Genomic DNA, 72,089 nt, shown 5'->3' with positions numbered 1-72,089 from the left:
GTTGCTGATAAGATAGTAGAGGGACGGGCGTGGGTCAACCACTGTTCGCCGTTGCTGCTGATAGCTGAAAACACCCACAGCCTAGTGACTGGCCTGCATACAAGGCGGACTCCTTGATAATGAGAGGCCGTGGAGATTTCTGGCTCGGCTTTCAAGGTGGTACGCCTGCAGATGAGCTCGACGTCGGTGATAAGGGGCCCCTCTGCAGCCCTTCGTTGACCATAGATTGAGGACGCCTACATTAGGCCTCTGTGTCTGACAATGAATAATAGCTTGGGGCTGGCTGTCTTTTTATGCGACGATGTATTCCGTCAGTTATACTTTCCTCTAATCGGTTGCTCAGCCTAACAGTCGATCCATGCAAATGCGGCAGCATGACGTAGGTAGAGTTTGAAGCGAAGAAAGGAACAACAAATGCGACCTATATGCCTATAGTAATTATGAAGAAGTATTGCCCATAGCTTCCGTTTGGGGACACCTGCATCATTTCTTTTTGAATATAGATGGTTTCAAGAATGCGATAGTAGCTCCAAGCGTTCTACACCAAGAAAGTTCCGTTCACCTCATTTATCGGTCCATAACACCGAATCGAAAAGCGTGTGTTTATGTTGTGTCAGAGCAAGGGAAGCCTCTTTTTACGTTTTCAGGTAAAAGGACGGCGCTTAAGATTCAAGGGTGCCTCTTATAATGTTGTGTGGAGTTTGGAAGAAAACTTATTTGAAATATTTGACGAAACACGGGGAGAAAAACATTTTTACAATCTGTGGGGGCCTCGCCAAGGCTTTTCTTCCCCGCCTCGGTGGACAAAACCAGAAGCCGTGAAAATGGTTGTTTAATGGTCAGCCTCGACAGAAGGTAACGACATTCCTGCTTGACTTGGTTGCTCACACTAACGCACTCTTTGTCGCGTGGCTAACCTTCGGTGTATGAACGATGGGAAAGTGAACGAAAAGTACATCGGCTGCCATAGAGGCCTTAGTTGAAAACAGTATTATAGTTCTGACCGCCTGCTTCGCTCTCTAATACATAACAGGTAAGCTTCACAAATAGTTGCTATGAAATTTCATTTCATGCTCTTTTTATCTCGTTTGCGGAGGCTGTAACTACGCTCACGTCTAAGAAAAGCAACTTAGTTTCCCAATTTTGATTCGTTCTCAGGTTTTACATGCGAAACGACGACATGACTTTGAGTAACGCCAAATTTTGGGACTGAGGAATGACTTTTACTACCTGAGGGTTGACGTGCACATAAATATAAGTAGGCGAAAATGTTTTGTACATTTTGCCTGTATTGAAGCGCTGGCAACGTAGCATGGAATCGAACCCACGTCCTCTGCTCAGTAGCCTAACTCCACAGGCACTAAGCCACTCCGGCAGGTCACGTAACATGTAGACCGATGTCGGCAGCAACCATTTTAGAACGTCGTCCTGAAATGCCATCGCAGGTAAAGGCGACGAAGGCACTGCTAAATTATCGAATACAACAGGCTTGCACAGGCCGTTATAGACCAGTAGCGATGTCGTGGCCGTGAGGACTGTGAATTTGTGGGTGTGTTTCTCCTGCCTCTCTTTAACGTTCTATTTCTGTATACCTCTTTCATATCCAACCATCCCATTACCCATTGTAGGTTAGCATACCTGTATTCTAAACTGGTTAACATTCCTGCCTTTACTCCTCTCCTGTTCCTTCCTTCCTCGTCATCGACGACTGTACATTAAAGCGTGCCGTGCAATCCACCCCTTAGCAACAGCCGCGACTCGCCTTGACCAAGGTTGATTCGACGAGCCGCGAAAGAGCGAATAACATCTTGCATGCTCGTGCTCGATAAGCCTTTCGGTGCACGCATCGCTCCGTACGCTCTTTTCATACGCTCTTGTGTGCGCCATATGGACAAACCGTGTTCCACCGTGTCGATTATCGGAGCCTTCGGAACAGCTAACGGCACTCTAAGGACGAATGCGTGCTTTGGTCTCATGTTCACAGAAACTTACGCACGCAACGCCATCCGGTATTCGTCTTCGCCGCGGCGATAACATCATTACCATGCCACTTTGTTGCCACGAGTGTAGGAAAAGTACAACGCACATGCTAATTAGCTAAGATTACTGTTTGGACATGTCGATAAGACATGATAAGCACTAAAAGAGCATAAGGCGAGGACAGAGTAGAGGCTTGATACACACGTGCGACTCAAGCCCCTTTTCTGTCCTTATCGTGTGTGCTTTTAGTTTCTATCGGGTAAGAAGTATTTTCGAGAATGACTTTCGTGATGACGACAAATGCGCTTTTTGGGCAAGTCCACGCGCGTCCGTGCCCTAGCAAGTGCGCTGTAGTCGCTTTGAATGAAGCACGGGTGGAAACTCGCCCAGTATACACGTTCACTGCGCACTAATAAAAAGCGGATAATTTGCTTGCGGTCTTCAATGGCACCACTTATTCCGCGTCAGCAAAACCGTCAAACCAACTTATTGGCTACTGGGAAAGAGTAGGTCGAGCAGCTCCACAGAAGTTTACCTCTTCTCATGACTTAGTGACCACCGTTGATGCAATATAGGACATATGCTCACATAAGCAATGATCCACTTATGCAATATGCAAACCGCTTATGCAATATAGGACAAATGCTTACATAAGCAATGCTCGAGGTTGTTTTTTACTGGAACGACAGTGCGAGGGTCGCGCTATGCCTGATAAACTGTTGAGACAGACACATCGACTTCCACGTAACGATGTATCTTGCGCTTCTGTCCCCTGCCCTCACTCCCCGCTCACATTCTAACTCTGGAGCGTTCTTGTATCGTAATTAATAATACGAGAATAAGCATGCGTGCTGAAAGATGGTTATGAGGATATGGCAAGAACGTTCATATGCTCTTATGCAAATATGAGCATCGATCGCTTGCCATTTAAGAAGGCATCACTGGCCGCGTGAATAGAGGCGAAGTATGTCAGCTAATCTCGCCTCTCAACCACAGAAATAACGCTTTATTAGTTAAACAAAAGGAAGCGTATCTCAAAAATAACCATCCTTGCTAAGACAGACTGCCATGTTGCCATGTTCGTGATGTATCTACGTCAAGCGCGAAGTGTCTGGGCCGTATTTTGGACTATTGCGAACCAAAGATGAAGACTCTTCGGGGATAGGGTGATAACATGAGGCTACACCAAACATGGGAGCAGAGAGGGAACTAAGTAAGAAATTTAGAACGACATAAAGTTTACCTAGGATTCATGACAAAAAAAAAAAACTCACGCACATACATTAATGAACGCCTAAGTGTCAGATTCGTTCAACGAGACCTGTTTACCGTATAAAAATCAGTAGTGTATGCTAACCAGTGACTGGTAAGTTAGCCTGCACACAATGCATTGTCAGTCTTGTTGTTCAGCGCTCCTCCAAAAGTGTGCTGTTTCACACTGTCTCCTCCAATAAGGTGACATGCTTCACCTTTGTTTCATTAATGCCGCTTTTGTGCTCCAGATAACTGGAAGCAGTCGCCACCTGTTTATTCACAAGCTTCTAATTGACTGAAAGTCCAGTATTGAACATTGCCGCCAGCTGCATCGAACGAATGAATAACGCTGTACATAATTGTTTAATTGAGCAGTATTGCGACCGGCCTTCGCAGGCACCGGAGCCTCGGAAGGAAGACGCAGAGGCAGCATGAAGAAACTGAATGGAAACGTAATAATGGTCTATTTACATTGTTTACTTGGCGAGCATTTCGTGTCGAGTGAGCCCGCGGGGCTCATTATAAATCGTCTCTTTTCCCTAGATCCCTAGATGGGGCAATCGCTCCAAGTTGGGACGGTTCAATCACGTCACACAGATCACTATCAAGGGTGCCGTCCACACCCGCACAGGTCAACGTCCTCGACTGGGGCGTAGGCACCCCACTCTGCACTTGAGGCACCAAGGGGCTCCTTCCTTGACACGTGAATGCCACATGTCATTGGCGCATACACGCAGAAATCTTGGCTTTTGAAAGTGTCCGCCGTCCCAAAGCACCTAACCGCTCATTTAGCAGGAACGGCTCGTCATCCGTACCGACGCTGTTTTCGCATCAAGGATGGTGTCGCGACCGCAAACCGTTGGGGTCGCTTCGTCGATCACCTTGCTGTGTTGGACAGCATGGCGCCTCACACCCCGGCTCGCGAGGGCAATTCACGTGCTTGAACGACTATCACCCGGCAAGCAACCTTTCGACGCATTGTTCCCAGAACAGAGAACGCCACTTCCCCTTTGGACCAGGCGCCGATCGTAACAGCTGGCACTTCGCATACTTTCTCTTCCATGTTGTCTAAAACGACAAAAATAATTCGTTTACAACTTGACATGGGAAGCTCACGTTGCTCAAACATTTGCATTCAATTCTACGCGGCAGTTTGACTACTGGAACACCCCTATGTAGTAATCACACATTGTGCCACCTGCCTGAAGCAGAATTCAAATAGAACGCGATGACGTCAATGGAAGCTCCGCAAACATTACGTGCCGCATCGCTATGGACATCTTGTCGCTCGGTAAATAAGGGCCCGCACAGTTTCATAGTTCTATTGGTTCGATCTCCCGTAGAAGAGCCGTTATTGATCGTGATAAACAAGCAACTTTGGAGCACTATTGTACTTGTCAGTCGCCTGGTATTTAGTCGTAAACTTTACTGATAGCTGAAAACACCCCACTGCCTAGTGACAGGCCCGCGTACAAGAAGTCGGATTCGCCGATAATGAGAGGCCGCGGAGGTTGTTGCCTTGGCTTTCACAGTGGCACGCCTATAGATAAGCGCGCTGTCCTTGATAGGCAGCCCCTTTGCAGCAATTCGTTGACTCTAGTTTGGGGAGGCGTAAATTAGGGCGCTCTGTTCAACATTGAAAAATAGCTCGAGGGCCGGCTATCTTTTTATGCAGCGATGTATTTCGTCAGTTTTATTTATTTCTACGCAGGGGCTCAGCTGAACAGCCAATTTGAGCAAATGCGAAGGCATGACTTACGTAGTAGTGCTGAAAGAGAAAAAAACAACAACAGTAACATATGAAAATAATTAGGCGAAAATACTCATGTTAAGGCAGGTAGCGCAAAGAGACACGGACACAAGCGAAGAATAAGTGCACATGACAAGCGCCAACTTCAAACTCAGCGCTTGTCCTGTGCACTTATTCTTCGCTTGTGTCCGTGTCACTTTGCGCTACCTGCCTTAACATGAGTTCCCACAAACTAGCCCAGTTATCCGTTCTCGTAAGGAAATACTGCTTCAATCCTCCGCATGGCGACCGCTGCCCCATTCGTTTAAAGATAGTGTAGAATAGTTCAACGGCGGGGCCTCACATAACGCCTTTTCTGCTGCCCTAGCTTATTTGAAATACTACACTCTTAAAGGTAGTCGTTTGTCGCTTGGCTAATTTTAACTGTATAAAAGATGTCGCAGTATATGCTAATAGTACAGCAGCGGCGAGATAAGCCTTTGTTGAAATTTGAGTAATAGTTCTGAGCGCCTGTTGAGCTCCTAATTACACAATAGACAAGCTTGAAAAACGGCAGCACATTTCTTCATGCTGTCTGCATGTAGTCTCAAAAGGCTATACCTACGTTCACCTGAAAAAAAAAAAAAAAGGCAGCTTCGCACAAGTGGTACCAAGCCTGAAGCAAGAGCGCAGCTGGGTTGCTTTCTTCTCTTTCTTTATCCTTCTCTCCACTTCTTGTATCTCTTTTTTGTATCTGCTTGTTTCTATTTCTTTCTTTCTCTCTATCTCTCCTTCTATCTTTACTTATCTTTCTTCCCTTTCTTTCTCTCTCTCTCTCCTTTGTTCTCTCTCTTTCTTTCTTTCTCTTTATTTCTCTCTTTCTTTTTCTTTTCCACCTGTCTGTATCTTCTCTCTACCTTTCTATCTTTTTGTCTTTATTCCCGTTATTTGCTGCGCATTTTTTCTTTTTTTTATATATCGCTTTCTTTCTGTCTCTCTCTTTTTCTCTCTTTTTTTCTCTCTCTCTCTTTATTTTCTCTTTCTTTCTACCTCTGTCTTTCATGTGTCTCGCGTGCTCCACTTCTCTGAGCAGAGTTTTAGTAAACGCTCGCGCCGGCTGTACTCGGTAGTGGGGCTTGTCCAATTCCTGTGGTGCGTACCCACCTGTGGACTATTTTGAAACACCGCACAAACTACGGCGAGCTACAACAGCTGAATTTCTTAATTTGATATCATTCTCTGGCTTTACGTGCCAAACTGCAGCGCTTTTCTGTAACGCAGCAGTTGAGGACTCCTGAATAATTGTGACTACATGAAATTCACATAGATATCAGTAGATATTTTTTTTTTATCTGGCATACACATGAACGCTGCCCACTGTAGCCTGGAATCTAACCCGCGTCCTCCTGCTCAGCAGCGCAACACCATAGCCGATATCACTGGATAAACCACCGCGGCGGGTAAAGTAACTTGTCCCCATCGATGATTGGCCAGTAGAGCTTGCCATGCAATGCACCCCTTAGCAACAGCCGCGACTCACCTTGATCAAGGTGAGTCGCAGTGAGTCGCAGCCACGCAACAGCGAATATCAACTCGCATGTTCGTGTTCGATAAGCCTTTCAGCGTGAGCCTCGCTCTGTACGCTGTTTTCATACGCTCTTGTGTACGCCATATGGGCGAACCGTGTTCCTCCTTGTCGATTATCGGTGCCGTGTGAACAGCTAACGGCACTCTAAGGACGAATGCGTGCTTCGGTCCCATGTTCACAGAAACTGACGCACGTGCCGTCCGCTATTCGTCTTCGCCGCGGCCGTAGCATCATTGTCACGCCAATTTGTTGCCCCGTGTATGTATGAAAGACAACGCCCATGTCAATTAGCCAAGATTACTTTTTGGACATATTGGTAATACATGGCAGACACTAAAAGCGTACAGGACGAGGAAAGAAAAGATAACGTAATAGGACAGAGAAGAGTGTCCTTGGAACTGCTGTCGCAGTAAAAGTGTGTTCCTAGTAGCTTCAACGTAAATGCGTATCTGGCGCCCCTATCACCATTTCTCATTCACCGCTCACAATCTGACTCTACCTGAAGCGTTCTTGCGTCGTAATTAGTAATACGATAATTAATATACGTGCTGGAAGGTGCTTACGAGGATTTGACAAGAACTTTCATATCCTCTTATGTAAAGGCGAGTATTGATCCCTTGACCTTTAAGCAGGCGTCACTCGCCGCGTGAAAAGAGGCGAAGTGCGTCAGCGAGCCTCGTTTCTCAACGTTGGAAATATGCCTTATCAATGGAGAGGAGGCAAGCTTACTCAAGTATAGCCCTCTTTAAGAAGACAGACTACCATGCTTGTGATCCATCTACATCAAACACGAAGTTTCGAGACCGCATTTATGGCTATACGGAACCAAGATGAAGTCCCTTCGGCGATAACGTGAGAACTTGACGCTCCACTAGACATTATAGAAAGGAGGGAAATAATAAAGAAGCGCAAACTAAAAAATATTGACGCGAGAAAGCGAAAAGGGTGTTTCTTATCGGAGCGGCATTTGGGTCGAACTTTTTCGTGATGACATTAAAGCTAATCTTCTTTTGATCCCGATTCTTTCTTTCCGCTACGTCCCGTCTGATGAGCACTAACATTATCTTATCGGTCACGACTGCCAATGTCAGCTCTCCACCCCGTGGCATTATCGCTGTGACTGTGCCACTCGCTCGTTCAGACTCCCCATGGCCGTTTTCGCGTGGGTGGATTGACGGATTATCATCGATTAGCTTATCGTTACGGCGTATTAAGCTCCCCGAATCTGCGCAATCCGGCGATGACATTGTATATACGAATTGCAGTAAAACTGAGAGCTCGGCGAGTTGGTATGAATTCATGTTGAAACTTTTTTAGCGCGCACAAAAGACGGAGGACACAGGATGGAGGACGGAGACGGAGCGCTCGTTTTGTACCTTCTTTCTGTGTCCTCCGTCTTTTGTGCGCGCTAAAAAAGGTTTCAACATGAATTGTATATACGCTTGATGAGCTTCGGCTCTTCCTTGAATTGTTGCGCGGTATACACGATGATAAAGCGTGAAAGGTATTGAGTATAGAATAGACAGGGAAGGTGGGATCAATATAGGCAAGTCAAATAAATATTGGTCAAGGCTCACTCTGTTTGGGGATACTTCTGAAAGAATGCGAGGTGTGTAGCTTCCTGATTGATTCAACTTTGAGCTTGTTGGTAGAGTGAAAGTGTTAAATAGTACGGAAGCATATTACAGTCTCGGTGACACTTGACGGCGAAAGCGTGCTGCACACTTGGTAATGAATTATTCAACAGGGGACCACACTCCTTGCAAGACATAGCAAGCCACAGTAAGAGAGACATGCATTACGTTACGCTGGCGGACTCCTCCGCTGTCCCTCCACCTCCCCTGAAGCGTCGATATCATGTTGTGGCGGCATCATGCGCCGTCATCACTTGACGTCATGTTGACATCGCAAATGCCTGCTGCGTGGGACGTCACGATAGCGTGACATGATGAGTACACTGCACGGCGTCATTTATGACGTAGTTCACGTGAGTTTTTGTGCGACTTCTTTCGCCTGCCGTTCTAGGCTCGAGGTCATCGCGCAGAGTGCAACTTAAGGCTTTAGCCCCTTAAGGGAGCGCTACGCGACGAAAGAAGCGCAACACATAAGTGCACATATACGGATATGCAAGAGGTACTGGGGTCGATACCAAGCACCTCCACCACTTTGCAATATGGGAGCCAACAGACTGGACAATGCCAGGAGGCCATTTTTTTCGCAGGCACTGCCCAACCACAAGCACAAAGAATAAACGGTTAATGAGAACGTTGAAGTACGTTATTAACGTTTGCAATACATAAATTGAATTCGAAAAGATGGGTGTTTAATGGGATAATAAATATTTAGTTTGCCACCTTGCACGGCAGAATGGGTAAGGGAATACAGATGGGTGAAAGAGTAATGCATGCCGAAATAGAGAGGGAAAAAGGTTTTAAAAAAAACGCCAGGCCTGCGCTGAAATCGCAGCACAGTCACAGCGAAAGCTGGAAGAGCGGCGTTTCTAGAGCTCGTTGTAAGCTCTCTTGCGGCTCCAATAGAAGTACACTAGAATGGTACCCACTACGCCATAAATCACAATTTTTGTGAAGTTGGGAAGCACCTACTAATCCATTATTCGTCATTCTGTGGAGAAGCGAGGCACCAGCTACACGTCTGTAAGGCATTATGTGCACCTTGTTGACGCGACGACTGATGACGATGAAGAAATATGGCTCATCCCTTTGTAATGGGTTGGAAGCATTAAACGGCCCACCAGTTATGCAATTTGCATTGGGTGACGCCCGGTCGCTATTTCCCTCTCCCGTCATGCTGTATAACATACGTTGACGTGGGAGAGAGACGGGGGGTGGCGAAGAACTTTACTGAGACCCCAGGAAATGGATCATGCGCTTATGGGCTTCCTTGGCAACCAATGCAAATGCACTTGCGAGGAACCCACTACGCTCTAAATCATTGTAATTTTACTGAGACCCCGAGGAAATGGATCATGCGCTTATGGGCTTCCTTGGCAACCAATACAAGTGCACTTGCGAGGAACCCACTACGCTATAAATCATTGTAGTTTTTGAGAAGTAGGGCAGCAGGCACTGTGCCATTTTTCGTCATTCTACGGAGAGCCGTGGTACCTACTAAACACATGTAAGGCATTATGCGCACTTTGTTGATGCTGTGCCTGATGACGACGAAGAATTATGGCGGAGCCCTTTGTAATGGGTTGGAAGCATTCAACAACATACTCGTTGCGCAATTCGCATTGTGTGACGCCTGGTTACAGAATTCGCGTTGTGCGAATTCCACGCTATACTACGCTATATCTTCTACCACGCTATATTGCATATGCTAATGTGGTTCCTTCCCGACATGAAGCCTGTATAGGACCTTTTTGCAAAGCAGTTTCAAGCACCGGCATGGCTCAGAGGTTGAATACCGGGCTCCCACGCAGAGGGCCCAGGTTCGAACCTCGTTCAATCCTGGAATTTTTTTCTTATTTAGTTTTTTTTCTTATTTCGAGCGATACTGGTTACGGACACCGGCGGCGGCGGCGGCGGCGGACAACTACGGCGCCAAAAACGGCCGGTGAAATGATCTCATAACAGCTTTCGCTGTAAAACACATGAACGCACGCCGCAGTGTCAGAGTCATTCAACGAGACCTGTTCACCGTAGAGACATCAGTAGTGCCGACTAACCAGTTTAACCAGTGACAGGCGCGTCAGCCGGCACACAATGCGTTGTCTGTCTTCTGTCATTGCTTAGCGCTCCTCCAAATATCTGCAGCTTCACGCTGTCTCCTCCAGTAAGTCCAATAATCTCCACTCGTCTGGTGACACGCTGTAGCTTTGTTTTATTACTGCCGCTTTTGTGATCCAAATAACTGGACGCAGCCGCTGTTTTTTTACAATCTTCTGGTTGGCTGAACGTCCTGCTTTAAACATACCCACCTGCTGCATCAAACGCATAAATAATCCTCTCAATTTTTTTTAATTGAGCGGGCACCTTGCTACCTTTATGCTACTATAAATTCAGTTGGAAGTTTGCGGCTGTCAGTGTCTGTTTCGTCCTTTGTCGAAATAATCTTGCGCAAGAAGTAGTTGATCATGGAGTACCGACTAGCTCGAACCCACACCTTGTTAATTTATGCTACTGGTTGTCTAAAACGATAAAAATAATTTGTTTTCAATTTGATATGAAAAGGTCACGTTGCTCAAACATCTGCATTCAATTTGACGCGGCAGTTTTTACACCCCTATGTAGATCACGCATAGTGCGACCTGCTTGAAGCGGAACTTAAATGAAATGCGATGACGTCAATTGAAGCTCGGCAAACATTACGTGCCACATCACTACGGACATCTTGTCGCTCGGTAAATAAGGGCCCGCAGTGCTTTTCAGTAGGCTCAATATCCCGTCGAAGAACCGTTGTTGATCCGGATAAACAAAGCAGCAACTTTCGGGCGGGATTTGAGCTGTCGGTGGCCCGATGCTTTGTCGTAAACTTTACTTGCTTGTAAGGAAACAGGGGGGAGGGGGGGTCTTCCAAACAGTGTTTTCCATTGCGTCGAAAGAGCGAAGCGGGGAGAGTGGAAAGTATTGATTTGAACGCGTCCATGGCACTCCCCCGTAAGGCAGTGGCTATTTTTTGTGTTGTGCCGCGGATCCTAAATCCCCTTACCAGGAGCCCTATTTTCTTAGAACACTGAGAAAACCAAACACATATTCTGTTTACCGTTAGCTGAACGGTGGTTCGCACGACGACGCGACGCCCTTACCGCTACTGCCAGTCATTCGGTGCGGCGTGTCGAAAAGGACGAACAGGATTGAAGAAAAAAGAACGTATTACAATGTGAGCGCCGCATATCTACAAGTAGATAACGCTTCGACGCAATATTGTGCGCTTCTCGCACTGTTTTGTATTATCATTTTCCTTGTGTCTGTGGTTTTCTTGTTTATCTATGTTGTTTGTATATTAGGCTATTTTTAACAGCAAAGCTGTCTTAGTGCTGTGTCGTCGTCGTCATTCTAGTAGTAGTAGTAGTAGTAGTAGTAGTAGTAGTAGTAGTAGTAGTAGTAGTAGTTTTAGAAGTAGTATCATCAGGACTAATAGCGGTAGTATTAGCACTATTAGTAGTAACAGTAGGCATCACGCAGGTCACGTGACCAGAGGAGAGTGTGAGTAAAGGAATACATAAAGCTAAATGATGATGATGATGATGATGATGATGATGATGATAATGCAAGCGATCTCACTAGCCAAACACACACACTGGCGCGCTTACCGCTTCGCTACCCGGCGATAACCACGGCGTGGAACCAGCTGAATTTTGTTTTATACAATACAGATTTGTCATAACAGTGCTGTGACTTACGCCTGCGACGTTCGCCAAATTGCGTCAGACATTACGATTATTTATAGTACACGCTCTTACAAATCATTCCAACGCATATATGTAGGACAGTAAAAAGATGGAAAGGAGGCAATGTTAACGAGTTTTGTGCTGCTGCACACCTCGTAAGAGCCTGTCCGTAAATTAAGGTCGTAAATTATGGCGGCATAAGCAGGACCCGTATTCACAAGAAGCTCTTACACCTCAGTTACCATTCCTTAAAAAACATTCGGCCAATCGTAACGCGGCACATAATACTAGTGGATGCGGCCAGCTAATAGCGAACTAGACGTACGAACAGGAAGCTCTGTGAATCCATGTCCCAGTTCCGGTCAGCTCGTTTATTGTTCGCCGGCTGGAAAAGGGCTTCACGAATTAGGTTCGCTTCTTTTCGTGAGCGCAGGATTTCGCTTACAAAGGCACCCACAATACGAAGCGTTAAAGTTCTTTATTCGTGTTTTACGACGGTATGCACATATGTAAGAACCACCGCAACAAATAAATAAGAGGACACACTTGCGCGCCGACGAACCCTTTCAACACGCCACCACCTTTGGCATTACCGTTTAGAATGTCCCTTTGCCATTCAACCTGTCAGCCCCAACCTTCGTTTTGGATTTCCATGCCAGCTTAGCATGTCGGAACAGGATGAGTGCCCTTTGTTATTCTTGGCACTCCTAGCTTGCTTGACGAAGCCTCCTTTGTCGGAGACGCGGACCTTCCTAACGAGGACCGGACCAGCCTGTCTGAAGCACTTTAACTATCTTTACGCTCTACCGACCATTGGGAACTGACTACAAAAAGACCGCCTTTCACTGAGACAGCTCCACCTATTCAAACGTCAGCCAGCGCGTCGGAGACACTTTACTTGTAGTTTAACTGCTCTTATTTTACGCTCCACTAAGGACTTTTCTTCGACAGCCCAATGGAAGGCCGACTGGTGCACTCACGGTTCCTTTATTTTATATTGCGGAGCTTTTGAAAACTTTGCGCGAGTTCCTCTGAAGGCGAAAAAAAAATATTCAGAAGCGCGAACTCAACGAGACGTTCGTGTTATTCTGAATATCCTTTGGTTACGTTTTGCCTTTCGCTTTCCGTACTGATGTCAGCGCTTCGCTCAGCGAACGATAGCTATTTACGGAATGTTTTGAGTCTTCTTTACGCGCTTTGGTTTGTAACTGTCAAGTATAAGGAAAAGTATGGACGAAACAACCTCATTTACGTCCTTCTATTTGGGTATGTTTTAGAGTGAACACAGTACGTTCGTATAGCTCATTATTACAAAGCCCAGAACAAAATTCGTAAATCCGCCGAGGTGGTCTAGTGGTTATGGTGCTCGACTGCTGACCCGAAGGTCGCGGGATGGAATACCGGGCGCGGCAGCCGCATTTCGATGCAGGCGAAATGCTAGAGGCCCGTGCGCTTACATCTGTGCACGTTAATGAACCCCAGGTGGTCGAAACTTCCGGAGCCCTCGACTAAAGGCGTGCCTCATACTCATGTCGTGGTTTCGGCACGGAAAACCCTGGATATTAAAAAAAAGAACTCATTCCAACACAATCAGCGAACGCTTTCTTCACTGCAACACAGTCCTAATCTTCCCATTGAGGTTGACGTCATCGTACGAGAACGTAAATCGTGGTACATTGAATTGAACAACACTTAAGGTCCCATTTCATCTGGTGTCAAATCTTTAAAAGCGGTAAATAAACACAGGAGAACCAAGAATGCAATTTTTTCACTTAGAGCAAGAAATATTTGGCGACAAGAGTGTGTAGCTTCCCTTCCACTGTGGTTGCTATATGCCCTCTGCTTTCGACAATCCGCAAGTTTGTCCACTTCATGAATGTAGAGTTCTGGACAGCTGGCCGGCGCTGAGCTTTACCCTGTCGTCCTGAATTAATTTTCTGAAAACCACTGGCCGATCGGCCATGCTGTGATCATATACTGGAGAATCTTCTCTGTCGCCTTATCTTCTTTTGTGGATCATTTAATAACACCATCTAAGGGCCTCTTCATACTCAAGCCACCCTGGCGCACCGCACAGGGCGGGTGGCTTTCCGCTCATCGCTCATTGGCTGCTCACTGCAACCCGTCTGTCATTACTCAACGAGAGATGTCCCGAAGGCCACTCGCGTTGTGCGACGCGGCAGGGCCGCTTGAGAAAAAGTCACGCGGCCCATTGGGCATTTGGTTTAGACTACTGGAAGGTGAAAGCCATCATCTTCTTCTTCTTTTTCATCTAACTCTATAGTCTATTGATCCACCCCCGCCCCCCGAAAGCTTGCTGCTCCTAACGTGGTTTTGCACACAGCCTCCGGGATCTGTGGAATTGCAAGCTCTATGCACCTCAGATGATTTTGAACAGCCTCCGTGATCAGCACTTCTTTGAACAAACAACGATGTCGTGTGATGACGTCATCATGTGACATCATGTTCTGCGGTCATATGACTGCATAATGACGTCGCGATTCTAACATATGTGACGTCATAACGACGCCACAGGGTTACGTCATTGACGGCGTCATGTTACGTTGAGGTAATGAGACTTTCGTTACACTGACTGCGCACAGACATTAGCTTCTGAATCACGTGACTTTTGGACGACTTTTATTAGTTTTGTTGCATCACTCATGCTGACGCGGACGCCGCCAACAATGTCTCGCGATATATCGTCAGGTCTCGCCAAATAGTTGAAGACCTCATTGACTAATGAGGCATGTAAAGCTTTCGCCTTTAGAAGCCCTAATGCGAGCGAGACCTAATAGGAGTTGTGCGGGTTGGTCGATTTGCACGGCGTCTCATGAACGACGTAAAGTAACGACGTTGTCTGGGAGGTAGGAAGAAGTAAAAGGTGCCCTTGCGTGTTAAGCCCTTCGGATCAAAAGCACATGTTACGTCCAAAACACTTAACAGGAGTTGTTTATTTATCACCATGCACTTTACTAACCCGCCCAACATGCTACACTGGATGGTCTAATATCTAGTAATAAAGGGTGTGTGCGGCGTTTGACATATCGCTGTGCCATCCTGCCGTTGACTGTTTTCAGTTCCTGTGGCGCCTTAGCTTTTTAGTACGCCAGCATTACAAGAGCAAAGCAGAAGAAATTCCAATCATTTTCAGGTCGGGAGAAGCGTGGGACAGCAAAGCTGTCGTCCCTTTCGTCAGGCATTGCGTTTTGCTCCTAAGCTTCGGCCAACTTTTCGTCAGGCATTGCGTTTTGCTCCTAAGTTTCGGCCAACTTTTCGTCAGGCATTGCGTTTTGCTCCTAAGTTTCGGCCAACTTTTCGTCAGGCATTGCGTTTTGCTCCTAAGTTTCGGCCAACTTTTCGTCAGGTATTGCGTTTTGCTCCTAAGTTTCGGCCAACTTTTCGTCAGGCATTGCGTTTTGCTCCTAAGTTTCGGCCAACTTTTCGTCAGGCATTGCGTTTTGCTCCTAAGTTTCGGCCAACTTTTCGTCAGGTATTGCGTTTTGCTCCTAAGTTTCGGCCAACTTTTCGTCAGGCATTGCGTTTTGCTCCTAAGTTTCGGCCAACTTTTCACTACGCATCGCCTCGTTCTTTCTTCTTCAAGGTTAGCCATGAAGATCCCGCGCGACGATATGCTCATTCACGACTGCGCTGGAACGCTAGCAGCGTTGCTAGAGCTGCTACTGTGCATGAGGTGCCCGCCGCGACTGTGGCGTTCCACCGCGGCCAAAATTCTCGTAATGCCGTGTGCGAGAGCACACGGTAAAGCACTGCATGCGTGCGTCACACCCACAGGTACACAGGAGCGCCGACTCTCCCGTTGGCATACTTTCCGCAAATGTCATTCGTTATCCTCCTTTCACTCCCTCTCCTTACCCCAGCAGGCGTACAACTTCTCCCCTTGTGATCGAGCCTCCATCCCGCTGCTCTCGCCGAGGCGCAGCCCTTTCCGCTGAGCATCTCTCTCGCCCCACTGGTCACGTGACCTGCGTGACGCCTACTACTACTACGACGACGGCACGTGGTAGGCTAAGACAACTTCGCGGTAAAAATTGTAGGAATTTGAGTGAAGCCGAGTGATTGTGGCTCACCCATTCTGTTTGCTGGCATAATACATACTGATGCTATAATGCGAACACTGTTGGCCAATGTTGGCCAATGATGGCTGACTTCGGATAATAGCCTACTGTGTTGGCTGTCCAAGTAAATGAAGGTAACTTACTTCTCTCGCAATTACCGCTAAACGTGAACCGTTTTTCTTAGTAAACATCATCACGTACACCGTGCAACATTGAAATGTAATCAAGCTCCACATTACTAACGCTTTCACTTATCCAAACTCTTCGTTCCCCAGAAGACTTACTAGTAGTTTGGGCGAGTCGTTTTAAAAATATTAAAATCTGGAGGCAAATCTAATCATAGGCTTAAGTGTCGGCCAGAGTTCTTCGATCATACCAGTTGCGAAACTGCGTTTCGAAACCCGGACATGCCGATGGCCGATTCTGCGGGGGGCCTGCAGATTGTCGCGCCGCCTGGGAGTAGCAATACAAGACGCTACACCACCGCGGTGCCGCCCCTGCACGCGCTCCTCGCAAGCTGCTCAGCGCCGCACGCAGCGCTGGCGCGGTCGCGGGCGTTTATTAGTTCAAATTTTGGTCAACAGATGACGCGACAATCAACAAACCCCCGCTATTTTGGTCAATGGCAAGTTTGGATTTTGATACATGGTTCCTATGGGGCGTTTCGCAACCCGTATGATTGAAGAAATCTGAGTGTCGGATAGTGACACTCGCACGTCGGTATTCCTGTGCTTCGGTGTATTCCTTGGGTTAACTTTGTGTATCGCACGCTACCGAAGCGGGTATGAGAGGCCACATGGAAAGAAGCGTGTAGTTGAGATCTGCTCCGGCAGGTGCCGAAACAGCGGCACCTAAGGTAGAGGGGCGTTAGAGCCCATCTAACTTAGGTGCCACCCTAAAGGTGCTAGACGTGCCTTCCTAAAGAGGGGCGCACGCCTCCGCGCCTTTGTGCAAGGGGGAGAGGGGGTTGTAATAGAGAGGTGGAGAAAGTGAAGTAGTGGGGCAGGAACAGGCGCACCCTGCAGCAGCCGCGGGGGCTTTGACGTCACGGCTCGCGCTGGCGTGCAGCCGCCGCACGTTGACAATCATCCAAAAATACAGCCTACTGTTCAAGAATATGTGAAATACTGTCTTTATCGGAACAGCGGTGTCTTCCGAGCAGAATTTCGATGTTATCTGCATTTATTTATTTATTTATTTATTTATTTATTTATTTATTTATTTATTTATTTATTTATTTATTTATTTATTTATTTATTTATTTATTAGTGAAACCTACATCGCCCAAGTGCATGCTTTTTTTTTGGATTTCTGTTCAGTATGTCTTTAAATAATGTTATGCTCCGATATCATATTTATCCAATACAACTGTTAAGTAGAACCAGAACCATCGAGTTTGTACCAGATTTATTTTTAAATTACTTTTTCTGAATCTTCCGAAAACGGGAAGTTACTATCAAACGGAAGTGCTTAGGAGAGGAACAAGACTGTCACTCGTTACTCGTCCCACAAATAATGTTATCCGTTAATATCACTTATCGATAATGTGTCACCGGGGTGTACATATATGTACATGCAAGATTCACACACATCGGGGAGGGGGGGGTGATATTTGAACCCCCTTCACTAGACTGTTGAGTTTTTTAGTCCAACATCCCGATTAACCGGCGACTACTCTTGCGAAGTGTTATTACGTAAGTGATTACATTTACGTTGTTGTGAAGAAGTACCCAGTTTCGCCAGAATAAGAAACATTCTTAGGCAACTGTTGCTTGGCGGTTACGTCTTCTCAGCAAGTGATCGAATGCCTCATTCATCACTGTTTATTCGCACTCATTTCTGGGGGGCCTAGAATTTTAATTATTTTTCCTATGTGTACGTGCATTTATACCTGTATTGCAGCCACTGTGTGCAGCCGGAAATGTCCCTTTAAAATGCGGAGGCACGTAGTGTTAGCATATCAGCATCCTAGCCTGCTATCGCCCGCTACCTGCAATACAGTATTGCAACAAGCTGCCTACACTCGAATAGTTGCCACACGTCAAATGCAAGGTACCGCCCTATTAGGTTTTGTGGCTAGATTCTAAATCAGATCCTTCGTAAAGTGCTGCCTGTAGCCAGAAAACGAGAGCCTTTGGTCTAGTTTCCTGGATATAACCAGCACTTTAAGCAGCATCTGGTTAAAAGTGCCGCAGTGGCGTTTTCGTCCGACTCCCACACCTTTTTTTCTGACATGTCGGATTTCGTATTATGGTGTCTCGCGCAGAAGTTGAAGAACCGATTCTTTCTAGGCAAATTTGCATTTAGAGTATGAATAGAACTTTTTTTTTGCGCTAGTGCGCGAACGTGGTGCAGGCGTATTCTAAAAGGGCATAGTCACCGAGTTCCTTGCTACATTAGTAGCTATAGCTTTTTCGTCGGTGACATGATCGATTGCAGCGCCCGATGTGTGCAAGTAGACTGGTTGGTCCTCGTTGAGCCGTATCGGTTTTATCTGATGGAAGAACTGTGTTCACTCCTTTGCGCTGCGAAATAAAAGGAGCGTCTTCGTAGGCCCACATAGTTCCTGTCTATCTATCGAACGCAAGAACCAATGCGTTTCTTATGCTGCTGCAGGCACGTGCGTAGTAGATTGGCGGTGCTCCTATGTTTATCATAGTTTCACACGGAGGGATACACTCGCCGTAAAGTTTCAAGGATACTGGTGGTAGATGGACAAACTTCCGTGACGGAAATGTCAATAGATATCATCCAGCTATCGAATCACAAAAGCGTTTTTTTTTTCTTCTTTCAGCTATGATTACGGAATAAACCAGCCCCATGTCTCATCGACCACGCTGCTTTGCTTTCGTGCTCGAAGGTAAAATAAAGCGAAGCTTGCGTCCACGTCCGAAAATTTGTCTAACGAGCGGAAGAATACAAGCAATGGACACTACTGATTCTTGTAGAGTAAGAGTTAAAACATTTACATAACCGCCTGAACTTCAAACTGAACCAAGCTAGCTGAACCCGGGTGAACTAAGTCCATGTCCCTGAGTACTGCTACCATGTTCCTATCCCAACTAACCCTACATAGCCAAGTTTACTTGCTCTCAGAATTCGTTTGATGTTGCAGAGAGCAGTGTGTGTCCACGTGGATGGCCTTTTTTATGGAATTCTCGTACCGAACTCACGGACTGAAACGCGACATGTAATATAATTTTTGGGGTCTGACGTCCCAATACAACGATATTGATTAGGTCCTGTGGAACGTGACCCTGTCGACTTCCGTAGTGCCTAATAAAGTTGTTTTCAATTCAATTAATTGAGACAGAGCTGTTATGGTTGAGGTTCACCGTGGGTCATAGATATCAAATTATCATCATCATTAACCGGCACACGCTCATACACCGCCCAAGCATTCTGTACAGATAGTTAACAAGAGAAGCCAAAACGTGCCCACCAGCTCTGATGTTACTTGGTACAAGCTGAGCAAATTTTTTTGGAACAAAATGTTTGAAAACGCAAGACACCGGACAAGGTATACAGGAAACACGCGAAACTCTGACCGCCAACCATTTCTTAAAATGATAGTCAACCAAATTAGTCTCAGAGAACGTTCAGAATTAATCACGGGCAGCGTAGGTAGCCACTTAGCAATGCGTTGCTATCCCCGACGTTGTCGCGGGAATTTATTACATAAGTGCAAGATACTAACGTTATATGGAGACCACCATGTACGTGAGCTAATATGATTTTCCGTGTCGACAAAAAAAAGTGACTTGTGCGTGAGTGAGCCATCACTTTCAATGTAGTTTCTATCAATTTCAATTTTTTTTCTAGTGTGCAATCAATTTCAATTAACATTGCGGGAATAATGCGGCCACAGCCGTTCACGGTACCATGTTAATTGGATATACATGGGAGAGGCCTCTGCCCGGCAATGGGCGCAGTCAGGCTGATGATGACCACTTGACATCACTTCCGTTCCCCGCTAAGTCTCCGTCCCAGAACGTCGTAGATGGCACTGACGCAGTGGCTTTTAATCCGGCTTTCTTTAAAATATCGTGGCCATGTAATCTAGCCTTCCTATCCTGCTTTCCTACACCCATAACGAACCTGTGTGCATTTCCTGGTTGAAAGTTAGCGCCTAGTATTCTCTGTCTGTTTTCTGGTATCGCGCGCTTTTAATAATAATAATATTAATACTTTATATATATATATATATATATATATATATATATATATATATATATATATATATATCAGAGGAAGTCACAGTGAAATACATAACATTTATTCTGAGCTTACGGCCGGGAGCCGGCCTTTATCAAAGCTGACAGTATTACAATGCAATGTAATACTGTCATTTTTGATAAAGCCCGGTCCCCGGCCGTAAGCTCAGAATAAATGTTATGTTCTTCACTGCGACTTCCTCTTATATATTTTAACTGATAGCGAGGAATATTTAAAATATATATATATATATATATATATATATATATATATATATATATATATATATATATATATATATATATATATATATATATATAAGGCGCGTCCGTGCGTGAGTGCGTGCGTGCAAACCTTTAATGTCTGCGCCGTAGTGAAGCTTAGGGATACATTGCTGCAAGCCTCACCCCCTACATTGCAAACTCTTTTCCGATTCAAACTTTTGCCTGTTTATTATTTACAGTAGACTGCAGCTCTTAGACATAGAGAGCTACGAGCCGGCATGCTGTAGCTCTATATCCATTCTATTCTTTTTTTCTCTTGCTCTTTTGTTTTTTACTGCCGCTGAGAAACGGAAGCGGAGTTCTTGACGCCAAAATTTGCGTAATGTTTCCCGCTGGACTTGATTTTAGTAGTCGCATTATATTCATAGATAATAGCAACTTTCGAGATATCTACTCCCACTATACCAATGTAATGGAAGACGCCGCGCATTTCAGAGCACAGTTTAAGTAAGGATATCCAAATGGGCCACGGAACGTTGAATTTAAATTTAAAGAACTCTTGGCTGGAAAGTCGTATTTTGTCTTACAATTTTTGGATATATAAGTTGTTGAAAAAAAGCAGAAACGAACGGGAACAGGAATATAAATGTAGGAACGTAATAAAATTAAAATAAAATTGTCTGTTCTTGGCAAACATACAGAAATAACCATCCCCCGTTTCACATTAAATCTAGATTTGCCGCGATGTGACAGACAGTGTGCGGTCAATCGATGTGTTGACATCTCCGACGCGAAATGCTGCGTGAACCGAGTTACAGCGCGGTCGACGCTACGCTTCTGCGCTCTGTTGCTGTCGGAAAATATCCGAAAACCCGGAGATTGAATGTGAAAGGCTCGCGTCCTCTTGCCAAGTTCGGTTCCATTGATGTCGGTTCTCCTGGCCTGAGAGCAAACCGAATTATGAAGGAGGAAGAGCGTTAGAGTGCAGTGAGGCGTGTGAGGCGCCTGCGAAGATCAGAAGAGAGCAGTCGATAAGAAGCATTAGTCCGCAAAATTTAATTTGGTAGCGTTGGCCTATATTGCTTTCTCCATTTCCTGCCCTTACCCAGCGACCATTGTTTTCACTGTGTTAACTTTTAGCAACAACTGACGGCTACACTTTTCAACTTGGTTGTTAAATAAAAAGAAAATTTAGGAAAAGCAACGTACTTATATAAAGTATTAACAGGAGCACAGCATGGGTTTCGACGTGGATATTCAACCACTACACAGCTGGTTGAAACCATCCACGATTTTTCTACCGCACTAAATGAAGGTGAACAGCTAGATGCCATTTTTATGGACTTTCAAAAGGCTTTTGATAAAGTTTCGCATACAAAATTACTTCATAAATTGCAATATATCTTGAAAAATTCGAAACTGATAGCATGGATACGAGCGTACCTTCAAAACAGACAACAATTTGTTTCACTTAATGACAGCTGCTCTAGCAAACTTCCTGTAGATTCCGGCGTACCTCAGGGCTCGGTCCTCGGACCTCTTTTATTTCTTTTACATATAAATGATATAACGAATGGTCTTTCTGTTAATGTAAAGCTTTATGCTGATGATTGTGTGTTATACACGAAAGTATCATCTGCTGGGGATCAGATAAGGCTCAATAATCAATTTAACAAGGTCGTTTCTTGGTGCCAGGAATGGCAAATGGCAATTAATTACAACAAAACAGTTTATATGAAAATCACACTAAAGAAAAATCCTTTATGTTATCAGTACGGCACAAATAGCGCCAAGCTAACAGAAGTTGCAGAATACAAATACCTTGGATTATGGATAACTAATGATCTCAACTGGAACAAACACGTTGACATAACTACAGGTAACTGTCTACGTAAACTCTTTTTTCTAAAACGATCCTTAAAGTATTCTACCCCGTCAGTACGCATGCTAGCATACAAAACACTCATTTGTCCAATGTTGGAATATGCTGTGATAATATGGGATCCATTCACTAAACGGAATGTTAATCAACTAGAAAAAGTGCAAAAGAAAGGCTTACGTTTTATTTATAACTCCTACGGTAGAACATCGGTATCCGAGCTATTGATAAAAAGTGGCCTCCAATCCGTTGTGGACAGAAACCGCATTTGCCGACTTAAGTTTTTCTTTCAAATAATAAATGGCCATTTAAATGTTGACACTACAGGCATCCTTCAGTACTCTTCCGGTTACGCCACTCGCAAGCGACATAGTAAAATGATAACCCCTTTAACTTCACGGATTAACTGCTACAAGTATTCATTCTTCCCTAGAACTATTAATGACTGGAATAGCCTTGCAAATGATGTCGTTTTACATAACACACTGTCATTGTTTCAAAACAGCCTCACCTAAACCATCACTAGTTATTGTATTGTATTATTTGCTTTATTGTAATTATTGTTAGTCTGTAACATGTATTGTGCGTATTACGTTACTATGTATTATGTTACTCTGTATTGTGTTACTCCACGAATTTACTGAAATAAGCGTTTTTGAACCTTGGCCCTGTATATTCACATCGTACTTAGTTATTGCACGTTGATTGTTCCTTTGAATGTATGTACATATTTTCGAACATTTTCCCACCCTGCCACGATCTTTCAAATGAAAGATCGCAGTATTTATAAATAAATAAATAAATAAATAAATAAATAAATAAATAAATATAGTCTTGCGCTTGTTGAGTTCGAAAGTTCTAATCTCAACACCGTCTCCAGCACGATGCACACTTTCGATGTAGTCTACTAAATATTCATCACAAATAAGAACCTCTTCAAAAAGAACAACATAAGAAGCAACGTTGAAGCACTTTCATCGGTTTGCGATTCATCCTTGATGGCAATGCGCATAATATTTTGACCGTTGTCATAGAGTGGGTAGTACTGTCCTTAGCTCAATGCTACAACAATAACAACAACAGCCCACTTCAAGCTATAGCACAAATCGAATGGTGACCAGCGAACGCACCGATCTCTACAAAGATTTCCACGGGGAAGTCGGTTTAGGAAGCAATAAGTTCCACTCGAATGATCAATCCGCGTGGTAGAAATGGTCGAATAATTGAACGGTTAAGAAAAAAATACATCGTCTTAAAAACGATGCTGGAAATCACAACTGGCGCACTGTATGAAGGCACTATACGAAGGCACTATGCGAAAATGGATTTGTTGGGATGAAGCCAACTGCATTTGTCGATCAGAAACGCAGAAAACGATCGTATACGGCTGTAAGATCCCCAAGCGGGTGTAGCAAATATTAGTTGTTTAAAATGGAAAATATACAGGGAGAGAGTTTTGACGAACTGATATAAAGTGGTGTACTGGGCGAGCTGGGATAGATTCACTGGACACAGAAAACTGGACACAGAGCGGAACACACGGGACGGGCGCTGCCCGGTGTCTCCTTTTCTGTGTCCAGTTTTCCACGCGCTAAGCCTCGCCATGAGATGGTTTTGATGTCCATTACTACAAGCAGGATTGGATGCCATGGTGGGGTTCCTGCTGCACGCTTTCAGTAAGAGATGAAAGAAAAGACAAATAAGCGCCAACGTATCGATTTTCGTCTCCTAACCAGTGCCGCGAGAGCCCCATCTATGCGAGTGCAGTCCTTTGAGATGCGTGCCATCCATCGCAGCGAATATTATGCGCGCTTATTCGTACGGCTTCAGTGAGAGCTTCTCATGCATTCCTCACTGCTCATATAACGACGACTGTTTACGTTTCGTTAATGTAAGCGGCTCACAGTTATCTAGCCGACTATGCGGCACCGCGGCCGACGAATCAGTAGAAGGAACATCGAGTCAGAAATGTAACCTGGCACTCAGAAGTTCCTGATGAGGTTTACTCGCACCATACCTAACTTCTCCACGCAACGTGGCCTGCTAAAATAACATCGAGGAGCCATTACACTCTGTGAAGCTAGATGACCAGCGAAGCGCGTGGCACAGAGACGCCATTGAATGTTGATGAAAGGTACAGGAACTCTCGCTTGAATTTAGCGTATGCTCCGTTAACGCCTTCCACGTGAGCAGCATGCATCTTTTTGTCAAAATAAAAGCAAGACTGTCAAACAGCGTTCTCACAGTAACACCAGAACAAACAAAAAAAATTTGATAGAGCTTACTTGTCTGTAATGCAAGAATGCATATGCATCTTTAATAACTGCATTACATTTGTGTCTGAATATCGCTGAATTCGACTTTCTGTATCCCTCTAAATGTTATCGCAATTCTTTCACACCAGTGGTGCCGTACATGGCTATGTGCGAAACCTAAATTCATCCGCTCTATACGCGCAAAAACCCCTAGCGCGTATGTGCAACGTAAATGGGGAAAATCCCACAACTCACCACTCCCACTATAAATGAAGGCTGAAACACATGGGCGGCAAACACACAATTAAGATTTCTGGACAGACGTAACCAATAACTAAGGAAGACTTTAATGAACCTTCGGTATTGCATACTTGAGCAGGTAGCACAAGAAATGCACACACAAGCGAAAAACACAGACACGAGAAGAGCGCTACCTTCGAGACGAGTGATAAATGTATGCATGGATTCCGAGAATAAACTTTAGTTTGATGTTAGCGCTTGTCTCGTGTCTCTCTTCCTAGCTTGTGTCTTCATTTATTGGGCCACCGGCCAAGTATGCGATCTTACAAACTCGCCCAGATTTCAGTTCTTGTAAACTTCGGGATTATTCGAGTGGTAAACATCGGGGCCGGACGTTTCGGCTTCTCTGGCTCGGAGTGCTTGAACAGTGTTTTTTGTCATGACTCTTTCGACGTTTCTTTTTCTCTTGCATGCTCTTACTTATCTAATGCCCTAACAGGAGCATTTAAGGGTCGATAAATTATAATGATGATGATGATATTAATAATGTTCAGTGGCAACATAGGTCACAGTAGGCGGAAGTGTTTGCATTTCACTCGCATTTAAATATGGCCGCCATGCCCTCGGGAATCTGACCCCGTTCTCCAGCTTTGCATATCAGTGACGCGCTGTGCCACAGGATCCCGCAGTGAAACGTTCAAAGCTCCCTGAAAGCAATTCCTTTATGTCTAACGCTTTCTCTGACGAAGGCCGTGCCACGGCCGAAACGTTAGGCATAAAAGAATTACTTTCTCGTAAGTGTACCCGCTTGCTAACTACAAATATATATATATATATATTGGCTTGAGCGAACGAACGTACGAAAACATTTATTGTTCCAACGTTTCGGCCGGGGTCCAGCCGAAACGTTGGAACAATAAGTTTTCGTACGTTCGCTCAAGGCAATCAATTTTTAATAATCACTGGATCCACTGAAAACACTTGCCTTATATGTATATATATATATATATATATATATATATATATATATATATATATATATATATATATATATATATATATATATATATATATATGTCTGTGTATGTGTGTGAGTGTGTGTGTGAGAGCAAGCGTATGAGATGCTGCTATATGCCTAAGTAACCCATAGTCGCCGTCTTAGGAGCGGTTTACCGCAATGCTCTCTCAGCGAATCTATAACCCCAAGAGACCAAGATGATGGACGGTGCGTCACGTATAATTAGATGAAGCGGGACGCGCTCCACACTGCGCGCCAAATATATTCACCCTCGCAGCAGCCCAAATTATGGCGCCACGAGCTCTATATATGACCGGCACTGCATGAAAATGGTTCCCCCGCGCGCTTGCGCCCTATGAATTGAGCGCCTCCACACATTGACATCAAGATAAATGGTGTTTGTTCACGGTTGACTGAAACACAATGTTCGGGGCTCTAGCGCAACGCTTGGGTTTGTCGAGTGCATCGAGGCTTAGATGCAGAGTTCCTGGAGGTTAAATTATTATAAATTGAACAGCCACCGCAATCCGTAAAGCATACATTCAGAAAAATTCAAGCAAAACTCCGTATCTATCTATCTATCTATCTATCTATCTATCTATCTATCTATCTATCTATCTATCTATCTATCTATCTATCTATCTATCTATCTATCTATCTATCTATCTATCTATCTATCTATCTATCTATCTATCTATCTATCTGTCTGTCTGTCTGTCTGTCTGTCTGTCTGTCTGTCTGTCTGTCTGTCTGTGTCGATCAGTGTATGTATGTATGTATGTATGTATGTATGTATGTATGTATGTATGTATGTATGTATGTATGTATGTATGTATGTATGTATGTATGTATGTATGTATGTATGTATGTATGTATGTATGTATGCATGTATGTATGTATGTATGTATGTATGTATCCTCTACACAGGCCACCACTGGCAATTTGGCGCAGACTAAGTTCACAATAATGTAACTTAAGAGAGCGATTCGTTGGGCAAGTTGGTGATCCATAATGTTACTAACAGCGCAAAAAAGGACGAAGGACCAGGCGCGTGACCACCGCAAGTGATGTGGGCTGATAACACTGTTTTAGTTTTTTTTTTTTTTTGCAAATAAGTGCTTTGCAATCTTTTTTTGTCCACGTGCTGTTTCCTTATATTCTGTCTCGTTTCGGAAATAAACTTCAGTTGTAAGTCAGCGCTTGTGTGTGTTTCTTCCTGGTCCTTCGTCCTTTTTTGCGCTGTTATTAACATTAACATCACAATAATGATTTGTATGGTTCAATAAATGATGCCAACAGGTCTCATTGCGTCCTGCATGGAAGTGAACGACCCTTGCTCCCACATATCTGACAGGCAGCGCCACTTCGCTGCTCACTGCCTCATGGTTCCAACTCCTCCGTAATATGTGCTCTGAGTTTAACTAGTTAAACCACGGTGAAACCTTTTAAGCTCAGCTCAGCTTTCGATTCAGTGCTAACCTATGTCCAGAAGGAAGAAAGCCGGGCGCGATCTGGATTACACTAAAGGTGAAAGCCTTAGGTGCCACATCAAACGCGAAAAGTGACTGTCAGCGTCAACGTGAGTGATGAAAAAAAGTCATCATGCGATGACGTCGTCATGTGACGTCATCATGACGTCACAGGTCGCCGACATTTGTGATGTGACAGTGACGTCATCATTATTTTACCATAACGTCACGTAACCTGAAGTCACACGATGACGTCATCACGTCACATCGTCACTGGTCAAGGGCATCGGCCAATCCTGGAGGCACCGTACGTGAGGTGCGGAACGTTTTGGGGGGAGAGGGACTGTATCAATACAATTTACTGAGATGAAGAAGGAGCAAAATGATAACAAAAAGATGGCTTTCGCCTTCGAGTCGCCTTAGGCAGATGCATAGGGGACCGTGTTACGTTTTCTGTAGGAGAAGCTATTGACCGAGACACTAGCTCTTGGCTATGCAGCTCGAGTTTTGTTCAATGCGTCTCTATATATTTTCTTCTTTTACGCGAATCGCACTTAACTGCTAGTCGGAGCTTCGTTCCACGGCCTTCGTCTTAGTGCGTTGACCACTCGCGCGGTCACAAAACGCAGAACCTCAATCATGCGTCTGAGTGCGAGTAAACGAGTCATATTGAACTGAACGGTGGCCTTACGGAGAACAGCACTGACATCGTTACTGCAAACGAACTCAGGCGGTTGCGCAGTTCCTTCCATTGAACGTAAGAAGCTGCGACGCAATTGTAGTCGTGACGCCAGTACCCTTATTTGCTTCGGTTATACGAAAGTGAGTCGAGAATTTAGTATCGAACTTTATGTTGAAAACGGTGTCGTCACGCGTTTTTGTCGTCCGTATAAGACGACGAGGTATTTGAAAGACCAATAAGTTTGCATTTACCTTTTTACGTTATACTGACACCTCTTCGTAACCTGTCGCGTAAAGTATCGGTCTAGCACTGCCAAGTTACGCAAGTGACAAGAAAGTAATAGTTATCATTGACCGGTCTTCCAGTCTCCAAGTGATTACTGTTTTTCGAACGCTATTTCTCAGAACGTAAGGCAGAGATAGTAAACAGCAGGGCTGGGGCAGGCTGGCACGGTGTGTTATTGAATCAGTACGATACCGCAAGACTCACAGTTCCTGTTACTTTTTTTTTCATATTTCTTTTGTTATTTTTTGCTTGCGATACTCTACAACGAGATTGTCTTTCAGAACGTTACTGTTCAGTTGATTTGCTTTTTCATTTCTGAACTTAGTTGTACCCCGACCGATAACACCATGCAACTATCTTCAACGTTCATGTAATTTTTTTTTTATTGACATGATGTAAGGAGATGTTGGCGCACAAATAAGGCGCCGGCTACTCCTTAGCTCTTGGAGTGCATAGGGTCCATAAACATAAAGTACGTAGGGTCCATAAACATAAAGAACATAGGGTCCAAATTTCTAATCACAGTTAACCCGCAGTACATAAAATATACACCTTAGCGTAACAGTCAAGACATAACATAACAGTCAAAACGACATATTCAATAATCGCATATATGTGTACTCACAGTGATGTTTAAAAAATGAACAGCAACTGTTGCATAACATAACCAAGACAAAAATAGTCAACACGCACATAAATATACACTCTGCCGTTAATACCAAACAAAGCTTAAGTGCGTTAGTAATGGCCAAGAATGCCACTCTCTTCAAGGAAATTTTTCAATGCTTTTAAAGCAGTCTTCTGTAAGCCTCTTGTTGGCCACGGGCCCAAAAGTTTGAAGGTTAAGTTTAAGGAAACGTTCATGTAGTACTTATCACAACGCAAAGTATTGTTATGTTCTATTTTAACTCGCTTGCTATGGATGAATCAAAGCATCCGGGGCTCTCCAATCTGTCGCACAAAAAAGAAAAAAAGGATCACTGCCCCTAAATAACGAGCAACAAGCAAAACTACAAATAGCAAACTGAAGCAAATAAGGAAACAGCTACTTCGCTGATACAACTTCGATAGCAATGCATTTGTGGGAATGTTGTATTACAAAGTACTTTCTTCTATGGAACATTGTCAGGGTAAATGTGTACAACAGCGCCGGCAAACACTGGCGTAGCCAGGAAGGGGGAGGAGGGTGGGACGGGTTCATCCCCGCCCCGCGACCCTGAAATTTTTCAATTTTATGTGTATATCTATATACGCACACATACAAACACACGCACGAACAAGCATAACGGGTGGTTTAACTCCTCTTCTTCCCTCCGATAAAAATTTCTAGCCACGCCTGAGTCGGCAAAGCAGCAGTACTTTTATTTTTTGACGCTTTTTTGCCACGTTGTGTTAGACGCTCGCTACGACCATGTAGGTTTATAGGCTTCCAAAGCAACGTCGAGCAGCGCCACTGCTCTTGTCGCAACTGGGGGCATCCGCGGCCACAACACTGCCGCCCCCGCTTCCGCGCACGCGCAGAGCTCTCAGATTGCATCTGTGGTGCGTCACAATGTAACTACTGCTGACTCGCAGTGTTCTGGGCCGAATGAGGAGCGCGTGCGCGCACGTGTCCTTACCGCCGCTGCTAGCAAATCCGACGACAAACCGCCTTCTCGGGCAGCGTCTGCTCCCGGCAACGCATAGCTATGCGTTGCTTAGCCGAGCTATGCGTTGCTTAGGGCGCGACGCTATAGCGTCGCGCCTAACTAGAGCTTGGGTTCCCATGGGGAAATCTGGCAGGAGTGCAAGCGCACGTGCGTGATGGACAGGTGACATTGGTAGCCTGGGCTGAGCTAATCAACTCATCAATTAACTCAGCGACGCTAAAGTTTTATCTCTCAGACGACAAAGCCTGGGGGCTTTGTCGTCTGAGTCTGAGCTCTACAGCTTGCTGAATACAAATTAATGAGCGAGCTGCCATTGCCCCGTGAGTAAATCACGTTTTTAATTGGTCTTATCTTGTTTGTGAATGAAAGAACTAGACAAGGCGAAAGGAAAACTGAGCGCGACACCAACTACACCAGCACTCATGACATTCAAGAAGGCTTAATGAAAACCAGCAGATCATGAAGCCAGGGAAGGATAACGAAGCCTTCCTTGTCTTGATTATCTGCTGGTTTTAATTAAGATTATGTCAAACAAAACAACTAGCCCTCAAAATTATCTTCGTTCATTCAAGAAGGCTTAGTCATATCTTTGCTTTCTGTGAAAAAAGAAGAAAAAAAAAACTAGCGATAGTGACATGCGGCGAGCCTTTAAGCCTCGTCACTCGTAAAATCCGGCCGTACAACGTTGATGCAGAAAAAGTACTTAAAAAGGCATGGCAAAAGCCTTACGAAGTTTTGAATATGCACTGACTGAAATAGTTACAACGAAGATGACACAATGACGGACAGTGGTTAACGGGAAAGGCTTGTCCCGTTAACCTCTGTTTGTCTGTGTTCCTTCCTCGTTGTAACTATCTCAATCAGCGCATATTAAAAACTTCGAAATGAACCAACCAGCACCAGTCATCGCCTTACTGCGAATATCCTAGATGCCTCACGAAACGTGAAAATTGACCTTCGGCGTGGACGGCGTCAATACGAGGGATGCAAAAGATCATCATCACGTGATGAAGTCATAGATCACCAGAATGTGTGGCGTCGCCTTGACGTTGGTATGACGTTACAGAACGTGGCCTCACATGATGACGCCGTCACATGACATTGCGGCTTGGTCAAAGGTGGACCGATCGTGGAGGCATTGCAAAACCAGGTGACGTGCAGAAAGCGTGTAATACCGGCGATCCTGGAGAGAGAGAGCGAGTTAGGAAAGGCTGTTTAACCAGACGCACGTTCGGTTTACTACCCTGCACTGAGAAAAGGAATAAAGGGGCGAAAGGCAGTGCAAAACCACGTTAGGTGCCTAGAGGTCTCGGAGGTGGATCAATACATCTATTGAGAAGAAAAAGAAGATGGCTTTCGCCTTCGAGTCGTCTTAGGCGAATGCATACGGGACCCTGTGAGTTTCAATAGACTATCATTAAGCAGTAGCCTGTACGCTGGTCTATGATTCACAGTGGGCTTGCTGGCAAATTACCGCTGACGTTACCTTACGAGGCGAAATAACACGACGCGAAACAACCGTGGTGTCCTAAACTACACTAGCACTACCAAGCTGCGGTTATTGGAAGTGTTACGAATAACTGGTGTGTTAGCGCATTTGCTACGCCATATATTTGCACATCTTCATGCACATAATAACGCATAGATTATTAACGCTGTGTATTAAATGAAGAAGAGAAATTCACAAAGAGAAAAGGGAAGGGGGGGAGGGGGTCGGGCAAGCAAAGCTTAGAGTGCGCATGCCTGACCTACTACTTCTCTTTCTTTCTTTCTTTCTTTCTTTCTTTCTTTCTTTCTTTCTTTCTTTCTTTCTTTCTTTCTTTCTTTCTTTCTTTCTTTCTTTCTTTCTTTCCTTCTTTCTTTCTTTCTTTCTTTCTTTCTTTCTTTTTCTGTCTTTCTTTGTTTCCTTCTTTCAGTTTTTCTTCTTTCTTTTCTCTTTCTTTCATCCTTGCCTTCTGTCTTTCTTTCTGTCTTTCTTTCTTCCTTTCTTTCTTTCTTTCTGTTGCATTGCGCAGTGATCCCTCCTAGTTTTTCCTTCCTTCTTTCGAAAACGGCGCATCTATGTACGCATAAGACCTGCGAACCTTCGAGGGCCACCTTTCTGTACACTCGTCGGCGCCGGCTTTTTCGCGTACAAAGCCACCGCCACCGAAATCCGTAACTCATAACAAGCTAAGCTTCCAAAAGAGAGATAGATAAAAAAAATACTTAGAAGCAGACATTCTGTGCTTCATCTTGACCACTCATTTAATAATTAAAAATATGGAAATTGTTACCTTCTCCAAAGCGAAACAGCATTAACATTATCCATAATTCATAATCTGCACACACTTCGCTAACGTACACAAGCACGGATTGTGCGTTGATTTCTTAAGTGATCGTCATTTGGCTAGGGAAGCTACGGAGTTCCGGAACGAATACGCCGCGCCCGTTTGCGAAATCGAATCTCGCGCACGCGCAGATTTTTCTTTCATTCAGGCCTCACGCGGCAAAATGTAATTCTGCGATCACTGGAGAAAAAAGAACTTGTATCTATGTCCGTGAGTTTTCTCATTACTTCGTTACCATATTCGCAACGAGCAAATGAACGTGCGGGCTCTTTTCCCCCAATGCTCGCATTCAGAAATAGCGCCGAAGGCCGCAGTGCGAACTCAATTTTCTCGTTCTGCGCGTGCGAGAAAGCGTGCCGCATTCGACAGGCACGTATGTTCCCAATGTTACCCGCAAAATTAAGCGTCGTTTGCACTTAGTGTTGAGCACTGGGCGAGTCGGTATGGCATTCCCAAACTTGTATAGCGTAAATTGTGAAAGAAGACAAAGCCGTGAATGCAGAAATAAATAACGGAGCACTCTGTTCCTTCTTTCGGCCTTCCTTTCTTACGCTGTGCTAGCTTGAGAATGTCGTTTGCTGTATACCGCATTATCTCGCGAATTATGCGCGAAGCGCGCAACTTTTCATTACGCACGCCGGTTTCGTTTACTGCGTAACACTGGTCGCGATTGCACGGGATTTGTGGGATAGCCAATGGCGTGACTTAAGAATACACCATGTCCAGACCTGCCAAGTTGTTTACATGATACGCTTCTCAGTTTGCTTTCTCCACATTGTCAGTCAGGCATTTCGCTCCTCTTACCCGTGTTAGCGGCCAGCTTTTGGTGCTTTTGGTCATTCCGGTTCTCCTGGTGTTTCTGGTGCTTTTGGTGTTTTTGTTGCTCTTGGTGCTTTAGATGTGTGTGTGTGTGTGTGTGTGTGTGTGTGTGTGTGTGTGTGTGTGTGTGTGTGTGTGTGTGTGTGTGTGTGTGTGTGTGTGTGTGTGTGTGTGTGTTGCTTTTGCGCTTATGTTAATTTTGGTGCTTCTGATGCGTTCCTGTCTTCGTTCGTTAAGGACAGAGAAATCCTAGTCACGCAGAGTCAATTCGCGTTTCCAACTCGCAAACTCGCGTCCTGCGCGCAGAGGCAAACTTTCCTAATGGGATGCGGTTTCCCAACCCCCCCCCCCTTTTTTTTCCCCCAGTTCTAATTAACATTCCCGCATTTTCTCATTTACTTCTGACGCCTCCCGGAAACGAGCTACCACGTGTCTATGCAGAATGAGCTTCAACTCGCAACTGCATTTCTTGTTGTTACATATTCGCTGAGAAACTGCCGCAATTTACAGCGTCGCGTCGCCATCACAGAAAGCCTCGATCCGATTTAGCGAACTGCTCTCTTAATCTCTGCGCGCGCCGCGCTAAATTGGGCATTTTATTTGCTGCAGAAGGCATCGCTGCCAGAAAATCTCTTCCGAGTCATTGCGTTTATATCTCTCGTCTTATTAGCGACGAACGCGTTTCGGTTTAATTATCATTCCCTACGTTTCGCATAAGCGCGGGAGGAAAGAAATTCGAGAGAGTCGGGGGGAGGGTGGGGGGGAGGGCGAGGGGAGGGAAGGAGGGAGAATGTGTCCGAGTTTATTTAGCTCTGACACCCCACTGGAGCTGCTGGCTCTACTGCGGTCTCGGCTCAAACACAATCGCCATAATTTACTAGGCACGTGTTCGGCATCGTGAGTCCTGTTCGAGAGTGAGATGCGACAAAGCACAGATCGCCGGGAGGCGCGTTATCTCTAAGCTGCTGCGTTTTCACAAAGGTGATGTTAATCCATAGATTGTACGTCGACTGACTCTAATGCCGATGAAGTCGTTAGCGAAGTTACGGGCAAATGGTCGACTGCCGTTTCTGCATATGAACAGATTTGCCGGGAATTTCCTCTCACATACGTTTTTAGCAACAAAGGTTTTTGTGAATACGAGCCTGGGTTTCCTACCTCTGAGCGTGCAAACTGCGTTTTTAAGGCGAAAGCCTTATATGCAACACGAAATTTGACCGGCGGCGTCTCGCGTGCTGCGGCGTCGGGGACGAGTGGTGTAAAAAATTAGCACGTGATTACGTCACCACATGACGTCACAGATCGTAAAAAATTGTGACTTCATTATGACGTCACAACTTCTGGCGTGAACGTCGTGTGACGTAACGCCCCATAATGCCATTGTAGCGCCCTCCTTTTGGGCGGCGAACAAAACCGGAGAGCACGCGACCTGAAGAGAAGAAAATAAGGACGGCGCTTCGCAGTGGCACGTGAAGAAGCCACGGCTTGGTTTCCCTGCTTGCATCGATTCTGGTTCTGCCGTCTCGTTCCTTCGCTCCTGTGGCATACGCCTACACCGTCATCACATGACATCGTAGCTTGTTCAAAGGTGGGCTGATCACGGAGGCAGTGCAAAACCAGGGGAAGTGCCTCCGGTCCTGGAGGCAGTGCGAAACCACGCTGGGTGCACAAAGCTTTCGGGCGGTGGCGGGGCGGGATGAATACATCTAGGGAGTCTACATGACCGGCCGTTCATGTAGGCTCCCTAGTACATCAACTGAGAAGAAAAAGATGATGACTTTCGCTTTCGAGTCGTCTTAGGGGAATGCACAAGGGACCCTGGGATTTTTCAAGTGAAACCTTGACATTGCCCAAGAGAGATTAAACTGCATGGAATATTTCATTATAGAGAAGACTCGCGATTTGTTGTGTGTTATCTACGCAGACTAAAGCCGAATATTTAAAATCCACTTTTCATTATACTCGGACATAAATTTGTGACTTTTTAAATGTCCATAAAATAGTCAAGTGACTTGATGAGCGATTGCATCCAGTCTTACTGCAGAGATTACATGAGCCCAGGTTCTGAAGGTAATACGCGTGCTTTGTTTTCCCTTACAAAAAATCTTCACTAATGGTCGCCGGGGGAAGCTAGCCAGGTGACATTGAGTTTACTCGCGTCTATTGTGGACCGAATAAAGTTGTTTCACTCACTTACTCACTTACGCAAAAAAAAAGAAAGGGGGGGGGGGGGGAAATCGCTTGGACCTATAGTGACGATGCTTGATCGATAGGTTTCGAACTTTTCCCAAAAGTCGCTGTTCCACGGTATCAGTACATGCCTGTGCAGCGGTGGTGCTTTTTGGAAATGATTATTCACGCAACCCATCTTTGCTTAAAATTTGTTTCGTTTTTTCTTATTTTTCTTCGAGTCCTAGGCTACGAATAAACGCATGATGATCGCAAGTGCAAAGTGTACATAAAAGTTCCTCGGACAATCTAGTAATGTAGCGACCGTGCTTGCGAAAGCGAAGAGCAGAGCTTGCAGAAAAACGAGCAGCGAAACTTAATGCAATTAGATGTAAGCTTTATGGGCTGTACCCGTTACTATGCGTCCGTATAGCGGATAGCCAGATATATGTGCACAGCCGTATCCTTTTCCAGCTCTTATATATCTTGGTTATAGAAGTCTGCGGAAAGAAAACTCTACACCCAACTGCACAAAAACCTCGATCTGGGTCTCAACGAAGAGAGCGTCTCTCTTGTCTATAGGTTGTTACGGCAAACCTTGTGTATGCAAGACAGACAGAGGTTATCTTGGAGCACGCCAAGCATAAGACATACCAGACCCCATCAGATAAACCCTTCACCGCAACTCCGACCTCCGCCCGGCCTTCACCGACGTGAAGCTTCGCTTCTTCACCGGCTTTGGTTGGGAGTTGCTTTCACGAAGGCATACACAACGTTAATTGCGGCATGCGAGGCCTGCGGCACGCAAGAAAACATAGACAATTTTTTTAGGAGCGAAGCTCCTTAGGCCCGCACCCCACCGTCGCCGTTGAAGCTCCCTTCTCTTAAGCATCGCTTTGGGTTGCAGTGGCAGGTGATTTCAGAGGAAATTTCTAGTCCTTGAGCGGTTTGGTTCTACCGCACCAGAAATTTGAGGCTAACAGCAATAAGCTCTGTGCACAACTGGTTATAATGGTCGTGTTCACTTTCGCCACCTTTATCGTGGATGGTGAAATGACAACGATCATTCTAGTGCACCACGGGCGCTATGTCGAAGGTAGTAGCAGACGCTCTCCCCACCCGCGCCGGCCCAGAAAAGACAATAAGCGCGCGCGGCGTTCGGCGCGCGTTGCGCAAAAAACAAGGCGCGTGGCGCAAATAAACAGTTTCGAGACGTACCTTTTTGTTTGCGTCCAATTTCTAAGGAGCTTCGCTCATAGGTTGTATTCATACACGGAACAACTGCTGATTTGTTATGTCACTGCCCTCGATTGAAAAGAAAGGAATGTGAAGTTGATAAGAGACGAGAGGTCCCTTAGAACTCGCGTGAGACTTTGAAACGGCGTGGCGCCGTGCTGCCTTATAGATTGCAGAAATAAGCGCCATTCCCTCTTTCAATCACTGCTACCACTACCTTCACTGCAGCATTCGAAGCCACTCGATCAAGGTCCGGCACCAACGCTAGCTCGAGGGATGCCTAAGCACCCACGCTTGCACCAAAAGTTTCGAAGCTGTATGCGCTAAAGTAATAATATAAATGACTGGTAAGTGACAGATGCTATCAATCTAAAAAAAAGTCCTTTCTATTGTGTGACATTTGTTTGCAGATCTTGACATAGGCACCCTGGCAACGATGCTTATTTCGGCAACGACACGCCCACATCTTGTTTGCGTTCGACGTACGGCTTTACCCGCCGTGAATTTATCGTATCGACTTATCGGTGTTCCTTAAGCGTATTTATTTGCGTTGCGTGCATAGAGCTTACAATGCGCTGGGCTTTATTGTAAGCTTTCAATCATTGCTTCCTTCTGAGGTACACCTTTGTGTGTGTCTGTTTGATAAATAGAGCAGGTGAACAACTCGCCGTCTACGTTGTCATCAGAGCTATACTGCTCTCGCCATCTCTCCCCCGCCCACTCCTTCCTCCTGCACTGCGCATGTGTGAATGCCTCTTGGTACGCTTAGTTCCTTTGCAATGAGACGCAATGTCGTCAAACCTTAGCAATTTCATGCTTGTATCTTTTTGAATATACGCAGAATTGCGTACTATGCTATTACTTTCGCTTTCTTCTTGTTCATGGTACATGAAAAAAAAAACTGTACATGAGAATGTAGAATTTCAACGCAATAACAATAAGTACAATGGAATATTGAATATCGACAATTCCAAACACGGAATTTTCTCGCGATGCCTTCGTGTCACGCCACAAGCCCATTGAAAATGAGCCACTCGTGTCTTTTTTTTTTTTTAGTTTCAATAACAAGATCAGCAGCGCTGGATAAACGGAACTTGTTCGTAACTGCCGTTTACCTCCGGCAGGCTGCTCTTCGGCGTCCTAATTCGCGGGGGCAGCGTTTATTATAATAGGCTTTCGGTTCGTCTATTTTATTTCGAAAGCAAATTGTATTATGAATTCTTGACAATTCTTGGGCTGCTGCATGACGTTAACTATGTCTACTACATGCCGGCTACTCCATGCCGGCTACTCCATGCCGGCTCTACACGTGCCTCTGTCAGCCCGCCATGTCTGTAACGTAGCGCGTTATGCTCTGGAATAAGGGGGCCGATCCTGGATATAGGTCATAGCGTAGGACATTGATGAGTGTCCCGTACTACCGTGTTTGCTTGCATACAAGCAGCAGCGGTTAGCCCCTTGTCAGTTTCTGCTAGTCTCGCCTGAATTAAGGTTAATGGCGAAACATAGCCCACTGTGAAAGACACGGGCGAAAAAAAGTAAGGGCAGGACGATGCGCTTACTTCCACCAGACTTTTAAATATATTAAAGGTGTATGTGAGCATTGACTGAAGTTTACAACATTGCCCAACGCTTTTTTCGCAAGCAATCTAAACAACTGCGCATAAGGAATACAATAAATATTGAATATATATGTAAAACACTGCTGAGAGTACGCATATACTGCTGTTTTAACTGTCTGTCGGTGCCATTCACAGCGTGCTGCATGTCTGGCCATGAGCACCACCAACAAGCCCGTTCTTAGATCCTTTGAAGGTTAATGTCGGCTTCTATTGGCTATTGTGAGTAATATCGGATAGCGTTGCCATCTGGTGGCTTGTCAGCTAATGGTGGCTAATGGTGGCTAAATACGGTCAATTATCGGCAGTGCCAGCCAATGTTCGCTGACGGCTAATCTGAAATGGTTTTGTGGTGTGTTGGTTTACGTTAAAACCTCGAATAATACTTATGCACCGTCTCACTATTCCATACTAGGAAGTTTCTGCTTCTTTGGTTTGCCATTACAATTGCTGGTCATCACATCAAAACAGATTAATTAATGCACTTCGTACGTCGTGTGCGCAGGGCGCCGCATTCGTGGGGCCAATGGAACCGGCCAGAGGTTAGCATCGCTATGAGATGCCTGCGTGCCGCCCTCCTCCAATGTATGCTCTGCCTCAGCGTGAAACAAACAAGGTAGGTTTCAATCTTTATTTCTTCGTTAACATCCGTTTAAAGGGACATAAAAGAATTAACGTGCGTTAACAGGCGTTGGCGTGCTTTTAAAGGCACACGTTAACTTTGAAAGGAACACTAAAGTCAATCACTAAATCAGTTTATACTCATGAATTATTCTTTTAGAAATATGGGTGTGCGAATATCCGATACATTGAATATTTGATTCGAAGAGTGCAGTCAGTATTTGTCCAGATTCTAAATGCACTTTTGCTTATTGAAATATTGGAACACCAGAAAGCTTCATAACAAGTACTGAAATTAGCCCAAAGAATTACACACCTGTGTTAAATTCTGTAAAGTTTGATACACAAATGGACACATTAGTTTCAGTTTTTGCAAATGTTGCACCAGCATTCAAATGTGGTGGTCGAGGCATTGCAACGTGCATGAAGCCGAGCCCGTTGTTTTAATATAGTGCCGAAAATATGCTGAAAAAAAACGACTGAAACAAATCTGCTGCCCCATGGCAGAATTGCGAAGAAATGCCTAAAAATGAAACACCCAGTGTTATTCTTGGTTATCTTTGAGTTGCAGAGTAATCGCCGAGGCCACTCTCAGCTCCCAAACTTGAGATAAGAAAGACTGATTGCACTACAAGTCACGATTGGACATCTTTCTTTTTTTCTTGCGTTGGTAATGATGCAAACACTAGGCAAACACTAAGCAAACACTATGCGAACGCTAGGAAAGCACGTGTTAGCCAGTTTTATTTACTAAATGATCATGTTCTACGATGCACAAGTGAAGAACATACAGTTCGGATAACCAAGAATAACACTAGGTGTCTTATTTTTAGGCACTTCTTCGCAATTCTGCAATGCCATCGCATTTGTTTTCTGCGTTTTTTTTTTCAGTATATTTTCGGCACTCTATTGCGACAACGGGCTCGGCCTCACACACTACGCTATGCTAGCCAGGTGGCGCGGGGTCTCCCGTGTGTCTACTCTGGACCGAAACAAAGTTCCTTAATCATCATCATCATCCGAAGATGAAGCATCTGCGATGAACATCGTGCCGTTAAGTTTCATTGCTTCTCCCAATCGGGAAGGCGTGTTGAAAGGATTAAGCAGTGACGACAAGATTAACACACCGGTCCCAGAGTATCTATAGTTAGCCGCGGTTTTCTTTGTCTGGCGGAATGGTGACATGCACGATGGTCTCGCTGATTCCGGCACACACGAAGCAGCTATACGTGTTTCATTACAACACTAAAATACTGCATACGTGGTAGTGCAAAGCAATGGTTTTGTACTATGTATAAATTTTATGTACGTTATCTGCTGCGCGACACTTACATTTTCAGGTCTGCTAGATGAAAAAATATATATATTTTTGCTAAGTGAGCAGTTCTGCTCTTCCTATTCGAAAATATTATAAAGATATTCGGTTCGATTCGCACTTGTTTTTCGTTATTCGAATTGGCTTCGAAGTTGAAAATTTGATATTCGCACACCCCTCTCGATGACTCTATTTTCTTTAATTTCGCCGTTAAAGGTTAATAATATCTGGGGTTTAACGTCCCAAAACCACGATATGATTATGAGAGACGCCGTAGTGGAGGGCTCCGGAAATTTCGACCACCTGGGGTTCTTTAACGTGCACCTAAATCTAAGTACACGGGCCTCAAACATTTTCGCCTCCATCGAAAATGCAGCCGCCGCGGCCGGGATTCGATCCCGCGACCTTCGGGTCAGCAGCCGAGCGCCATAACCACTAGACCACCGTGGCGGGGCTCGCCGTTAAAGGTTGACCGCTAGAAGGAAAAATGGACTTCAAACGTTCATTTTTTTTTAATTTTGCGCTAATGCCTCAGCACCTCAGTGTCATTGGTACGTCGCGGATTTCAAACGTTTTTTAATCAAATTTTGCCTAAAGATGAAGTTTCCTGCAACTAGCAAGGTTAATGTTCTGGCTTCCTTATAACACAAACGTTAACCATTTTTAGCGGCAAACAGGGTTGCCAATGGTGGCTACTTTTCGCCAAATTGGCGAATTTGAGAGGCCCGTGGCGACCTAAAATCATGAATGGCGACATGGCGAATTTTTGGCGATTTTCAGCTTAGGTCTCCACTGAGTTATGCATCCTAAGCTCATTGCCTTCCCAACGAATGAGCGGCACTATTCTCTGCATTTTTCTGGGTTTTGAGGTGCACATTGCGCGCCGTTCTGTATGTCCGTCCTGTAACTCGTGTGTATCTCCTCAATTCATCTAGATGCTTCTAACTCAATTCATCTAGATTCATCTAGATGCTTCAGAGCTTCGCTAAAGTTTCGCTTCTGAAGGGGCTAGATGACGGGTTGGCCGTGTGTTCCGGCCATTTGTTCCGCCAAAGCTCCAACTATTCTTAATAGCTTGGCGACCTATTCACCGCTGCATTATCCCCTAATCGAGCTCGTATAGCGAAGATGGGCGGATACGCGGGTGTTCGTGCAATAAAAAATTATTTATTCAGGCATTTTCTACTGTTCTCGGTAGATGTGTGCAATGAAAACAATTGCTATATAACATTTTACAATGTCTACCTGTTCAATTATGACGCACTGGATTGACGCGGGTAGATATAAGTGATTATATATGAAAGGGACAGTGGCGTCCGGTATCATATTAGTTCACACTGAAAGGCATAAGACTCACTAATGAACGATACCTGTAAGAATTCTATCTTACTACTTTCAATAAACCTGTTAATCCTTTTTTTCATATGAGGGGATGTAAAGCTGTCTACAAACAACGCCTTCGCGGATTTCGCCTAAGGTTTACCACACTTTTACCTTTGAAACGAGCGGACAGGGATGGAAGGATATCATGAGCGTTTTATCCTTTCATACTTGCGCCTCCGCGCACATCTTGCGGCTAGTCGGAGAACCAGGTGCACCAAGCACTCCTATGGTGAAGGGGCGATGCGCCTGGCATTGAGAAATGTCAATATACTTTAAGGGCTTTGAATGGCACTGTATTCTACGGGGCTATACATCAGTGGAAATTCTTATTACTAGGATATGCCGCACATATCTAGATGGCGACTTTTTTGGCGAAATTCGTAAAAAAATGGCGACTTTTGGCGACTTTCTGCTCGTCGTTTGGCGACATTTACTCGAAAGTCAGTGGCAACCCCGGCGGCAAATAATTATTGAGTCCTCAGCAGATGCCCTCAAAATCTATTAGGTCACTACGACTTTGTGGAGGGAACCTCGAGATGGCGCCGCCGCACATATATTACCTTTCTTTTTGCGGTTTTTGGCTTGGTAAGGTCATCACGCGACAAGAGCGGGGCTTTAGGGATTGCGGAAGAGTAATTTATTGGTAAGAGAGATACCGTTTGTCTCTTTATGCCGCTTTAAAAGCGCAGCGCATATTTTACATTAAGAAAGACAAAAAACACTGTCGCAATAAGTATCTGTATACTTTTTCTAGTTGTAGAAAAGTGCAGTTAACAGTATTAGCATAAACGGGCAATATGTCTTAATCCTTACCGTTATTACTAAGGCCAGCCTCTTATTATAGGCCTGTGATCTCTTATGACCCTGTATTCGGGGGATATACTCAAAAGGTGGGTTGAGCCATTAAGAAAGCCGTGTTAGTCGTTATGCTTATGTTGGTACTCCTGAAATGAAATCCTTAATTCCTGAAAAAATGGGTAAACAAGATCACTAATATAATGAAGACCGTTTATACGTAAATGTGGTATATATATCTGTTCTGTTCTGTTATAACTTGGTTGCTGGGGAGAGATTGATGTATATGGAACCTCGGCTACAGCATTTCTATATGTCTTGCGGCAAAAGAAAAAAAGGTTACCCTAACTACAAGTAAGGAAGTGAAGAAATCTACTGGGAAACAGAAGCAATTGTAAAGAAAACAAGATGCCACTGAAAAGTTCACTGGCAGCAGTTCACTTTACACTAGAAAGTTCACAAGCGCAGATTTCTCGCAACGACTTAGACGGAGCATAAGCATTTATAATTTAATATACCAAATTCAGTAAAAAAGTGTAGGAACACTTGCTTGGGCCTGAATTCACTAGACTGTTCGCGCTCTCCCTTCTTTTTAGTCACTTGTGATGTATCCAGCGTTTCGCTTGCGAGAAACTGCGTTTACTGTAGCAGAAAGGCGTAACACGATGTTGCAAAACAAGAATAGATAAATAAAACGTTGTAGAATAGAGGAGGCACAGTTTAATGTGATTACATGCGAGGTTAGGAAGCGAATTTGGATATTGAGAAAGAGACAAAGGCAAAGAAAAGGCAGAGACATTAGCCAGGGCCATTTAGAGAATTATTATTATTGTCTCACCGTTGCGATAAACAGAGGTACACTTTGAAATGCATGACTTGATAATTTATATATAAATGACAAAAGGAATGGGTGATAATAATGTTATATAGGAAAATTTGATTTTGCGCGGAAGGGTAGACAATGCAATAAAGGAAGGAGCCCCAGCTACGGAGAGTTACATAAGAAACCTTATTTTATTTCGTCCACTTCAGAAACTATGAAGCTAGATTGACTTATCGACGCCCCGGCTGTCATTTCACGGTTAAATTGAATTTGAGCTCTTTTTTTCCGCGTTCAGAATCATCATTTCTCCTGGGTGCCTCAGTCTTCTTCTTATCTTGACAACAACAATGTTTCTTTGATCTATAGCCTTCGCAAGCAGAGTCAGCCTTCCCGAACTACTCTGCGCTGATTCAATCAACAGTAAGAGAATGAGGGTATGGTTAATGTATCATCGTCATTTCCAGCCTATTTTATGCCCACTGCGGGACGACGACCTCTTCCAATAATCAATTTACCCTCTCTCCTGAGCGAGCTAATTCCATTTGATGTCCGTTAAATTCTTAATTTCGTCGCCCCCTTGACTATCTGTCTCCCTCGGCTGTTTTTGTCATCCCTTGGCATCCATTCCGTAGCTCTAAACTGACCGTCGGTCATCTGTCGTCCGCATTACGTCCCACGCCTTCGTCCATTTCTCTCTCTTCATAGCAGCAGGCAGGCCGGCTACGCCTGTTTAATTGAACCACTCTGCTGTCTTCCTACCTCTTCATGTTACGCCTATAATTGTTTTTGTTCATTCGCCCGCTACGCGATCCTAGGCTTCTTTTCCAGTTTTTTTGTTGTCCTGTAATTTTTGTCACGTTTGTTAGTATTGCTGAAGTGAAATGATAATATACTTTCATGCGAGCTGCCGTTTCAAGTACACAGATGTAACGCTTGTACGAGCGGACACAGCTTTGCGACGGTTGCTTGTTTAAACGGCCGCAGGTTTAGACGTGCTTTCGTTACTTTTTGCAGATTACTTGAAGTATCTGTCCTTCTTAAAAACAGTAATGTTTTTAGTATTTATGAAGTGGTAGCAAGTGTTGTAATGAATGTAAGTAAGTAAACCGGTAATCTTGTCTGCCTTATAGCAAAACATAATGAAGGCTACTTTTGAAAGAAACAAATGCAGCAAGCAAGCGCTTACTGTGCATGAATTCTCGCATCTTTTTGTATTCTCAGAAAGCAAATTAATTTCTGTAATAACAGTTCGTCAGCAGTTTTAGTGATGTATTTTATTGTGAAGTCACTAGCACACTTTCATATTCAAGAGTCGTCGTGAAGCATAAGAGACGTCTTCATGCGCTGGCTACAGTCATCCCTCTTCGACGAGCTCCCTCACAGGTTGTAGCCAGTGTTCTTTTTTGTTACAGGCAAGAACCTTTAGATTTCGAATCAATTCTACCCGAGAATCCTTCTGAGTACGACAGTCTTGATCCGCCAAAAGAGAACGGTGAGACTTTTACTGTTATATTTCACGGTACTCCCCATGTTTCTATTCTCCTTTGTGTGTGTGTGTGGTGTGTGTGTGTGTGTGTGTGTGTGTGCGCGTCTGAAAGAGCATACACTGCGTGTGAGAGAACGTTCCGAATTACCGTATTAACGCGATAGCGTTAGAGAGCTCGTTTCGCAGAAATGCCGCTATCGGTGTCGGCGTCGCTACGTCGCTTGTGAACGAAAAATTTTCCGTGACCGAAAAATCGAAAAATATGCAAATAATACTCTTCGGTCCCATTGAGGATCGAACCCGGGCTGTTTGCGTGGCACGCAGGTGTCCTACCACAAAGCCACGATATTACTTGCAACTGCTTCGGGAAAAAAACGCTACATAAATGCCATGTAGTGGAAGGAGTCTCCTTAACGCGTTTTCTTCGGAAGGTGTAACGACTAAAATGAGCCTGTTCGGCGATTTGTAAGGCGCATTGGCGAGGCCATCAAACTACGTTTTTTGCGCGATGCCATGCTTCGAAAAAAGCCGGGATAGTGTAGCCATCGCCGCTAAAAACACACACGAACTTTCAAACAGCTCCAAAAATGGAGAACTATGTCCATCTAGCGGAAAACATATAGACATTGCCTCCTTTCTAGAGGAGGCGTTGATCAAGCAAACAGCAAAAATTAGATAATGTGCTGCCATCTGTGAGGCATTGTGAAAAATATGTCCCGACTATATCACAGGGAAGTGTTTTAGATCGAAAGCCTCTACCATTACTATAGAAACATAGCGCGCGCGCGTGTGTGTGTGTCTGTGTGCGTATGCGTGTAACAACACACATTAATAAGTATGCACTTAGTGGTTGAAGTGCGCACTAGGGGCCGGATTTCGCTATCGCGTTCAACTCTTAATGGCGAAGTTTAAGGGTGCCCCAATTTTTTTACCGGCATACTACCAGCATCGCCTCGCATTCGCTGATGACGATCAATGTTAGCTCAATGACTAATAAATGTTGCGCTGTGTTGACTAAATAATGACGAGTATCGACTAGTGTTGTCTAAATGACTCCTAGATGTTAATTTTTCCCAGTTTTTCTTGCAATTATTTTCTTGTCATTTTTCGACTAGACAAACTACATGCAGTGGCCCAAGAACGATACCGTAAGGCGGAAACTTTGGCTAGTTGGTAGCGAGCATAATAATAGAACATGACTGCTAGCGTAAAAGAGACGAGGGGTAGAAAACAGAACAAGAAAGCAAAAAAGACAGTTTTTGTCTTGTTACGAAGATTATTTTGATAAATAATTTCATCCGTAATGATGCGTCAAATTCACTGCTCCTTTTTTTTTCGTTACTTCTACTTAGTAAGTAATTAAACCATACAATAAAAAAATATATTATTAATCATGTCCCGAGATTGAATCCCCGCTCTTGCTACGCACTTGCACGAAAGGACCGTTGTAGGTGTGCCGTTTCGTCCACGCCCGTATGCAGCATTCCTAACTAGAGAGCAATAGTTTGTTATCAATGAGAAGGAGCACGCAATATTTGACGTTGATTTTGTCATTCAATATTAGCGGTTATCTTGACCTCTCGTAGAAGTTCGTTCGCGATTTTGCAAAAAAGGGAACCTGTATTAGTGAATCTAATCGGAACGCGCACAAATATCTTAATTCTTACGAAAGCATGGTTACCTCGCACTAACCTATCAGTGAATCGTCGTGTCTGGTTGAGGAAAAAAAAACGTCCTGCGCATGATACATCCAAGAAAGGTGAACGTTTCGCAAAAGATGGCTACCCACTCAGGCGCACAAAATGATAATATTAAAGGTTGGGTTTAACGCCCCAAAATCCTGACATGCTTACGAGGGACGCCGTAGTGGAGGGCTTCGGAAATTTCGACCCCCTGGTGTTCTTTAACGTGCACCTAAATCTGAGTACACGGGCCTCGAGCATTTTCGCCTCCACCGAAAATGCGGCCGCCGCAGCCGCGATTCCGTCACCCGACCTTCGGTTCAGCAGTCGAGCACCATAACCACTAGACCACCGTGGCGGGTGCGCACAAACTGAGATCACCATATCTGCCATATTGAATGTTTTGGGGACTGTCATAAAATGAGAGACCGGTTTACCTATTAGCTCTTCAGTTCGTTATAGTGCAGGTATGCAAACGTAAGGACATTGTTTTGTGCTTGAAACCAATTTTATCTTCTTAAAGCTGTATATTACTGATCTCACATGGTTTAGCGAAATGGTATGGCAGTTACATTCTATGCCTTTAGCTCGCACTCAAAGGCATATAGCGCCAAACTAAATGCTTTTCGCTAGGCATGAAAGTACAGCCCACAGGAGGCCATGTACATATTGCGTTTTTTTTTTCTTATATTTCGGCTCTCGACATAACGCTGTCTCTCTTTTTCACAGGAAAACCTACTGTAGTCAGCTTCCACGTCACAGTGCTCAGCTTAGATTCCATCGACGAAGGATCCATGGTGAGTACCTTATTATTAATGTAAAAACTTCCAATTAATTTGCAGGACAATAGAGATAGTTTCAGGCACAACGAACGTAAAAAGAGTAACATCAATCTAAGGAGTTAAACTACTGACAAGAATGTGTTCATTAGGTAGAAAACTACCTTGCTGAAGAGTGTTTACGCGAACACGGTCTCCTCTCGCAAGCAAAGAAAGGACTGAGTGAAAACGTTGGATTTAGGCTAAGTCTTTGCTTGGGCCCACCGGTTTATTAATTGTCTGGGAAACTCTTATCGAGAGTTCTCGCGTGGTATCCTCCGATTGCGCGCCGCCCCGGGTAATTAATTAATTATTTATTACTAGTTATGTTTATTTATTTAGTTAAACTTTCCCGAGGTGCAGGGTAGGGGGGAGGGGGCTCTCAGCAATATAACACCACGAAGACATTAAAAAAAACGAACAAGGCATTCATACAAAAAACAATTCATACAAGGCATATCAGGAGATTTGTTTGCATTTGAACGCAGAAAAACGAAAAAGACAGAGTGCGAAAGAGTTATAATAGACAAAACAGAATAATCTTCGTTAGCGTATCAAGTTCAGCCAAGTTGATGTTTGATGTTCCAATTGTTAGCAAACTTTAGCAGGATAACTTATCGACAAAATATCACCTGGAAGTTTGTACCGAAGTGCGATATACAGATTCAAACAATATATCAGACTTGACCTTAACAAATGCACATTTCTGAAGAAAATGAAAGATGAAATCTTTCAAAATAGCAATGTTTCGTTGCGAAATTCTTTAAGTAGGGTATCGAACATCTTGAATGACAACGTTTTGGTAGAAACTGGGATGCAATCGGAAGCTGTGTGGATATAGTTACGAAGAGCGCATCTGGTCCCCACAGAAGCGTTTGAAAAAGTCACCTGAGATACTCGTACCTCGTCAATTACAAAATAGCTCCAGCTCAAGTTCTGCCACCACTATATCAGAAGTGAGGCGAACGCCTCCATGCTAATCAAACACCTTGACGCATGGACAGTACATCCTCTGAAACCACGTGCAAACTAAAGCACTTCTTCAGCTCAAAATGAACAGTCATATCTGGGCGCAGTATTAGGGCACACTAAATCATTAACGCGTCCAGCGGGATTGCAGATTCACCGCGGGACTACAACAAACAACGCTCCTACGTCACTTTAGACCTGGATGTCAGGCTCACCCTAATAATCTATACCTCATTCGAATGCAGCCAAAGAAAGAAAAAAAAAAGAAAAAGGACTTGGATATAGTCATCCAAGAGACAACGCTGACTCTCAACTCAAGCTTTATTTAAAAAATGAAGGCACGCACGCACTGAAAATATCCAATTTTATCTTTTTTTCTTGCAATGCAACTCAAATATTAGACGCAGTTTTTTTTGTTGTTGTTGTGGCTGCTGTTGTACCAAACGTCACTAGCCTCACCTTTTGTCCTGTCATATTATCTGGGTAAGAACGCAACGTTAGTGCGGTATACGAGCACAGCCAAATGTTTCACTTAGTGACTACAACAATAAAATAAGACGCCAGAATAGACAGAGGGGCTCAAACGTGTCATCATGTGAAATAATTCTGTTTCCGGTTGTTCAGCGTCCCTAGACAACCTACCTCATTCACGGTCGACGTTAACGTTCGCAAATATGCGCCAATCGTTTTTTTTTTTTTTTAACTTCTGTACAATGGTGGCAGAGAACAGGCAGAGACAAAATCGGGGAGACATTTAATATGGCGCGCAGTCCAAATTAAACCAACCGCATGTATACAATGAATGACATTTCATTTCAGTTCAAGACGCTGAATAATATTACGCACGTCCAATTTGGTGATGCTGCCGCGACATTTGAAGGAATGGACGACGTGTTACCTTCGGTCAGCTATGGCAAACGAATTGTAGTTCACTCCTGATTATGTTTGTGACAAGTCCCTGGATTGTGTATATGCGTACATTCCTTGACCAATCACTGAACTCACTTTATGAAAATTAAAAAGCGCGCCTCAAATTATTGTTTACCAAATCGATATTTCATTACTCTTGGATAGCGAGAACCGACTACAAAATGTACAAGTAATCATCCTACTGTTTTCTCTTCCGAGTCGCCAGCGCTGTGGAATGAAATGAGGTATAACTCCGGCGTATTTGTCAGCACTTCGTCATAATTGCTGACTAGAAGGGAGAATATAGGACGACCGTGTTGACATAGCGATATTGCAGATTCCTTTGTTAGACCAATCGGTACATTTCGTTGAGCTTGCTGGCAAAACAAAACAAAAACCGATTATAATGTTGGATGAGTGAAAAGGCAAAAAAAGTTTCTTCATCGTAAAAGCAGGTTTGCGAGTATGCGTTAGTGTTGGGCCGTTCAAAGTTTAACCGGAAGGACCATTGCGCTGACACATCAAATAAAGTGAAAGATGAATTAATCCCCGCTTGTCGCACAGCTCATACGAGCCGCACTATCTTCTTCTGATGCAAAGGGCGCAAAGATAATGACAGACAACACTATAAGAGAAAAAAAAGAGTACCTGTTACTCTTCCTGGTGTGTCCTGAGTTGTCATACATACACTCTAAAATAAAGATGGTCCCTTGACTCTTCTTTGTGAGTCCTTACTTGGCACGTATGTCACTCTCTTTAGAGGACACATATACTGGAATGGAAGCATTACTCATTAGTTCAAGCATTACTTGCGTTGCTCTGCAAATAAAATGGAATATTAATGCGCACTTTGCTCCATGGTGAGGAGGATTTTATGAAAAGCATATCAAAACATTTATGACGTCAATGAACGAAGTCTTAGGAGATTGACTTTTGGATGAATAAGAACAATGGATTGTAGTTGTTGAGGCAGAATGAGTGATTAGCAGCCGACCTCATACTTACGCGTGTGACGATCCCAAGGAGCCACAACCCATTACACCGTGGATGTTATAGGAGGCAAGAAAGTAATCAACTAGTACGAAAACAGCAAACCTGGTGAATACACCTTGCTGAATTACTGGAGTAAAAGGCAAGAGGCAATGATAACATGGATGGCAAGATGGAAACAAAAGTACTTAAGCTTAAGTACTTACCTACTTAAGTAGAAAAGTACAAAAGTAAATCAGCTAAAGTGCTCGAGCAGAAAAACGGCAGGACGTAAAACTATAAAAGATGAAGAAGCGCTTAGCAAAATGCAGTGGAAACTTTGCAAGCTTGAAAAAGTTTCCCCAGGCGAGGATGGGGTAGTAAGGACGTGCTTGCTTCGGACACGTGAAAGAAAATTGGTCAAGATACCAATTCAGCTGTTGCATTCGCTCGAAGGCTGCTTCGGTTGAATCTGGCCGGCGGGAAGATATAGAAAACAGACTGAAGATGAAGCTCGAAGGCGAAGAAGAAGAGGTGGACAGGAGCACGTTCTATATTTTCGTTTATTCTCGTTGTGACTACAATAAATCGAAGACGTATCGGTTGTGCTGACTCTGCGGTCCTTCCGAAATAACGTGATCTCTCTTAGGACATTCTTATACTCTCGTGTGAGAGTCGTGGCACCCCGAAACATAGTTAACGTGTCTCAGAGTCATATAATTGGCGAGTCAGAACTCACAGGAAAAGAGTAATAAAGGCTCTTTTTTTTCTTAGTGTACAGTTCTATTTCAAGATACACGTTCACTCTGTTTTGAAGAGTCGCGCCTCTCACGAGTCTGCGAAAAGAATCTAATCATCTCCAACAGAGAGTTGACGTGTACCATTAGAGAATGTTATATATCAGAGGAGTCGGGACTCACTTAGAAGAGTGAGAGGACTTTTTTGGGCTTTTTGTTTCTTTTTTTTTCTGAGAGCGAAAACAGAGATGCGCGCTCAGAAGCGCACTACTTCCGACATCGTTGGAAGTGACGTGATTGTTGAAAGCGTCGCCCTGTGTCCGTGTGCGCCTGTCCTCGGTTTGCCGTCGCCTTCGTGCCTTTCACCTCAGAACATGCTAAATCAATACGACCAGTTGTCCGTCCTAGCGTTGCGGAGTTCCACGCTTGTCAACTCGTCTGCTCGTCACAGGGAAGAAAATTAATTTAAATATATAGGATGGAACAACGAAGCGGATCCTATCTTACAGCCTTTTCAGGAAAAAGAAACAGCATGCGAAATGAAAGCCATCGACATGTCGGAGAAGCAAGATTTAAACGTTAATTACTCATACTGTCTGTACTCTCCGCACCACACATAATAATATTACTAATGATAATAATACCAATCGTGGTTTCACGTCCCAAAATCACAATGTAATTATGAGTCACGCCGTATGGGAGGCCGGATTAATTTTGACTGCCGGGGTTTCTTCAACGTGCACCTATGACACCCAGCGAAGCCCGCTCCGGATGCTCTTGGACCAACTGTACTCGAGACAATTTTCTGCAACCAATATTCGAGGACCATGGACATGTTCTTCCAGGGCGTAGAAGGCAACGAAAGCGCTACTGAAACGCCGAAAGCCAACAGACCTGTGCGACCAACTGTACACTGGATGTGCTCCCCCAAGTGTACTCGTGATTCTCTCCATCCCTCTCTTTTCTTCTGTCTCTCCTTTCGCCCCCTTATCCCTCTCTCCCAGTGCAGGGTAGCAAACCGGGCCTGCGTCTGGTTAACCTCCTTGCCTTCCTTTACTTTTCTCTTACTCTCTAAAAATATAAGCTCGCGTGTTTTTCTTTGCACTACGCCTCCGTCGAGATACGACCACCCTGGTTGGGAAGTGATAAAGATATCGTCTGATCACGTAGCGCAAAATTTGACACTGGACAAGACAGGGACGAAGACGAGCGCTAGTCTTCGTCCCTCTCTTGTGCAGTGTCAAATTTTGCGCTACGTGATCAGTTATGCATTACCAACGTGTCCAACTTCATACTCTTGTCAAAGATCATCTGACAGTGTGGTGAAGTAACACCGTTGATTGTCAGTGCATGTGTTCACCGTACGCCACCCTTTGTTGATTCCCGCCCTGAGAGGCTGAAACAGAATACGCAACGCACCCAAGCTTGTACTATTGTTTTAATGTGAAATAGCTCACTATTTATACACATTTGTCATGCAGACGTACGTGGCGGACATCTTCATGTCACAGACGTGGCGGGACCACCGGCTGCGACTGCCGCGCAACATGACGGCCAAGTATCGCCTCCTGCCGGTCAGCTGGCTGCAGCGAATGTGGAGGCCCGACACGTTCTTCAAGAACGCCAAGGGCGTCACCTTCCAAGAGATGACCATCCCGAATCACTACATATGGCTCTACGCGGACCGACGCATACTCTATATGGTCAAGTGAGTACATGGTCAAGCGAGTCGTCATTGTCGCGATCAAAGAATCGTGACGACATGAAACATGTGGCAGTGTGTAGTGCCCAGCGGAGCTTCATGTTGTATTGTCGATTGAAATTGCCATCAATACGCATGTAGGAGTCAATAAAAAAAAACTTTTATCTTGTCTACCTAACTGCAGAAACGTTTTCAACAGAAGTAAAGAAGACTGAATTTCATATACCATTGCTACGTTATTGTGCACCACTTAGAGGACGCGGACGGAACTGCACATACACAAACGCAATAACGAATCAGTTAACAGACAAAACCTATCCCGAACAAGTAACCTCCTAAGTTTATATACCATTCAGCTTTTAGCCTCAGCACGATGACACTGAACGTTCTTGTCAGGCAGGCAAAAGGTTAACAAAAGATCGCAGGCGGTTTGCACTAATGGCGAATTCCATTGAGAGAACAGGAGTAGGGGCGCCGTGCAGTGAGGAGTGGGGGGCAGAGCACTGAGAGCATTGTCACTCGATCTGCCACTGGAATGCAGCACGCTTCCAGAGAGCAGGTGGGAGGGAGTAAAAAAAAAAAAAAAACGAGTGAGGAGAAATGTTATGCATCCTAGCATCCTCTGCTGCGAAGCACGTGTGATCTGAGCCGGTCCAGCCGGGCGGTCGGGGAAAGCACATGTGGCAGTGATCGGTAGGACGCATTCGCTTGCTCGCCATCCTGCAAAGATGCCGCTTCCTACTATTACATGATGGAATCGCAAGCTCAGCGCATCCTGCTTTATTTGATGCAACGTCAGCCACCGTCTACTACAGAAGTTAAAGTGAATTTGATTGCTTTTTTGCTTGTTTGAGCGCGCACGTCGCACATGCATTTGTGCGCGCGCGGCCACGCGTTTAGTGATTGTTTGTAGGGACCCTAGCCCACTAGTCTTACCGTAAAATGCCGAGCAAGCGCCCCCCTTACGGGGAAGGATAATTCGACCAGATTTGAAGGGGAGGGTGGGGGTGGCTTGCTTGTCCCGAACCGAAATTCAAGATTGTCAAGTATTTCGGCAAGACGACGATGCTTTGCTGCCACCGTCCCCCGTGCATTTGACGACAGGCAAGGTAGACGAACACTACCAGAATCTACCGCAACGACGTCAAAATTGTTGGAGCCAGAGCACACCACACGCTTCGCTGCCGCCATTGCCGCCGTACACAAGCAAGCGAAATACAAACAAGTGAGGGGGATTGTTGGGGGGGGTATAAGCAGATATGACGTTAACAAGTCACGTGACTTCCTGCGTTCTCCGCTCACTCCGCTTTTCAACGGGGAGCAGACTGAACTGCTCTTCGCTGCTCTCGGCGCAGCAAAAGCGCTCTCGCTCTACCAATGGATGACGGTGCTCCAACTCCTGTTCGACCACTGAAACACGCCGGCTCTGAAGAGAGCACTTTCAGCGTGCTTTTGAGTGCCCCTGCTCTCCCAATGGAATTCGCCATAAGTCGCGAACAGCTTGGCACAGTGAAGCACGGGCCCGTCGCCGCTCGTATTCCCCGTCGACCGACACATCCGGCTTCGAGATGCGCGGCTTCCTCTTCAGGAGTACGCAGCCAGGCTATGCACTGTAGAGTGGAGGGTATACGCGCGATGTCTCTGTCGGTGGGCATAGGTTAGCTTCTGCGCATGCGCTGCTTGGCCAGGTGGTGCGGTGTCTGGTCGCTAGACGACGAGATGCTTGCTTCCTGTTTCTTTCTATCTTTTTTCTCTCTCTCTCTTTCGTTGTTCTTCTCTCTCTCTCTTTTTCTTTCTGCCTTTCTTTTATCCCCATTTTTTCTCTTTCTCATTCTTTTTGTGCTACGCTATACTCTGTCCCCTTATGATTTCCCTCCTCCTCACCATCACACCTCTCCTCCTGATTCTCACTTCCCTTTCCCACTCCTTTGCTGCACTATACTATACAAATCTATGCTATGATTTGCTAAAGGTGTCAGACTTTGTTATAATCAGTCTTCGACTCGTATAATTGGTAATGGCCACCTCTCAAAACCTGTTTCTATTTGCTCTTCTGTAAAGTAAGGGTGCCCAATGTCACTACTACAATTCGCCCTTTATCTTGAACCGCTGTGTTTGAGCATAATACAATTGAGTCGTATCCGCGGATTTATTATATTACGCAATGAAGCTAAAGTATTAGCTTATGCAGATGTTCTGTGATCTTTTGCACTGATAAACCAAGTGTTCAAAATGTGATACTTACAACTGGAAAATTTGGCATTGTTTCAGGAGCTCGTTTAAACACCCCAAAGAGTTTATTATTATGGTTCGGCTCATGGGGCCGTACGCGGAACCAGTTTGAAGGGATTAACTGCACTAGCATTCCACCTTGGTGTGCCACTAGATGCATATAGATTCAGTGCACACTATTGGAAGGAGCGCGGTACCTATGCTTGAGCGGCAGGCCCAGGCATTTGTCCCACATTACCTTTCCATATTTGGGAGAGCCAACTCTTGTAATACATTTTAAGTGCGGAGAACTTTAAGGGCGTGTTTGTGTCTGTGAAAAACTGTTATTCAATAAAATGAGAGTTTGCAGGGCCAAAAGGGCCCTTTACATAGGGGAATCCTTATTCCGGGACACCGCTGAAGAAGGCCGCTACCCGCGCCCGTTGAACTAGAGCCATTTGAGGCTACAGACCTGGGCATTTGGGTAGGGCTGCCTCCCATGCCTCTCTAGTAGGGGAAGGGTTAGGGGGAATGGAAGCATTCATCTGACATGCCCAAACCATGTGAAAGTTATCGGATACATTCCCACAGTGAGGGAACCACCCATCAACTTTCGGGTCAAGATGTTTTACAATTACAGGACAAAGCAAGTTGTTGGTCTGCAGGCGCCTTAAGGTTCGGTCATCGGCCTTACTCACTCCCTTAGCAGGGACCGGGAGAAGCCGATGGCGTTCGTAATAGTGCACCAGAATTGGCCTGGGCTGTCGTATGCTGTCGTCGTCTCATGTAGCTTGGCTTAACGTTGGCAAAACGACGTTTTAGGGGCGAAGCTCCTCAAGGTGTGGGCCTGTCCCTCCTTTGTAGTATGTAGTATGTAGCCACGCATAGTGGGATGTATCCACTCCATGTGATAAAGATGACGATGACCACTGATGACCATGAAGAATAAGCGCGCTCCAGTATAGTGGAATGTACCCACTACACGTGATAACGATGACGATGACGCTGATGACCATGCAGTATAAGCGCGTTCCATGACGATGACGACTGATGACCATGGAGAATAAGCGCGTTCCAGTATAGTGGAATGTACCCACTACACGTGATAACGATGACGCCGATGACCATGAAGTATAAGCGTGTTGCAGACCACACATTCTCTTTCTGCCATGGATGAAAACAATCGTGAAGGCGCTCTCGCCCTCGAAAGGAAAGACGGCAACGCCGACAATAAACGTTCCCCTGAGCTTAACGTCATGTGAGGACCCCGCGTTTGTGTGTCAGGTCTTTGTATGATGATCGAGTGGGCAAAATTTACGGGGATTGGCGGTTTACCAGATTACCTCCGGAGCTTCGCCCACTCATCATCATTCACTTCGTGGATATGGCGTGATTTTTTTTCTTTACATCTTTCTTTCCGTCTCTCTGTTTGTTTCTTTTGTTCCTTCCTTCCTTTTTTCTTTCTTTCTTTCTTTCTTTCTTTCTTTCCTTCTTCCTTCTTTCTTTCTTTCTTTCTTTCTTTCTTTCTTTCTCCGTACTCGTTCTCAGGGTTATTACAGGCCAAGCCGCAGCAGTGAGTAGTGGGATCTGCCCAAATTGTGTGGCACATACCCGTTCATGATGATGATAGTTTTCGGGCACGGTCACACGCATAGAGGAAAAAAAATTAGGAGGGAGCGCGGCTGGCGTCCACAAGCCAACCTCCTCTGAAGCCGATAGCTCCTCGCGTTCGTGTCACGTTTCCGATGATGCTCCTGTATCATTTTCTTTTTTGCTCCGTTCATGGGAATGAATGAATGAATGAATGAATGAATGAATGAATGAATGAATGAATGAATGAATGAATGAATGAAATGAAAACTTTTATTTTCCCAAAGAGTTTTAAAAGCTAAAACTAACGAACGTGTGGGCCCGGGGTCCACGATCCAGGCTCCTCAGGCGCCGCTCCCCCGCCCCTCCCCGCTCTCCATGCGCTGGTCACAATTCCAGCATACTCCTGTTTCATTTTTTTATGGCTGTGCTTCAAAGTTCTCACGTGACGCTCCCTCCTACCTTTTTTTTTTCTCCATGGTCACAAACTTTACGCCGAGCTAAAACAGCTTCGCTGTTAAAAAACGCGTGTAAAGCTAGACCCACTTAAGGCATTTTCTTCTGAAAACGTATGCATAATTTCTTTATCATCTCACTTTTCAATGACTTCCACGTTGAACCATTCACAAGAAATTGAACAAGAACGTTACTTTTTTAGATGCGAAGCATCTTATGGCGGAGTTCAAACCGGTGGTGATGGTTTGCGGCGTGACCCACCCTACTGCGCATGCGCAAACCTTCTCCACACACCTCTCCACTCCCCTTCTCCGCTCTCCACTCCCCCTATCCTCTCCCCTTCCTCTCTCCGAACTCCCTCTCCACTTCCCCTCCCCCTCCCTCTCTCCCCTCCCCCTCTCCACTCCACCTCTGAAACGCAGGCTCGCCATGCCGAAACGCTGCTTCGCATCGCCTCATGGTCCCCTTTAGCGGGAGATGGTGTGATATTTTTTCCCTTTAACTTCCTGCGACGCCTAAAGTACAAGCTCTGTCTGTTATTGCTTCCGTTTATTTTGCCACTGTACACAAGGCTCATCGACGGAAAATCATCTTCTGTGTTTTTTTTAAGGTGATATCCTTAATACTTCGTTGAGCGACCCCTTCAGCGAAACACGGCAGGCGAATAAGCTGTTACGAAATCCACGTGACCTACGTCACTAATGACTTCCTGTTGTGATGTTCCCGCGTAACGTCATAATTACGTTACAGATCAAAGAAACTTGAAACGTTATTATGAGACGTCATATTATGATGTCGTTGTGACGTCGTCCCCTGAAGTCACAGATCACAGAAATTTGTACAGTTATATGCGACTCCATAAGATGAGGTCATTCTGACGTCATCACCTCCCGCCACATGATGAGGTCATCACATTGCATTGTCGCTTTGTAAAAGGTGGGACGAGTTTGTCCAACACCATGTGATGTGCGGAAAGCTTCAGGAGGCAGGAACATATGCAATCGACTAAGAAAGCTCTAGGTAACTTCGTGCGTCTTCGTAACTTCTAGGTAACTTCGGATAGGTTAACTTCGTGCGTTACATTGCGGCTAGTTTCGTCTTGAAAGAAGTCTGGCCACCAATTGCATAACTTAATATATTAACAAGTGTGCAGCAGGCGTTCGCATTCAAGTGTCATGGAGTGTAAAACTCCGCCTAACTTTTTTAGCGAACACCGCCAAGTACATTTCTTTACTCAGACCACCCGTATCTGGCATCGTAAAATGCTGCTCCATGCTATCCTTCTACCGCCGAGAATGATTCCGCGAAAGAGTGAAAAAAGAAGAAGATGCGGTCCATTGCGGGGAGCACACTGTCACCACGGAAGTGCCACTGAGAGATGACGCATCGTCGCAAAGTTCCGGCCTCCTCCGCGTCCCCGCAGCACGTGTAGTGCATTAGCCGTGAGACATTAGTGTCCTTATAAGCCATTCGCGACAGCTGCTCTCGCTAGGGACGCGCGCATACTGCAGTAGCGTTCTTCGGCCCGCTTCCGGTACACTGTAGAGCGGGCACTTCGTAACACTCGCATAAAGAAAAAAAAAACGTGAAGGACATTCCAGAAGACGTCGTTCCCCCGTACGCTTTCACTCTCTGAGGAATTTATTCCGTTCATAAGTGTGCTGCGACAATGTAACAGGCTTTGCTGTCGGGATGGTGAATTCAGAAAGGCCAGGCTTATAATATGCCACCGCGAATGCGCGGATTCCACACGTTATATTCGTGAGGATTGTTAAATTGCAAGCGTGTGTCTTGTTTCCAAGGAATGCGTGCCAGTCCCTGTAACAGCGTTGTTCTGTATTCAACGCCAGAATTTTACAGTACACTGCCGGTTCCGTGGCGCGCATCGTTACGTGCCCGAGAGCACCAGCAAACTGCCGACATGTTCCGAAATTGTGGATTTTTTTTTTTGCATGTTTGCTTTCGCAGTCATCAAACTAACTGTGGCAAATGCTGTGTTTACGGAGCTTCGTGCTTTCACCATGGCGTGGGGTGCCCTCAATTTTATCGCAACAAACAAAAAGAAAGACATGCACATGCAAACTCAAGAAAAACAGAGTTATGGTCGCGGCATTCTTGTAGTCTCTCCATTAATAACACATATCTTTTTTCTCGTTATTCTTTGTCAAGTGAGTGTGCGTTGATGTCATTAAACAGGCTTCTTTGGCCGCTCATTTTCATTGTCGCCCTGTGCTGCGTTAGAGCGCATAACTTGAATATCCAGACACCGAGATAACATCGAAGCTGTAACGTCGATCATTAATAAAAGCAAAGAGAGTAGCGTTACACTGACAACACTACATTCTAGGTCTAGTTTCTGGAAGTAAAAAACATAAATTTAGAGTTTTCAAGGATGCCAAGTACAGCGATCAGTCTGATTTCTCGGTTGGCGCGCGCAGAGTCTTACCTTCCATATATTTTCTGCATATCAGCGCTCAATTCGTGAGTTTATGAGCTCGGCCTCTGTAAATCTCGATGAATGTACATGTCATGATAGCTCAGTGGTAATGGCGTGGTGCTGTTATGAGCATGTGATTGCATATGCGCTCCCGGTCAGAACGGAGACTGTCCGTTCGAAAATGCAGTAACAAAAATAATATTGCATGTCCTGTTTCATGCCTCACTGAGTGCTACATTGTATTCCCATGTTTCCTTTGTATGCAGCCTTCTTGTGCTTTTTGGATTTTCCTTTTTTTTCATGTTCTGTGTAAATATTTCTTTTGTAAACATAACCATACAGTATCGTAACTACCCTCCCCTATGTAATGCCTCCATGGGCCCTTAGGGTATATGAATAAATGAATCAATAAATAGTAATCGCGTACCGTAAGCCAGGTTTCGTCGAGGTGCTCAAGTTGGTACCAAAAATATTCATCGGAGTCCATCACTGCGGCTTTCTTCGCAAACTCATTGTTTCAAACAATCTGATGGTTTACTATGGCTCTCAATATGATAAATATTTGTTAACATTTTATCTTCAGCTACGTGTAATGCAGCGTTACTGATGCGCACCTACAAACGCGAAGTTCACAAACAACATAACGATTTGCAAACAACCTGAACCATCTACGCGGCGCATTTCTCTATTGATTCGCACGGCACCCCAAAATTCACCGGCCCCGAATATTCGCAAAGCAGCCTAAGCGTAACGTTTTGCCCCGTTTTTAAAAATGCTCTGCGAACGCATACACGGGCCGCCGATCACTGAACCAATATTTATCTAGTCACCGGCGCTAATTCTAACGAAAGTCTTAAAAAACCTTTTGCTACATTGCGCACGCTTTCATTGAGCAGCGTGTTTGTACTAACGCTCCAAAGGAGACCATTCTATGTAAATCGAAGAAGGCGTGATGAATGCAGGTATAGACACATACGCGCGCCCACCCACACGCACGCGCACACACACAAAAACTAACGCAGTCGCAACCGTTCCCATCTTGTCAAATAAATTATTTTATTCATCTTGCCTTGTATACAGTAGCATATTTCTTCATTCAATGTTCACGAGCGCGCAAGTTCTTTTAGAAACATCAGATTGAGCTTAAGTCCCTTTGTTGATGAAGAACAACTTTTTACTATTTGGTATTGGAAGAAAGGATACATATTTTCATATGTTCACAATGTTGTCACTGCAGGTCCTTTTCACTGAAGGAACTACATTTTTTGTGTATGCTTTTCTTTCACTGATTTTCCCGCCTTAGTGGTATTGAATACCGATACACCGCGCATTTTTCCTTGTTATATTGATTTCCTTCTATAGTCTCCATTCTTTCTAATATATCCCGGCTTTTCTTTGGCCGTCTTGTAAATAGCGCGCTTTAAAGCCTAATATCCCAAGTGCAATGAATAAACAACCTCCATGATTTTGCACTCATAGGCATAAACTGTTCGTAAGATCGAACTCAAACCACGCAGAGCATTGTTAGCAAAGGCTGACGGTGAATGTGGAAACCGACACTTTTAAAGAAACAGCTTCATAAGCAAGAGAGCCGACTTTTCCCTGCAATTGCTCATAATCATCATCGCACTGCTGTCCATCACGACACGATGATTGCCTCGCGGTATATCGCAGTAATATCTCAACATTTCACGACAGAACTCTTCCGACAGCTGAATTGCAGAATTGCAGAACCTCCTCGCGAAGTAAGAATACACCGCGAGCAAAATGGGACTTAAAAAGGCACGCAAACAACCAAACGCAGCACGGCGTTTGGTTGCTTAGGTGCCTTTCTGCGTCATCGTTTGTTTTTTTTTTACAGCGAAAGCTATTATGCGACCACAACAATAGCCGATCTGGGCGTCGTATAGTTGTCCACCGCCACCGAACACGCAGCACAGTCACAGCAAAAGATGGAAGAGCGGCCTTTGTGGAGCTTGTTGTAAACTACCTTGGGGCAACTAATACCAGTACACTTTCAAGGTACCCATAACGCCATAAATCATAATTTTTTGTGAAGTAAGGAAGCACCCACTACACATCTGTAAGGCAGTACGTGCACTTTGTGCTTTGGCTGATGACAACGAAAAATTATAACTGAGCCCTTTGTAATGAGTTGGAAGCATTCAATGACCCACTCGTTGCGCAATTCGCATTGTGTGACGCCTGGTTGTTATTCTACTTTTCTACCACACTATAATACATATGTTAACGCGATTCCTTGCCCGACATGACGCCTGCACAGGGCATTTTGCCTTCAAGATGTTTAAACAACTAGTCGAGAAGTTGATCCTTTTAAGACCTCCTGTCCCCCCCCCCCCCCCCCCACACACACACACACTCTCGCCCTTGCCGTGTGGCTGCTCAATTACTAAGACCCTCATGGCTTTGCGCAGGTTGACCCTGTTGCTGTCGTGCGCCATGAAGTTCGAGACGTACCCTCACGACACCCAGATATGCACGATGAAGATTGAAAGCAGTAAGTATGCGATCGACAGTACAGCGCAGGAATGCTTTATCAGCCAACTGAGTGGCATTGAATGCGCTGACACGTTCAGCCATCGAGCGCTGTACGACTGTGTCGTGTACAACTAAGTTGTAGCGCTTGCCCTGCGCACGAGCAAAGCAAGCCACTCAAAGAAACGAATGCGTGGGGATACCGGCAATACCAACAATGCATTACGAACATACCCACATCGCCACTGTTGTTGCGCTGTGCAGCCTGTTGACATTGTTAAAAATTCCACATGGGCAGTTACAGGAACACTGTCGCACGCCATGTTTAATGTCGTTGGTTGGACGAAGGTAGGTTCTGATTTCACGAGGGCTGTCGCATAGGTGACCACATTAGTAATTCTACGTCTAAAATTGTTACGACGCTGAAGGTGAAAAAATAAGTTCCACATGAGAATAAAAAGAATAGATGGCTTAGAAATTATTTTTTTCTTGTTGTTGTTTCTTAACAGTATCTGCGTATTTCCCACAAAATAAAAAAAAACACCTTGCCAGGCTCTGCGATGTCGTAGTTTCCACCGTCTCAGCTTTCAGAATTATTCTTTCTAGTTAGACAACAAGGACATTTGCTAAAGCCCGGCCTCCCTTTGAGTCCGCGCAAATATTCACCGAAAGCTTGCCATCTGTGCATGTGGTTAAGTACTACAGCCAAAAAAGTATACGTACAGCATGTTTGTAAGAGAGTCATTACCGTCCTGTCGCTATGGCATGCTAGTATAGTGAGCAGCTGATGTATTATTCAGCGGTCCGGCACAAAAATGTCTGCACAACTGTTTGAAAAAAAAAATTACGCACAGTGAGATCGCATAGCGAGCACCAGTATTTCCTACCTGCCTAACCCTCCGGAAACAATTCATAAAGCTTCCCTGCGTTTGTGCATGCATGCATGGTAATCTCTTAATTACTACGCACACACCGCCTACGATTAGCTGTCTTTTCAGTGTTAACAACGGTGCGGGTAACGCTATGTCGTAACTAGAAATGCCGTGACGACTGCTCTAACTAGATCGCTCTTAATCAACGAGAGAGAACACAGGAGGGGCGGTTTTACGCTGTGCGGGGACTTAGGTCGCACGCCGCACTACACTCCGGGGAATTGTGTGCATTGCCGTTCGCAGTCTCGTACACAACGGACGACCTAGTGTTCGCATGGGAGGACGAGGTGCCTCTCGTTGTCGACGAATCCATCGAGCTGCCCCAACATAACTTGGTCTCGACGACAATGGGAGACTGCACGCAACTATACTCAACCGGTACGTCTCGAACCTTGTTTGAAGGTCGCAAATCTCTTCATGTTTTCAACATTGTACAGAGACATGCGCCCGATAGAGCAGGATCGGTTAAGATTAAGTGACAGTAAATGCATTGATCCAACCATAAAAAAATATTGAGGAACCATACTTTTCATCTGGTCGGGCTGGCTTGACAATTCTTAGACTTCAGATTTACCGACACGCTTTCTAGGCATCTAAAGCTTCACGCGTCGAGACCTCGAGCTACATCGCGTGTATGAGGTGCAATGAACAGGTTATTTCAGCTCTTGTGCCCTAGTAGTTTGTTCAAGATGATTTAATCTGTATGTTTGATGCCATATGTCATGAAGGAGAAAACTTTTTAACTAGTTTTCTCGATTACGTATTAACAAGAACTGTTGAAGCTGTAACGGAAGAGATGACAACGTTGGTGCTGCTGTAAATTCTGCAAATTACGACTTAAAACTTCGTCTTGTATTCCAAAATAATTTTGACGGCTGGCGCTTTGGTCTTAGTTGTTAGGATTTTAAAAAAATAAATAAGAATGAAAGAGAATATATATACATATATGCAGTCTTACATAAGTTTAGTACTAAAGTTCTTGTTTTAACGCAGCACACATACAAGCACGGTGCACACTTTCGACGATTTCCGATTAGCTTACCTGAAATGAATTAATTAAAATAAATTGCTCGTTGTACATTTACTCATTCTTCTAAACAGCATTGTAACTCGCAGCTGAGTTTCACAGTGTTTGCGTTCTCTCATCCACCTCTGACGTTCCCCGTTCGCAGGCAACTTCACCTGCATCCAGCTCGTGTTCACGCTCAAGCGTCGTCTGGGTTACTACATGTTCCACACGTACATTCCCACCTGCCTCATCGTCATCATGTCCTGGATCTCCTTCTGGATCAAGCCCGAAGCCGTGCCGGCCAGGGTCACCCTGTGCGTCACCAGCCTGCTCACCCTGTCCACGCAGCACGCGCAGTCGCAGAAGTCCCTGCCCCCCGTGTCCTACATCAAGGCCATCGATATATTCATGTCCTCTTGCACGGTGTTCGTGTTCGCCTCGCTGATGGAGTACGCGCTCGTCAACATCCTGATGGGCGAGACGGAGGGCGACGAAGGGGCTCGTCGCAGAAGCATTCGGGGGGTCGTCATTTCTCCACGAATGCCGGTGAGCATATATAGTCAGTATAGTGACCCGTCACGGTGGTATAGTGGTTATGATACTCGACTGCTGACCCGCAGGTCGCGAGATCGAATCCCGGACCCGGCGGCCGCGTTTTAAGGGGAGGCGAAAATGTTCGAAGCCCGTGTGCTTAGATTTAGGTGCACGTTAAAGAACCCCAGGTGGTCAAAATTTCCGGAGCCCTCAACTACGACGTCCCTCATAATCATATCGTGGGTTTGGGACGTGAAACCTGAACAATTATTAAATTGTCAGTAGTGATCCAAGAAATCACTTTTCACCCTGAGCCGACGTTCGCGTAATGTCTTCGTCCAGGACAATGACATCTTTTGTTCCATTTTGTTGCGCAGTTGTTGCCGTGACGTGGACCATAAGTCCCCTTGAAACGTTGCTTCCAGCCGGTTTAGACGTACTGGTGGGATAGTTTGTTCCTGGTAGCTTAAGGCAGCGCGCATGAAAAACGCTGCGTCAGTTGCCCTTCAGTTGCACTGTCGGTTAAGAAAAAAGAGCTTTTTTCTTTTGGGGGGTATGGGGGGTAGAGGGGGAAGGGTTATTTAACGTGGCTTGTAAACAGGGTTATGTATGTTCTTCTTCTGTGTGTGTGTGTGTGTTTTTTTTTTTTTTTGCTCATGTGGGATGGATTCCTGTACATCTAACTCGCATTTTGCAATCTATATTCCTGAATCTCGTCACGCGATTCAGCGCATCCGTTGAAGAGAGTATATAAGCTTTTTTGATATCAGTAACCGGTAGTTGAAGTTTAAGGCTTACGTTTTTGTCTGTCTTGATGTGTTCGTTTCGTCCTCGCTTTTGATGCGCACTTCCATAAGCTTCAGCTGCTCTGAGAGACCTCTTGTTCGGCCACCGCCTATCCTCCTAAGTCCAACCCCTTTTGTTAACCGCCGTTTCTTCTGTTGTTTCACGCGGTTGTACCCAATTTATTTTGAACCGTTTCTTATCGACTAAAACGTGCTGAAGTTTCCCGGCGTGCTGAATGTGATGCTTTTGTTATTTGTGTACGTGTTTCTTCTGTGTACATGATAAGTTACCTTTCTTTTAATGTCATTTATGTTGGTGCTGCAAGGGTGCCTGTTCCAGAGGCCGCCGCACCAGAGGTTTCTTTACGCTTCATTTTTTTAAGTTGAATCGGCTTGCAGTGTACCATCGCAGAAATCAGTTTTTGCGTCACGCATTCACAACGCAACTCAACAGCACTAAGAACCATAAGTGTTTAAAATAAATCTGCAGCTCGTTACTGTTTTCTTTCTTCTGCCATCAACCTGTGTTTTAGGCCATAAGACCTGTTTTACCAATTAGACATTCAGCCAATTAACCAATGAAAACTGTAAAACGCAATTCGGCGGATACTAAGGCGAATACAGGAGACACCGACAGACACGGACGAGCGCCGTCTGTTCGTCTAAAACGCCCTGCATTTCTCCCACTAAGAAGCAACTCGCCAAAGTCAAGGTATTACTGTAGGACACAAATCAGTGCGGACGTAAACGACGCAATGCTACACACGATGCGTTCACAAATTGAATTCCACGTCGATGCTGATGATAACATGGTTACGTCAGGGACAACTCCGCGCACTGTTGCGGTAAAACAATGGTTCCTGAATGCGTGCTCATTTTGCAGGAGAACAACGCGATGCCCAACGGAACCAAACTTCCGAAGCCTCCCGAAACGATTGCCGGAGAGTGCCGGCAGAGGGCGATGCTCGTCGACAAGATCAGTCGCATTGTGTTTCCCACATCGTTCGTCCTGCTGAACTGCATCTATTGGTCGCTCTACATCGACTCCTCCTGAGGCCCACACCTGGGCGACACAGCCGCCGCTGTGTTCGCGCCCATTACCAATGGCATTCATCACTTGACTCCAATCAACTACACGCAGGAAGATTTCCGTGCCGTGGTTTCACGGTGAATTAACGAGTAAAGAGAAGCACCAGAATATAGCTGGACTCAGAACGAGATGTGTATGCGCGTGCACATTCGTTAGAAACTGTTTCCAGCGGTGACTTTAGAGAGGGTTTCGATTTTCTCTCGTTGATATGTTCTTTAACTTGCGAACTGTACATAGCGATATGTTACGCTACATTGGCCTTACGCTGATGTAGATGTTTTAACTACACGCGTGCCTACTGGACTGGGAAACATTGTTGACGGTGCTTGTGAATGACTCGTTCGTTGAATGTTTCTTTTTTTTTTCGGTGAGCAAGAATACCCGTCTTTCTTCTGAATCGCAGCGACGGGAAGAGGTTTTTGAACAGCCAGACTTCTGTCGCATCTCTCTCTATAGCTCTGTGTGCACTTGCCGACATACCTCTGCTACTGACTCCTCACCAATCCCGTGATTGCATCCACGTCAACGGTACCAATTTACCAACTGGAAATTACTAAAATGGAATAACTGGAATTGTGGAAATTACATTGTAGACCGAAGTGTTTCCTTCTCAGATGTCTTAAGAACGCAAGAGTCAGCCTCCAGCCCCCCAAAACAACATAAAAGCGTCCCGTCCTCCCTGCAGCAAGTGCATCTTGAAAAAACCTGGACGCCACCCTAATCCTCCACATAGCTTTCTGGTAGTGTCACTCACACGTTGATGTTCCTGTGCCCTGGTGTATTTCTTGGTCTAACTTTGTGTTTCGTCGCTCGGCTGAAGCTGATCCCAGAGGCCACGTAGAAAGCAGCGCATCGTTGTGATCTGCTCCGCAAGGTGCCGCAACAATCACAGCTGCTCACAAGAAAAGCGTGTGCTCTTTTATCTAACCCATTCAATTAATTTTAATTATTTATCGTGACAGTTAATTGGCCCTTATCTTAAATAAACCTATTCTCGGATATCTTACGTATCCAATATAATTCTTAACTTGAACCGGAAACATCAATTTCGTACCAATTTCATTTCTTTAAACGAATTTTCTGAATGTTCGGAAAACCGGAACTATGTGCTCGACCGGAAGTGCTTGGAAGGGAAGCAAGAGTGTCACTCATGGCTCGTGACACTAAACCGTCTCGTTTCTGAGCAACCTACGCACACTCTTCCTCGCAACATCTTTACATGCCTTCAACAGCGCAATCTCACTGAAGGTGAATGTTTCTGGCAGTTCCTTTCACCTTTATCTGTACCTACTTGTGCGTCTACTGTTGTGTCTCTTACATAAGTCTGTGCTCTTGTTTAACGTACATCGTCATTATAAACAAGACTGTCGTCCTTTTAACGCATCGTTAACTGCGCGCGCTCTGGTTGACCTGTTAACAGTGTGTCAGTGTTGTTCGTGTCGAAATGAATCACAATGCAGTGTTAATTAAAGTGAAGCCACAGCTACGGATACATGTAAACTAAAATACTTGTCCGGTAAGTGTGAGGGCGCAAATTAAAATGGTTGCCGTTGTGGGAATTCATATGGCGCCGCCCAGCTAGTTTCGTTTTCGAAGGGTGCACGCAGTCTCCCATGACATGGAATATGCCAGGTCATTGTGTCCACCATAGACGTGTGCACAGATGGGCACGGGGGACAGCCCCCCCCCCCCTCCTATCATCTAAGGGGTGCGTGAACTCTGTCCCACAGGTTTACTCCTTCGGATGCCTTAAGTCATTGTTTAAAGAGCAGGCTTAAGACCATGCATGTTCTTTACGGTAATGGCAGCCGAGGCATCCTGATGTTGCATTAGAAGAACTGCTCCCCTTTATCCCAGGAAAGCAGGGGACTAAAGGCAGGCCGTTTTCAGAAGCACGTGATCGCTTCATTTCATTTTTGCATCCATTGCATCAGTTGCATCAGTTGGTTTCTTTTCGAACTCGGCCATTGGGCGGAGGGGGGGGGGTGCCTGTGGTGAAGTTTCCACCCCCCTCCCTTTCGCCTCTAATGGAGACACCTGCGCACCCCTATGGTGTCCACGTTTGCGTTGACAACAGAGATGTCGTGCGCTCTGATGTTTTTATTTCTACTTTGTTTTCTACGCTGTCCACGCTCGTTCTTATCAGTTCAAGGTCCTTGCGTTACCATGACAATAAAACATGGCGGCTGCATTCGGCGTCACACTCCTCCTTTCTATTTCTACGTTTACACCACTACGTTCCCAAAGACCGTTCTCGGAAGGTGATGAAACGTTCAAATAAAGATCGGTGCCATGCTTCCTTGCTGCAGCAAACTTTGGAAGGTGTCGAAATGGAGCCTCCGCAAGGAAGAATGAGCCTTTGATGATATTTAAATTTAGCTCTTAGAGGATTTTTTTTTCTTCCTGACTTCACGGCCGTTCTATTTTTGTCCACCAGAGCCATAGACCGAAATCGAGCGCTTTCAGGCTGCTATTTTCTTTTTGCCTATTTTTCGAACTGTCAGTATGGTGCGTTCCTTTTTCCTCGAAGCTATTAAGCAACGGCGCTGCTCACCGATTGCGTGGAATGCCATTCCGGAGCTTGTGCTTACTTCTAGGGCGCTTGCTTCACATAGCACGCATTATTTCCTTGCAGAATGTACTACAGCTATGCCAGCCTGCTCATATCTTCTCTTTTCCTCGCTTATTGAATAGAGAGGACTCTGGCAGACCGACGGCTCAGGAGACCATTTATGTGCTCGACATGTGAAAATAATTTCAAAAGTGGCTCCACCCACTGACATATTTTTTTTCACGTGCATAGCTGGGCCTATGGGTTTTTTTTCGTCAAAGGCCGTTGCCACAAGCTTTTGCAGAATCACTCTCACTCAGTCAATTTCTCTTAATACACTTCTAGTATAACTCCTTTTATTTGCAGTCAATATCGTGTTCCTAACTTCTTTACGATGGCAGTCTTTCATGCGGTATTTCAGATTCTATGTACCGGTCGGTATCTATTGTGGGTCATCTATAATCGCAGCCGGGTGGCGTACCCCTTGGCCACGATCGCATGCTGAGCAATTTTTTGGGGTGTCTTGTATGCTTTTGCGGGATCGAACTCTTATACAGCGCACAATGTACCAAAGACTCACTCTAACTGTTTTAGTAGTTGAGATAACTGTCTAATTGAAGCTGTAGCGGCTGTACAGGGGGGTATGTGTACTCTTTTATCACCATTGTGCCGAATAAATCTTTGAAATATTGTTGCTAGATTAAGGATAGAAGCACTCACATTTTACTTGCGTCTTAGGCTCAGCTAGTCTATGGCGTTTCGTGGAGTTTGGTTTAAATGGCGTCGACGATCAGTACCATACCCATCACAAGACAAGGCTAGTTGTCTGGCAAGTTAATATGTAATTTCATTGTCCAAATGAAATCACACTCCACTCGCAACTGCATCAATTTTCTCGTAAAATCGTCCTATTTCCACCAGCGGGTACTTCTAGTTTTGTCCGTTTTAATTTCTCATAGTAATCTTCGTGCTGCAATGAAAGAGGTACATCGCTTTTTTTTTCTTTCTTCGTGATCTTCACTTAAGCTCCAGAGGTTTTGCACGTGACTATTTGGCGCATTGAGTGACCAAATGTATCAAGCAGTCCCCAAGCTGCGATCTGCTAATCTACTGGTTAACTTTAATGGTAGAGCTGCCCCAATAAGGCACTGGTCCCTGGTTCGAATCCCTGACGTGGAGGAATGCTTCTTCAACTGGGAAGCTTTCACTGAGCAATCCGTGTAGATTTTCTTCGTACTTAAATGCTAGAAGTTGGTACATGAAATTGTTTTCTCTCTCCCAAGACTAACTCTGCTTGGCGGGATTCCGCAACACAAATCTAACATATTGAAGCCGCTACAAACGGACCTATAGGAGATTTACTCGACATACTCAATAGTAGCGCAGCTATCTGTCTGCTTTCTGAAAGCAGATAAGATTATTTCCAATGTTCCTCGACCGTTATCACCCTCAGCATGCCTTACGTCTTCGAATTCTCCTTTCGACTTATTCACTTTCGGCTCTCCTGTTATACTGATGCACTACGTAGAAATGTCTTGGAGCATCGATACTTACTAGTTAATGGTGCCACTTATAGCTTGGTCAGTGGAAACAGAGTGAATGATATGTGCGTTGCGGAGGTTATTCACTGTCGTTATGGATCAATCGCACAATAAAAATATTTCTATTTTTATGACGAGCAACAATCTTGATGTAGTGTAGAAGCTAGCGTCACTTTGTTGAGTGCTCACTTTCGTCGTAGCTGTGTCTTCTGCCGTATTTATTTTTCCTTCTCAGTACGAAACCTTTCCTTGTAAAATAAGACCCTAATAAATTACTCTTCTTGAAATAATGCTGTCTCGTGCTCCTTCTATGTTCTGTACTCAAAAGAACAAAAGATAATGATTACAAGCAGACCCGGCGATTTACACAGCGATGGTTTCAAAGCTTAGCGTATACAACATTATTAAAAGTTTTCACCGCGTAGCGTAAGCCTTACGAACTTCGATTCAGCGAATGGGCGGTTGTTACGGTCTTCATTAACTTCGTCCTCCATTTTAAGGCGAAAGCCTTCAGTGTATCGTTCAACGGCCCCTCGAACGAAATACGTCAGGCCAATAAAGTGGTAAAGAAACCTACGTCACTCATTGGCGTCATGTTGTGAATTCATGTCGCAACATGACGTCATGTTGTGACTTCGAGAATTAGGCACTTCGAGAAGGTTTAGCCTTGTCACGGAGCACTTGATCACTACCCTTTTTTGCCAATTCCTTGCGTTAACGAAGTGCAATCTACAAAACCTCTCGGCAAAGCAATGTGACAAAAGAAAGAAACACGGCCGCGTTTTTCTTCACTGGGGAATTTCCTTCCTTCCAACGTATCGTTCGCACATCTACCACACAAAACAGAAATAATTCTCTAATATTGGGCATTTGTTACGCTTGAAAATGGATAAAGATGTCTCTCCCATCTATCCGACGCGCTTCTCGGAAACGAGTGTTGAGATAAGCAAGAATAAGATCTGGAGCACACCCAATTTATTCTCCGTAACCCTGTCCGCAGTCCACCATTTTCTCATTTCATTCGCCTCTTATTTTTTATTCCACAATACTTCGAAAAGGGAACGCTTCATGAAACCCGAAATATCTGTGACGGTGGGAAAATCGGTTGGAAACCTGAAAAGAAGTGATTACACAAAATGTCGGCCGGAGGACCGACGGTGATTTTAATCCTCTTTTTCATTTTTTTATTTGTTCTTTGGAATATAGCGCTTCAGCTAGAGTCTCTCGAGGGTTTTTATCATCGCCTGCAGACTTCCTTTGAATCGAGATTAAATTCCGGCAATATATTCAACGCGTCAGACTGAGTTTCCAGGGTTCCAACAATGTGCACGTGCCAAATCGTCCCTATATATGGTCCCACTATATATGGTCGTAGCTGCGTGGACGTGATGTAATCACATAGAAACGCCTTATATATACTTCTGCGAATTCGGCTGCGGCCATAACGAATGCGTTCCTATGGTATTACATCACGTCCAGGCAGTTGTGATGTGGATATATATATATATATATATATATATATATATATATATATATATATATATATATATATATATAGAGAGAGAGAGAGAGAGAGAGAGAGAGAGTTTGAAGCTGCGGAAGTACACGACAGCATTTATTCGTCCTGATATTTAGCGCTTCGGCCGGGGTGGAAACATTAGCAGAATAAAAAAACGTTTCCGTCTACCACGTCTACATAGATAGATAGATAGATAGATAGATAGATAGATAGATAGATAGATAGATAGATAGATAGATAGATAGATAGATAGATAGATAGATAGATAGATAGATAGATAGATAGATAGATAGATAGATAGATAGATAGATAGATAGATAGATAGATAGATAGATAGATAGATAGATAGATAGATAGATAGATAGATAGATAGATAGATAGATAGATAGATAGATAGATAGATAGATAGATAGATAGATAGATAGATATTGTGTTGAAGGTCAGTGGCGGTTAATAAGACGTGTGTAGCGCTTCTGGTAGCCCCACGAGCTGGCCAAGTCACGTGCAAACCGACGAGCCGAACAAAAGGAGAAGGAATGGTGTGTTGCGCAACTTATTTTCTCGCGCTAGGCACGTCGTCTCGCCATCGAGTCCTTGGGACCACGCACTCTTTACGGCTTCTTCCTTTCATCCTACGCGCATTGTGTTTTTCGCGGG

At 44.8% G+C, this 72,089-nt stretch overlaps 1 protein-coding gene across 1 annotated transcript; it reads left to right on the top strand.

Moving 5' to 3' along the window:
- Positions 1-38,579: 38,579 nt before the first annotated feature.
- On the top strand, positions 38,580-66,353 carry LOC119371773 (glycine receptor subunit alpha-2). Its single transcript, XM_037642233.2, has 8 exons — positions 38,580-38,688; positions 44,422-44,501; positions 46,907-46,974; positions 52,061-52,287; positions 61,411-61,493; positions 62,647-62,781; positions 63,576-63,958; positions 65,615-66,353. Exons 1-8 carry the CDS (start codon positions 38,627-38,629, stop codon positions 65,783-65,785), a joined length of 1,209 nt encoding a protein of 402 aa, XP_037498161.1. The 5' UTR covers positions 38,580-38,626; the 3' UTR covers positions 65,786-66,353.
- Positions 66,354-72,089: the final 5,736 nt, after the last annotated feature.

The sequence above is a fragment of the Rhipicephalus sanguineus genome, chromosome 10 (assembly GCF_013339695.2).
Source record: "Rhipicephalus sanguineus isolate Rsan-2018 chromosome 10, BIME_Rsan_1.4, whole genome shotgun sequence".
Classification (NCBI taxonomy): Eukaryota; Metazoa; Arthropoda; class Arachnida; order Ixodida; family Ixodidae; genus Rhipicephalus; species Rhipicephalus sanguineus.
Note: the sequence above shows the minus strand (reverse complement) of the source record. Positions and strands in the feature narration are given on the sequence as shown.

What these genes read in the sequence shown, in the direction of transcription:
- LOC119371773 (XM_037642233.2), top strand. Translation starts at nt 38,627, where the DNA reads ATGAGATGCCTGCGTGCCGCCCTCCTCCAATGTATGCTCTGCCTCAGC. An exon ending in TGATCCGCCAAAAGAGAACG is followed by an intron (nt 44,502 to 46,906) that starts GTGAGACTTTTA and finishes TCTTTTTCACAG; the next exon opens with GAAAACCTACTGTAGTCAGC. An exon ending in CGCATACTCTATATGGTCAA is followed by an intron (nt 52,288 to 61,410) that starts GTGAGTACATGG and finishes GGCTTTGCGCAG; the next exon opens with GTTGACCCTGTTGCTGTCGT.